The sequence below is a fragment of the Diabrotica virgifera genome, chromosome 7 (genome assembly GCF_917563875.1).
Source record: "Diabrotica virgifera virgifera chromosome 7, PGI_DIABVI_V3a".
In the NCBI taxonomy this organism is placed as follows: Eukaryota; Metazoa; Arthropoda; class Insecta; order Coleoptera; family Chrysomelidae; genus Diabrotica; species Diabrotica virgifera.
Window position 1 is genome coordinate 232091328 of NC_065449.1, and position 72089 is coordinate 232163416.

General features: G+C 33.2%; 1 protein-coding gene across 1 annotated transcript; it reads right to left on the minus strand.

Annotated features, from left to right (window-relative positions):
- Positions 1-515: 515 nt before the first annotated feature.
- Positions 516-32871, minus strand: LOC114327267 (zinc finger protein 69 homolog). Its single transcript, XM_050657105.1, has 3 exons — positions 32793-32871; positions 14196-14941; positions 516-1542 (listed from the first exon to the last, which is right to left on the minus strand). Exons 1-3 carry the CDS (start codon positions 32869-32871, stop codon positions 973-975), a joined length of 1395 nt encoding a protein of 464 aa, XP_050513062.1. The 3' UTR covers positions 516-972.
- Positions 32872-72089: the final 39218 nt, after the last annotated feature.

The following is a 72089-nucleotide window of genomic DNA, read 5'->3' on the forward strand; positions in this document are numbered from 1 at the left end:
AAAATACGATTTGTCGGCGCTATTTTGTTTATAAAAAAAGTAGCACACTATATGCGGACTTTGCATAGCTATATTAATAATATACAGGACCTTATAATTCGATTCCAGCAATAAAATTGCTGGTAAATAACCTTTCTTTGTACTTTACTAATTAGACCAACGTATTATAACTATTTTTTTTCAAAATTTAAAGATTATGCATAAAAAAGTAAAATTTATATTTTGTCGATAAAATATTAAATAAGCATCTCATCTTTATAATCTTTATAAGTTTGATCAATGTATCATGATTATTTTGGTTATTATTGCGATCGTAATTTGTTAATTAACAATTGAATTGTTGCTAAAATATTCGTTTAATTTTCACCGGCTTCTGGAATTACAATCTATACCAAGAAAGCTTTGATGTCGCTAAGTTATTTAATTATTGATTAATAATTACTTACCTAGAACTTTATTTGAAAATTAGAGTTTTGTTAGGAAAACCCGCATTTTCCGAGGAAAATTTTCGTCGGAGCAAATCGTGAAAAACATTTCTCTATGCAGAATTTAATTGCGGTGAATTTTTGTTAAGGTGTTTTTGTTGTAAAGTTAAAATCTTCGGAGTTATAGAGCAATAATTGAAAAAAATACGATTTGTCGGCGCCATTTTGTTTATAAAAAAGTAGCACACTATCTGCGGACTTTGCATACCTATATTATTAATATATAGGATCTTATAATTCGATTCCAGCAATAAAATTGCTGGTAAATAACTTTTCCATGAATTTTGCTAATTAGTCCAGAGTATAACTGGATAGAATGTTTGACCCGGTACTACAGACATAATATCGATCATTTATAACATAAATAAAATTTTAAATAAAACAACAATATCTTAATATATAACCGTCCTCCAAGGCCAAAGCAATATTTGAGAATACTTCAGTCAATAAATAATAAATTATTCAAAATATCAATATGTACTTATTTTTAGTCAACCTTCACCGTGAGGGTCTGCGTTTCGGCATGTACTGTCTTCTTATACTTCTGCGTTTTTGAATCCCACATCATACAAGAAGACTCCAGGTGTTTGTTCAGATAAGACTTCAACGCGAACGTTTTGTTACACTTATTACAACTGAAGTTCTTGTCGTTAGAGTGCGTCTGCATGTGCGCCCGCAAGTTAGATCTATCCGCGAACGCTTTACCGCAATGCGCGCATCCGTACGGTTTCTCGCCCGTATGCGATCGAAGGTGGCCTTGGAGCAACCAAGGCCTGGAGAATTGCTTGCCGCAGATGCCGCAGCTGTGGGCTAGCTTGTGGGTGAGTAGATGCATGGCTAGAGCTGGCATACTCACGTAGGCCTTGCCGCAGGTTACGCATTTTTTCGCAGACTGGGAGTCGAGACTGCGGTGGGTTTGTTTGTGTCGGGAAAGGTTGCTCGACGTCGCGTATTGTTTTCCGCACTCGCCGCAGATGTACCTGCTTTTTTGGATGTCTTCGGTTGACTCGACGTCTATTTCTTGGTCTTCGTCGTCATCTACCACCTTGTAGAATTTCTGAAACAAGATTTACGACTGAAATATTGAACCTTATCTGGTAACATTAGGTTTGTTCTAGCATCAGTTTCAAACGGTTTGAAACCATCAGCGAATAGTGGACCAGCGCGAGTAGAGGGGCCAGCACTTGGTGACTGTATTGTGTTCTCTCACTGACCAACTGTTTGCTGACGGTTTCTGACTAGTTTGATTCTTTGCTAGAACAAACGTATTGTTAAATAATTAAAATAGGTAATACAAACGAAAAGTCATGAAAAAAAGGTTCTAATCTATTATATAGCTCAACAAAATAAAATCAAAAGATTTAGTGCTGAAGAAGTAATAACGAATTTTAAATATTGTTAGTTTTACTCTTTGTTCTCTCGTTTTAGCCTAAGTTCTTTAAAATGGATTATACAGAGTGTTCCAACAAAAATTTGACTCCGCCCCCCCCCCTAGAAACTCAGAAACCAAGCCAAGAGATTCTTCACAAATTAACAATTTGTATTGAAAGGGAAACGAATTTTCATGCAAAATTAGAAGGGGGTCCTAGAGAGAAAAATAATTGGGAGTAAAACACGTGCACTAAACTAAGGTAATAGGTAATTTAGAAAACTGATAAGCTACGAAGCAAGAGAAATTTTGAACGGAGAAGGCAGCGTCAGATTTATCAAGGCGTAGAGACACAGTTATCAAAAAAGCTACCAAATGAAGACCAGTACCAGGCTGCTCACGAGGAAGACCCTAAACCAGAATTGGTAACCATAAGCAAAAACAGGAACGAATGGAGTAATATTGTAGAAGATGCCAAGTCACATAAACAATTGTAAACCCAAAGTGTTAATTAGAACTTATTCCTCGCGACAAATAAATTGGAATAGCCCGAAGAAATCCAGGCCGTAGAAGAATGTCCTGGATGAGAAATTTGAGAGAGTGGTTTGGCTGTACCACTAACGAATTGTTCAAAACAGCAGTAAATAAAATTAGAATCGCCCTAATGATATCCAATCTCCGATAGGAGAGGCACTCAAAGAAGAAGAAAGAGGACCTCAGTCAGTCCATCATGCGTTAGGAGCATAGATGCTTTGGTGGTGATGATGCTAATGATACTCATACTATATAGAAAGGTATCCAAACCAACACACTTAATATATTTGTAACTGTGTTAGTTGTTTAATTTTTCACATGCGAATATTATATTTTTCACTGGATCAAATCCTAAATTACGACTTCATCTAACCTTTATTAATAAATTCCTATCACTGACTCTACCCCATTCCTTTAGAAATACAGACTTTTGGAACACTTCAAATGAAAAAACGCTCTCTCTACTTTGATTGTCAAAAAGAACAGACGCTCTGTTGTATTCTCTATTAGTGACAACCACTAGTTACGCGTGGTGAAAAATGCCGTAAATCTCTCTGAATTCTTACCTTGTAGTGAAAATACGCTTTTTTCCTCTCTCAGTGATAATGACTATTCAAAAAGGAACAGTGTAGTCAAAAAATAGCGCTAATCCGTTATAGACAAGAACCACAAATCCGGTAAAGTCAATTAAACCTCGTACGAGAAACAACCACGTGAGAATACCGCGAATAAAGACATGCTATACGATAATCGAAACCTATATACATGATACCGCCTCTCGTATTGTTCCACCGCGTGTGAAACCTGCGTACGTGACGATTATCGATGCGCGAGTAAAATAACAGTTATAAGAGTAAGCTTTTTTATGAACTTCTTCTTCCCTTCTTCTTTATGTATAGACATGACTCTGTCTGTTTTTTCAATGTGCCTCTAGTAAGTTGTCGTTCCATCGTTTTCGTGGTCTTCCCACTGATCGTCTTCCTATTGGGGAACCGTCTCTCACTGTCCTGACTACTCTATTTCGACTCATTCAGCGAAAACTGTACTAACTCATTTTTTTAAGTTTTCGAATAAAGCAAGATAAAGTTTTGATTAATGCAAAAAATCAGGGGTTCTTATTTACTAAATTGTTTTTATATTTATCCATTGTGTTTACCGTATTGTTCCACTTGTGCTTTTAAACATATCAATTTTTTTCTTTATATGGTTTTTGAATGAGTTAGTACAGTATTCGCTGGAAAAAAATCGGGAAAATCCTGGATAGTACATACTCGATACTTATTTGTACTTATAACATGCACCTTCTATTCACATGTATTATTGTTAATAGAAATTTATACGCTGTACAACTTTTATAACGTAAACAATGTTGTTCATGTAGGCGTACTTTATTTAACCTTAAAATGCGAAAACTATACTAACTCGCGAGACAACGACGCTTCCGTTCGGAATGCCGAGGAAGACTATACTAACTTTGAGATAGGATAGTTTTCGTTGGATAATGTAAAGACATACAAGTTAGTACAATATCAAAGTGCAAAATTGGTTGCCTAAACGTGAACAAATTAACTTAGAACTTTGTTCGTTGAAAGGCATCACGGTTATCTAATTTTTCAGGGGTAACTCAAAAACGCCAAAAATTGAGTTAGTACAGTCTTCGTTGGACGAGTCGATTTGTTGTCAGTCGGTTTATGTGGTCATTCCATTCATTTCTTCTGTTTCTTACCCAGTTATTAATGTTATCCACCTTGCATCTCCGTCGTATATCTGCACTTCTAGCTCTGTCCCATAGACTCTTACCATCGATTCTTCGAAGGATTTTCATCTCCGCTGTTTCGAGCAATATTTTTGTCCTCTCTGTGTCGGGTCGTGTTTCTGCCGCGTATGTCATTATTGGTCTGATGCCTTTCATTTTTTTTTCGATATTTTTATTTCTACATATTGTGCCATTCAGGCAACCTTCGGCTCTGTTTGCTCTATTCACTTGATCTTCCACTTCTGTTTCGAGCCTTCAATAGCTAGATAGTGTGATGCCTAAGTATTTAAACTCCATCACTTGTTCTATTATCTGACCTTCCAGCTCCAATTTACATCTTATTGGATCTGCTGTTATAGCCATGCATTTTGTCTTTTTTGGGGAAATTAACGTGTTTCATTTTCTGGCGGTTATATTAAATTGGTGCAGCATACATTGTAAATCATCTTCACTTTGAGAGATTAGTATTGTATCGCCTGCATAGCAGATTATTTTATGTTATTTGTCTCCCATTTGGTATCCTCTTTTAGTTCTTATTGTGGCTGTATTATTCCATTGCCGGCTTCAATTGGGCCACTTAGTTAATCTTTCACTTTTACTTTTATTGTGTTGTTATGGTAGATGTTTTCGATCGTTTTAATTATTCCTAGGGGTACCTTTCTCGAATATAACAAATGGATAATGTCCTTTAATTAGATCCTGTCAAATGCTTTCTTAAGGACCACGAAATATAAATATGCTGGTTTGTTGTATTCCAACAAGTTCTCTTGAACTTGCCTCATTATAAATATAGCGTCAGTGCATGACCTTCCCGACCTAAAACCTCGTTGTTCCTCTGCTAACGTTATGACTCCATTCAATTTGTTTGTTATCACTTTGGTTGTTAATTTTAATGTTGTGTTTAATAAGTTAATTCCTCTGTCATTTTCCGGATCCGATTTGTCTCCTTTTTGAAGAGAAGTATTAGGATGCTTGATCTCCATTCTTGTGGTATTCTGTTTTGTTCCATTATTTTTTGTATTAGTTTTAATACTTATTTAGTTAGATCTTGTCCTCCGTACTTTAGGAGTTCGTTCGATATTCTGTCCTCTCATGGAGATTTTCTGTTTTTTAATTTTCATAATGTTTCCTTTACCTCTCCCTCCTCGATGTTTATTTCTTCGTTTGTCTTAACTTCAGGTGTTGGTAGTTCATTAACGTCGCCTTTAGCAAATATAGATCGGAAGTAGTCTGCCCATGTTTCCTTCTGAATGTGTTTCGCTTTTATTCATTCGTTCATCTCCTTTCTTTGAACTCTGATCATTCTACGTACTTCTTTTTGCCTTTCCTTAGAACTCGTGTTCCATCTCTTTTGAGAAACTCTGCCAGTGCTCCCTTTTTATTTGTCTCACTAAAGTATTCGTGTCGTTTCTGATTCGTTTGCAGTGGTTGTATGCCTGTTGTGGTTGTTTTGTTCTGTATTGTAAAAAGGCTTTCTTCTTTTTTTCACATTTATTTTTATGAACTTGATTATGCTATTCTCTGTATAACATTTAATTACCTGTCCCAATTCATTTACACCACACCCTCTGTTACAGTCCACAAACTCTAAAATTATTTTAATAATTTCATTAGTGTTGCTTTCGTCTATAAAACTATTTCCCGAATATGCCATGCAGCTTTTATTTATCTTGCCTTATCTTTTTATTGACTTTTCTTGTGTAAAGTATAAACACTAAAACCCCAACCAATAAATTTGTCTTTGTACCGAATAGCACTTTATTGTACAATTTATTTGTAATTTCTGAAAATATCTCTTGGCGGTAAACCAACCGAATATTCATTCCCCGATTGTTATTTCGTTTTGTAACGAGAAAACATTTTACTTTACATTTTCGGTATCGAAAGAGGCACTTGTGGGGTTTTATTAAACTAATTCCACTTCTTGGAATTCTAGTCAGCGTACTCGTCCGACGTTTTAAAGTAGTAGTAATTTGGAAGCTTCCAGAATCAATAGTGTTATCGCTTGCCAAGCTATTACTGTCGATTTTTGAAGGCTTGTTATTTTTATTGCTTCACTTATTTGTTTCCTTTGGATAGTTCCGAAATTTAACCTGGAACTAGGCCAATCATTGAGTCATTTATGTAGTTTAAACGGAAACTGATGAACTGAGACGAAATTCAATGAAACTTCCTAATTATATTATATAAACATTTGAAAAAATAGATCGCCTTCTTTTATAATAACTCCCCTTCTGATTGCCTCACGTGTTATATGTATCGTATCGTATGTGCTGAAAGCAACACAATGGTCCTTCGATCCGGATTGTCTTCTAATTTGACTGTGGTTATGTATGTTTAGGGTTCTGTTCTTGTAGATACCTTTTTTCGGTTGATTTTAACCATGTATAGTTACGGTCTCCTTCTATTGGGAGCACCTAGTCTACTATTGTAACCATGCTACGGTCATTTCTTACAGATTCGTAATTACAGGAACCTATTGACTTGTGATAACCATTTATCGGGTATTTATACATATGGTGCATTTTATGATGTTGAACGTCCCGTATATCAATATGTTACTTGTTCTAGATTTCTAATTATTGCTATAGATATATCATAGAATATATTTTTTGCTTAAAGCTGACATAGCTATTCTGTTTCGTATGATCATGTTGTAGAAATTTAGAAGTAGTGTGGATCTCAGAGTGTGCATACGCAGACGATCTAGTGATATTTGGGAAAAATGAAGAAGCACTCAATCGAAATTTACAAGTATGGAACGCTGCACTAATTAAACGAAATCTGAGAATCAATAATGAGAAGACGAAAGTAATGGTATGTGGAAAAAGTAGAAAACAAACGAAGATAAAAATTAACGGAAATACACTTGAACAACTCGATACTTACAAATACTTGGGAGTACAAATAGATAGCAGAGGAACTGAAGAAACTGAAATAAGTTCCAGAATAGAAAGGGCTGCTCGGATGTACCACGCAATCAAAAGTACGTTTCTGTTAAAAAAAGAAGTATCCCAAAAAGCCAAAGTGTCAATATACAAGACGGTGTTTGTGCCGATTTTAACTTTTGGTAGTGAAAGTTGGACGCTTACTGATAAGTTAAAATCGAAAATACAGAGCATAGAAATGAAATTTCTTAGAAAAATAATGGGTAAAACCAGGTTAGACAGGATTAGAAATGAGGCAGTCAGAGAACATCTTAAGGTCCAACCAATTATTAAAAAAATTGAAGAGGCCCAATTGAGATGGTATGGACACATGGTTAGAATGAACCAAGAAAGACCAGTTAAAAAAGTATGGGAAGCCAGAAGACAAACCAAGAGACCAAGGGGCAGGCCAATGAAGACATGGAACGATAATGTAACCTCAATCCTAGAAACACGAGGAATCAGCAAAGAACAAGCAAGAAATCAAGCAAAGAATAAGAAGCAATGGAGAAAAATTGTGCATGCAACTAACTAAAGACATTACACCCGACACCTTAGGGTAAATGGGTTTAGGATTATATATATGATCATGTTGTATGTTTTACTTTACGTTTTAGGTATCGAAAGAGGTACTTGTGGGGTTTTATTAAACTAATTCCACTTCTTGGAATTCTAGTCAGCATACTCGTCCGACATTTTAAAGAAGTAGAAATATGGAAGCTTCTAGAATCAATATTGTTATTGCTTGCCAAGATATTACTGTCGATTTTTGAAGGCTGGTTATTTTTATTGCTTCACTTATTTCTTTCCTTTCGATAGTTAAGAAATTTAACCTGGAACTAGTAGACTAAGAGCCGCTATAGGTGAAAATTCTTAATCATTTTAGGCACGACGGGACCCTATAACTTAAATAGTAGAACCTAAAAGAAAAGGTTTGAGCACTGTGCCGTCACTTTTCAGTGGCACATGCGTCTACAGTGGCGCATCAAACTTTCCACTTATGGACGGGATACATAAATTAAAAAATACCCTCCCTCATTACCAGAATTTAATTGTTTTCATTTTTTTAAGTTCTATGTGATTAAGACATAAGATTCATCGTAATTTTAACCCACCACCCCCTTCTCCCTGCCCCCACCATCAAAAACTTTATTTTTCGATTTTATTTTTTTTTTGGTGGGATGTAATCAATTTTAAAATTTCAAAAAATTCACACGCATAGTTAATGCTTTTATAAAACACGTCTATTTTTTATAGACATGTAGGTTGAGTGTACATAACCTTAAAAAAATTTTTTTTGAAAAAAAGTATATTACTTTTTTTTGGGGATAGCTGCAGATCTAATTTTTTCTTAGTCTTGTGTATTTTATCAAACACTATATTTTTAATTTTTTTTAGATTTTTCTGTAACGTTGGTCACCTTCAAAAATCCAAAAAACTGTTTTTTAAGGGGGTTTTGGGGGGTTTGAACGTGTTTTTCTGATTTTTAAATATTCTAAAGGACTCAGTTACTTCAGGTTACATATAACCTATAAAAACAAAATTGATTTGATATATTATGAAGTGTATAAAATAGGGAAAATCCCCCAAAACCCCCCAAAAGGTTTTTCGGATTTTTGAAGGTGGGGAGACTTACGGAAAAATCTGAAAAAAATTAAAAATATAGTGTTTGATAAAACACAAAAGATTAAGAAAAAAATAGACCTGCAGCTATTCCTCAAAAAAAGTTATACGCTTTTTTGAAAAAAAAAGATTCCTTTTAATTTTTTGAGGTTATGTACACTCTACCTATGGGTCTATAAAAAATAGGCATGTTTTACAAAAGCCTCAACTATGCGTGTGAATTTTTTGAAATTTTAAAATTGATTGCATCCCACCAAAAAAAAAAAAAATAGAAACGAAAAATGAAGTTTTTGATGCTGGGGGCAGGGGGAAGGGGGTGGTGGGTTAAAATCACGCTGAATACTATGTGTTAATTACATAGAACTTAAAAAAATAAAAAAAATTTAATTCTGTTAGTAAGTTCTGTTAACTTTTAATTTATTTATCCCGTCCATAAGTGGAAAGTTTGATGCGCCACTGTCAACGCATGTGCCACTGAAAAGTGACGGCACAGTGTTTAAACGTTTTCTTTTAGGTTCTAATATTTAAGTTATAGGGTGCCATCGTGCCTAAAATGATTAAGAAATTTCACCTATAGCGGCTCTTACTGCCTTACTAATAAAACACTCGTATTCTAAGGTTATTCCGTATTTATATCTAGAATAGTTATTCTAAGTATAAGGTAGATATAATACAAAAATAATTTGTTACCAATAAACTCCGTATAAGTTAGTTATAAGTATTCCCACTTTATTCCGAAATATTAGTTTGGCAACGACGCAATCTTCTACACAAATGCATAAAACAACGATATATTGGGTAAAATATGTCAATTTTGACTTTTTTCTACAAATAATACACCAAATTCCGTCATTTTTTGATGAACTACCCGCAGTTGCTTTTCCCTTTATGAGTCGTATAAACTCAAAAAATATGTAGATTACATAATTTTTTGATGGACTATGGCCGTTGTATTCTCTGCTATATTTTAATAAATCGTTATTTCTTATATTTTATGTTGAGTTTGAGCATTTCATAAAATGGTTTTGAATAAAAGGAACTTTGTATTTTCTGTTGTATTGTAATAAATCGTTATTTCGTATGTTGTATGTTATGTTTGAGCATTTCATAAAATGGCTTCAAATAAAACAGAACGTTACATTAAATGGGAAAGTGAAGAAAAAGTAAACTTTATTTATTTGACTTATAAATGCAATGTAAATATGTTAATTTCAGCATATTTTGAAGAATATTGTGAGAGATTTTCTACATATTATAGAAAATAAAGACAGAGAACAATAACCACAGAGAAACGACACGCCTTTGATCTTTCGTGGCTAAGCCGACAACAACACTTAAAGCAACCAGAACGACCATCGAAGCAATAGTCAGTGGGCATATCACACAATATAAATTCGTAAATAAAATTAAACATTTATTGTTCATTTATGTTGACTTTCAATAAATATAAAATATCTCACCGAGAAAAAAGTTGCGTACAGGGCCGGCTTTTGTTGGCATTCTTTATAATAATGGAATTATTTTTGATTTACAAAAGGTTGCAAATATATCGCACAATGCAAAGTAATGGTGAAAATCATATGGATTGGAACCATAAATGAAAATACCTTTTTGTTTATCCTGATTTTGGCATTGAAAGACCAATAATAAAATATATCTATTTATTACGGTAGGTGTGACATTCACTGCTTGTTTTTGGCTTGGGCTGATACAAGATATAATTTGTTCGTCGAGGTATTTCCTAATAAATTATATTTTTTAATATAGGTTATCGAAAAAAAATCACAGCCATTGTAACGGCCATGGAAATGTCACAAACTCTGAAAGTTCCAATTCTCTTTGGGTGACAAATGTTCGTGATCGATAACAAGAAACTTTATGTTGAAATTGAATGTCAATATTGTTCTTGTCTTGGAAACGTATTAAAAGTACATTTTTCCTTTAAAGTCGAATATCGGAGCAAACGAATAAAAACCCAAGAAGTACTGTAAGAGTATATTTCTATAAATATAAATATGCAACAATCTAAACAATAATCAAAAAAGTCTTATACGAATCGTTACAATTACACCGATTTGTAACATTACATACACTACATACATTCAGTATCATTGTAAATCCAAGATGTCCACCGCTATAAAATGGCGGATTACATATTTTTTCACAACTACTTCAAAATGGGTATCAAATGAAAGGGCTTGACTATTAATAAAGAGTTCATTATAGAAAATCCAAAAGGGCCGCCAAAAAAAAAAAACAGAGTTTGATTCGTACAGCCGGTATACAATGAAAATTTACCTGTTTAGCAATAATATGATTACAGCGGTATTGTTTAAGAATCAAGCTACAACATATTAAGAAATCACTTAAATCGGCCAACAGGTTTAGGAAATACGAGATATCAAAAATGACCAAATTTTTAAATGGGCTGATTTCTATGCACGCAAGTTTATTTCTCCCTCGCTTTTTTGCGGCACTCCCCATCGGCTCGTGCCAACAAACTTCTGCGCTGGTGAGAAATATGTGTTGTTTCTCACTTGTTAATCTCACTTAAATAATAGTAATAATAATAGTTTTAATATTTTAAATAGCTCTAAGCAGTACAAATATTGCCGAACGTCAAGAACCTAAAGCTTGTCACGCACGGGGACCTATACTATAATATTCGGTGATAAGTGCGCTAATACCAGAAAAAATAACGCAAAAAACGGAAAACATAATACGTTGTGAAATATAAAAGACAAGACTACATATAATATCGATGTATCCACCTTTGTACCTTTGCATCCACAAAAGACATGTTAAACTACAAAATCGTCTATTTTCTTTGTTTCTAAAGATATCAGGTACATTCAAAAAACAAAATGTTAACAAAACATATGACTACAATACGATTTATATGTATACTCCGATCGATATATTTAATCTTTGTTATATTTAACGAATTAAAAGTTGACAATATTTTTGTATACTGCACTGCAGAAGATAGATAAGTATTTAATTTTTTCATAATTTAATGTAAGTTTGTTAATTTGCAACCGTGTTTTTGCAATTTTGAAGTCTTGTTCTGCTATAATTTTAAGATTTTCAAAATTATCGCCCGAATTATGTCTCCAACAATTTTTAGTTTGAATAGTATTTTTTTGCGTCGTTTAAATCAGATCAGAAATTGTCGTGTATATAGAACTCTTTATATATTTTTATTTCATAAAAATAGGATATCTTGGAATGCGATGACACCCGGACAACATCTGTTTTGACCTGGTTGGCCCTTTGCAGACTTGCGTCTGTTATGAAATACATGCACTGACACCAAATTTATTATTTTTTGAAATATCCGTTGCTTGGCAGAACGAAGTTTAGTTTTTTATGCATTACTTAGGGGTAATGTATACAAGAAAATGAATCACTTTCGTCATGATTTATTATCAATAATATTTAATCAAGTCAAATTAAGACTATTAGAAACCTAATAACTAATATGTATAAATTACAAAGCAATAACAATTACGTGTTATTATTCTTAGGAAATCTAAATAAACTTATTCCTCTTCCTGTCGCAGAGGAACATCCGTGAACCACACACGAGTAATCAGACATTTTAACTATTATGTATAATTATTATATAAATGCTCAAACAAACTTGTTAAGTCGAGTATTTACCATACACGCCTACGGACTATCGTAAAACAACCAGAGCGACAGAATTAGCTGGAATTAGCATGTGTTGGGAACACTTAAAGCAACCAGGTTCGCGCATGCGTCTACAAAAACAGTACACGTTTTAAGTACGGTCGTGACGCTTCTCTGTGGTTATTGTTCTCTGATAAAGACCTTATTTTTCTTGTAGAGTGGAGGATAAGCCTCCTCCTCGCTTATTCACAATAAGTGAATCACCTACTAATTTTTCTATAAATCTTACATCATCTTTAGGAAATCGGATTTTTATTCTGCTTTGTTTGAAAAAGAATTTATGCTTTCTTTGAAAGTTTTCCTTTTTCGTGTATTTTCCATCATGTTAATTAAATTATCAACTTCCTCGTTAGCCGCAATACCTCTTAAACACATTTTTTTATTGTATATCTACTCACAAAACAAATAAAAAAAATAATATATTTTTGTCTCTGATGACTTTGACAGTCATAAAATAGGTTATACCAGACTTAAACAAGGGTGTGGGTCGGTATAAACTTGGACTAAATTCTTATACCAAGTATAACCTATACCTAAGTTATTCCATGTTTATTGGTAGTGATTTTGCCTATACCTGATTTATTCTCAGTATAACTTTTATACTTCGTTTATTAGTAACAGTGTTAGTCTATAGGCCAATCAATCGAAAATAAAATTTTAGACGCGTTTTCTGTAACAAAAGGCTTAAGACAAGGATTTTCTTGGTCCCTAAGTCTATTCAAAATCTATATTCAGGAAGCATTAAACAGGGAAGGAGGAGAAAATGCAGAGGGATGGGAATAGAACTTGGAAACAAGTACACAACCAATCTTTTCATCGCAGAAGATCATGTGATTATGGCAAAACATGAAAAAGATATGGATTATATGATTCGAAAGTTAACCGAAGAATACCAAAATGGGGGACTCGCAATGAATATAAACAAAACAGAATATCTTAGAATAAAGGACCAAGAAAGAGATCCACAACTCTTGATTAGAGATATAAAAAAATGCGAAGAATTTAATTACCTAGGGACAGTCATAGCGAAGGAATCAATATCGAAACGAGACATCCAGCAGAAAATACAACAAGGCCTAAATGTGTTACAAACATGTGTGTGTTAAATGTGTCGTTACTTTGGTCGCCTAAAATTAGTTTACAAACCAAAATGATAATCTATGTCAATCAAAGTCGATTGTAGAACCAATCTTGACGAACGGATCTGAATGTTGGCAAATGAGAATGAATGCAAAGAAAAAACTGGAATTAGCAGAAACAGACTATCTAAGAAAAGCGTGTCGGGTATCTAGACTTGATCGCATCCCAAATGAAGAAATAAGTAGAAGAACAGGAAGGATCTACAATACCATAGATACAATAGAATCCAAACAGCTTTTATGATACGGGCATGTAATGCGAATGAATGATGAACGATGGCCAAAGCAGGCCTTAAACTATGTTCCATGGAATAGAAGAAGGAGAGGAAGACCATCACTGGAATGTAGAGAAGGAATCAGAGAAATAATGAGAGATAGGGCCATAAATGAGGATGAATGGACCGACCAAAGTAAAGATGGAAATGCGGGATGCAGAATTTCTTCAAACAGAATATAACAGAAAAAGTATAATAATTCTTTATCCACAGAGTAAATTCAAGAGCCATATTATACCGGTTTACTAATATTTGCACTTAATTTTGTAGGTCACTGCAGATGGTAAAAAATTCTCAAGAACGGTTGTATTGAACAAATATGAAAAGAAGATATAACATGATAACGTAAAAATAATATACTTAATATCTTATTACTACATATTCTAAACCTTACCGTTTTTATTGTGGATATATTCTCTGGTACGACACTATCAAGATGATTTTCAATGATCAAGCCTTCATCTTCATCTTCGGTATTTGTCCTGTTCCTATTGGTTCGTTTATTTTTTCTCTTTCTCCTATCGGGTATGCTCAAATGAGAGGAGACTACCGTCTGCTGTGTTTGGTGCTCGTAGTTTTCAGGTTCTGGTGATAAGGGTAGTATAATTATATCATCGCTGGAGTCGGGTACCATCGTCACGTCTTGGTGCAGATTATCCACTGTACACAGCTGCAAATTCTCTACATCGGACGAACATTCCGACGTTGGTGGTGTAGGAACTGCTGCCGGAACTTGCACCAAATACACTATCGGAGAAGCTGTTATGCAGGGTAGTACGACTTGTTGAGGTACTATCACAGAATGTGTGGTTTGGGTTAATGAAGCATGTTGGATCACAGATACTTGCCTTCTCTCCGTCACTTCTAGTTTTACTTGCCGCATTGCTAATTCCGGCGACAAAGGTCGATAGCAATGCGTCGGACTAGGAGGAGCGTCTTCAGAAGGTACCGTGTGGTGTATCATAACCACACTTGGTGCTGGTAGTGGTGGTAAACTTTGTGATAGAGAGAGTAGGTCATGTGCTGCTTCTGTTTCCTCTGCACTGCGTTTAGTAAAACTAGGCGTTGAAGCTTCATCAGGCTGGGACTTTGTTTCTTCTTCTAGAGTAGTACCGTTGGGAATAAATTCCTGCGATTCTTCTGCAACAAAAAAAGTTATATTAGTTTTATTCTATTATAATAACTTTTCAAATAGAAACACGTACATAAACTAATAGATTTCATTAGCTTTATACCATGGGAAACGAAGCCAAAAAAGTACTTAAATAATCTAAAAATTACTGGCCGGCTTATTTTTCAACTGGAATATTTGGGGTAGTGTTGCCCAAATGCAAGACCAAGACGAGACTTAGACAGTCTTGGTCTTGGTCTTGCGCCAATACACCTGGTCTTGGTCTTGGTCTTGGTATTGCGCTCTCGGTCTTGGTCTTGGTCTTGCAGCAGGAGTATTGCAAGTTTCGCAGTTACCCATTAGCCTATTGCTTTTTATGAAGCTTTACTTTAGGTCTTAGAACAACGTACAGTGCACAGATTCTAAAGGTGCCGGTGGGATGGCCTCTATCCGCCCGCAGTATTATAATCTGTGTATGAGAAAGAAAGTATTCGAAACAATGAAATAACAAATTTGATATTACCTGAGTTAAAAGGTCTACCGTTACAAGGTACCGTTTTTAACAGGATTTCTGTCCATCGCAGCGTCATTAATTGCAGCGTGATCTTGTCTAAATACCAATTTATAATTAGGAACTAAGCAGTTTTCTTTTGGGAAAGAACTCAATTCTTTTAGTTCTTGTCAAATTGCTGCCGTTAAGTGTTATTAAATATTAACCAAATTACTAATGTAAATATACATTATTGTCTCCTTAATCTATTTTATTACTTAGTATATAAATGGTACTACGCTATTCTTCGTATCATTTTTTATAGTAATGTTATGTAAATTTTGTCTATTTTCTTTCTGTTATAGGTAATACAGAAGAAAAGCACTTGGAAGTGAAATAACTGATTTATGATTTTAATGAAATAAATTTTCAATTCAGTTTTCATATTGCATCCCGTCTTTTAATAGTATTGAAATTATATTCAGTTCAGATACATCTGGTTAACAAGTTCCAAAGTAAAAAACACTTTTCATTGAAAACCTACACAAATAATTACCGTCGAAGTACGTAAGTCCATTGAGAATTGAGAGTGGCACGAATAAAGACAAACTCTCATTAAAAAGTTTGAATTTCGCGAAATTGAGTCTTAAATATGGAAATACCGCAATTCTGATGACTAAAAGAAACAAAAAAACATTCGTCTTATAAAAGACGAAAGACGAAGCTTAGATCTTTGAGAAATTTCCAATCAATCCTAAACCGTAAAATTAAACGTTTGGAAACGCTTGGGCCAAGCAAGCCAGAGCAGTGGTGTGCACCAGGATCTATCAAGAGGCAAAACAATTATCTGTATAAAACTTTTATGTTACTCTTATTTATACATTATTTTAGTTGTACATGTGTAAGCTATACACATGTACCACAAAGGCCACCCACAAAATTAGTCATTTTTGATGTCTCGAATTTCCTAAACCTGTTGTCCGATTTAAGTGATTTTTTTAACATGTTATAGCCTTATCCTTTAACAATATCGCTGTAATAATACTTTTGCTAGACAGGTAAATTGTCATTGTATACCGGGTGTACCACTGAAACTGTGTTTTTTTTCTTAATAACCACATCTTATGGGATATTCTAGCATTTATAAAAAACTGAAATTAAAACCCAACTATAGCCTCAGGTTTTCTTAACAATCTGTTTTTTTATTCATTCGCTTATGTTAGATAATAAAAAAGTTAGGTACTTTAACAACTAGCCATGTTCTTCATCAATACAGGGTGTTTCTAAATAAGTGCGACAAACTTTAAGGGGTAATTATGAATTAAAAAATAATGACCGTTTGCTTTATAAACATTCGCCGCTTCGCAAGAACGTAGGCTTAAATCAAAATTTGACGAAATGGAGTTATTAATGCAGATTTACTAAAAATAAAAGCATCTATCGCGTGAGTCAGGATCTATGACGTTAATAATAATAGTTGCCAAGAGATGGCACCAAGTGTCTATATTCGATTGGCGCGAAAGTAGTTAACATAAAACTACTTAACATTTTCGTATGAATACAGGCGTAAGTTAGTTACGCCGCAGATCGTGAAGCAATTTGTGTGTTTACTTCTCGTCAAGGACGACCGTTCTTATATTATTTACGATTAGTTTTTGTGAAAATTTTTTCTAAAATAAGGACCCATTTTGTAGTTAGGTAAGAGTTTTAATAAAGTTGAAGTAAATCTTCCTCAAGAAGAAATACTCAAATCTAATAGGGGTAACAAAATGATACAATTTAACCATTTTAAAACTTCATAAATTTACCTACTTATCACAGTTTGTATTTAGATATATTTCTAACAAAATTGTATAGGTAATTCCTGTAAAGTAACAACTTAATCGAAGTTATACCCATATAGTCCGGCAGATTCGTGCAAATATTATAAGAATTGTGCATTTAATGATAGAAGCATATAATTTGGACCACATATACTTTATAAAGGTTCCAAATTAGATAGGAGGCCATCTCAGATTTTGCCTTTTACAAAAACGGCGTGGATTCAAAATGGCGACTATACATATGTGACTAATAGCACGATAACTTATGAACGAGACTCCAGATTTCAACCAAATTTGGTATATAGGTTCTTTTTTGATGTATAAGATCGAGGTCTTGAACCGGAAGAATCGGCTTACCAGAAGTTGTGTATTTCCTGGTTTTTATGCAAAAACATGTTGTTTTTTTTCCTTTATTTCACCCTGTATGCATTAATTTTTCAAATAGTTAATATGGCCATTAAAAAGAGCGTAAAAATATTTTTAGGAAATATTTTTAACTTTTTAGTTATGTTAATTTCCATTTAATAAATGAAATAAATGGCGACTCGATTCTAGTTTTCTGTTGACCTAGATATCAAAATATCAAAAGGCACCGCTGGGAAAATATTCCAAAAATGCGGTTCAGAGAAACTATATGAAACGAGTCTTTGTACTCTCATACAGAGTATGGCATTAGTAAAAATACAAATTTATAAAAATATAAATTTATTTCACTTATTCCCCGTTAGAGGGCGTTCTAACCTTACTCCGGTATAAATAGTTTTATTGTATACCGAGAACTATGGAAGTTTTGATTTAAATTTGTCTTCTTGCATAGCCTCCTTGACAAAAGGTAGACCTAGAAATAGCGCTATCGGGGGATGGCAGGAGACAGATTTAAATCAAAACTAAACCGTCTATTTAATAAATGCAAAACGTATCTTCACATGTACCTATAACCTATATGCGGCAGATTCGTGCAAATATTAAAATAATTATTGTGCATTTAATGGTACAAGCATATAATTTGGATAACATAATATACTACACATAATATAAAGGTTCAAATTTAGATACGAGGCCATCTCAGTTTTTGTTCCTTTTCCAAAAATGGCGGGCATTCAAAATGCCGACTATACATATGTGACTAATAGCACGATAACTTTTGAACGAAACGTCAGATTTCAACCAAATTTGGTATATAGGTTCTTTTTTTGATAAATAATATCGAGGTCTTGAACCGGAAGAATCGGTTTACCAGAATTTGTGTTCTTACTGTTTTTTTTTATGTAATAATATGTTGTTTCTTTTTCAATTATTTCACCCTGTCTATATGGTTACGCTCTTTTCAATGGTGGTATTAACTTTTTGAAAAATTAGTACATACAGGGTGAAATAATTAAAAAAAAACAGCATATTTTTACATAAAAACTAGGAAAAACACAACTTCTGGTAAACCGATTTTCCGGTTCAAGACCTCGATCTTATACATCAAAAAAATAACCTATATACCAAACTTGGTTGAAATCTGAAGTCTCGTTCAAAAGTTATCGTGCTATTAGTCACAATGTATAGTCGCCATTTTGAATCCCCGCAATTTTTATAAAAGGCAAAATCTGAGATGGCCTCATATCTAAGTTTGAACCTTTATATGTGCAGTATATGTGGTCCAAATTATATACTTCTATCATTAAATGCACAACTGTTTCACATATCGGCTGCACTAATAATCATATCTATAAAATTTTAAAATGCCTCTCCTCTAAAATCGTCTTTTTTGACTTAAGCCTATGTTCTTGCGGAGCGGCGAATATGTCCGTAAATGCTTCGTTTCCGAGATACGGGATGTTCAATTTTTTCTTACAAACTGACGATTTATTTATTGCTCTAAAACCGGTTGAGATATGCAAATAAAATTTGTTGGGTTTTTAGAGGTAGTTATTGCGCATTTTTTGACATTCTTTCTTCTTCTTTTGCCCTTTAATTCGTCCAATTCTTAACATAGGCTTCCCCCAGTTTCCTCCATTCGCTTCTGTTTAGTGCTTTCTGTTTCCAGTGCGTTCCTCCTATCTTTTTAATGTCGTCTCCCCATCTCATCTGGGGTCGTCCTCTTGCTCTCTTTCCTGTCCATGGTCTCCATTGTTGTATCGTGCTATTCCACCTATTGTCCGTTTGTCTAGCGTTATGACCTGCGAAGCTCCATTTTAGCCTGGTTATATGTTGACCTGCGTCTTTGACTTTTGTTCTATTTCTGACCCAGTTGTTTTGCTTTTTGTCTGTCAGTTTTACTCCTAACATTGCTCTATCCATGGCTCTTTGTGTCTTTATTATTTTATCCATGTTTGCCTTGGTCAAGGTCCATGTTTGGCATGCGTATGTGAGAATTGGGAGTATGCACTGGTCAAACACTCTTGTTTTTAAGTATTGTTGTATTTTTTTATTCTTTAGGACCCATTTTAATTTTCCAAATCCTGCCCAGGCTAATCTGACCCTTCTTTTTACCTCCGCTGTTTGGTTTTCCTTATTTATTTTTATAATCTGTCCCAAATATATATAATCATTAACCGCTTCTATTGTGGTGTCGTTTAGTATTACGTTTCTATTGTCTTGTGTGTTTGTCATTGTTTTTGTTTTGGCAAAATTCATTTTTAGACCTATTTGTTCGGATTCATTTGCTAGTTCGGTTAGCATGGTTTGTAGTTCTTCAAAACTTGATGCTATGACTACTACATCGTCTGCATATCTTAGGTGGTTTAGTTTCTTTCCATTTATGTTTATTCCCATGTTTGTCCATTCCATTGTTTTGAAAACATCTTCCAGTGCTAATGTAAATAGTTTAGGAGAAATAACATCTCCCTGTCGCACTCCTCTGTTAATTGGTATGGGTTTTGTGGTTTCTTCCAATTGTACCGTCATTGTTGCTTTCTTATATATATTATGTATTAGCATTCTGTATCTGGAATCTATTCGACAGTTGTTTATAGCTTTTTCTATTGCCCACATTTCCACGCTGTCAAATGCTTTTTCGTAGTCAACGAACGCTAAGTGCAGATCTATATGGTATTCGTTAGCTTTTTCTATTAGTGTCCTAATTGTTAGAAGATGGTCAGTGGTGCTATATCCCTTTCGGAATCCTGCCTGCTCTACGGGTTGATACGAGTCCAATTTGTGTGTTAGTCTGTTGTTGATAATCCTCATGAATAGTTTATACGTTTGCGACAGCAGTGAGATGGGTCTGTAATTTTTTATGTCCTTTCTGTCGCCTTTCTTAAATAGCAGGATTGTAAGACTTTCGTTCCATTCGTCGGGTATTTCTCCTTTATGTAGACACTGATTAAACAGATTTCTTAATGTTTGTAAGATTTCTTCTTTCCCTTCTTTCAACATTTCAGCAAGGATTCCATCTGGTCCTGGTGCTTTGTTGTTCTTTAATTGTGATAGTGCTGCTTCTATTTCATAATTTTCTATTTTTGGTAGTGTTTCTGAGTTTATATTCGTGATTGTTTTCTTGATATATTCCTGAGTGTTTAAGTTTGCGTCTTTCTTTGAGGTTTATAGTTCTTTATAAAACCTTTCTACTTCTTCTGATATCTTATCTTTTCTCCTCTCTTCCCGTCCTGTTTCATCCTTTATTGAAATGAGTAGTGGTTTCCCTAAATTTGGTCGTAAGCATTTTAGGCCCTTATTTCTCTCAATTACTTTCTCGATTACATTTTCAGTGTGTTTTCTTAGATCCTCTCTGGTTTTTATTCTAATAAGTTTGTTTAGTTCTACGTATTCTACTGTGTTTCTTTTGTTTTCGCTTATTAGTTTTCGTCTACTTTCCATTAATTTAACTGTCCCGCTACTTAATCTATTTTCTTTTGTTGTTAGTTTTTTGGCAGTTTTCATTCCCGCTTCCAACAGTTTTTCTTTCATTTCTTCATTGATCTTATTAATTTCTGACTCTTCCTTTGCTACTTGTTGATTATAGTTTTCCCTTAAAGTCTGTCTATATTCTTCTGCGTTTTGTCTTATTCTGCTATGGTCAATAGCCGTTGGTTTTCTTCTAGATTTCTACGTCGCTAGTTTGCTTATTTTTATTTTGGCTCGTAGTATGCGGTGGTCGCTGCCAGCGACCACCTATTTTTTGACATACAATTAAGAATTTTATATTCACCATTGGCATGCATACGAGTAATATGACCTGTATGCTTGCCAATGGAGAATATAAACTTCTTATTTGCATGTCGAAAAATGCTCAATAACCATCTCTTAACACCTACCAAATTTCATTTGCATATCTCAACCGGTTTTAGAGAAATAAATAAATCGTCAGTTTGTAAGAAAAAATTCAACATACGTATCTCGGACACGAATCATTTGCGGTGTTTATAAAGCAAACGGTCATTTTTTTATCATTTATTCTGTAGGTATATTGAGTCTTAGTTGGTGTATAATAAAAATGTTGATGAGATGCTGTACATTCGCAACATTTTTTCAAATCTCGATTGCATCTATTTTTATTGCAGAGGAGACCTTCTACGTGCATGTATGAGATAACGTCCATTTTTATTATTCCCTTACACATTTTTATTTGGTAGAGATGGAATAACTTCACAGAGAACTGAATATCCTAATAAGTAAAATAGCAAATACAGAAAGAATTCCAGCAGAATGGAGAACCACTCAAATGGTAGCGTTATTTAATATGACAGACAGGTGATAGGGCAGACCCCTGTAACTATAGAGAAATAAATTTGCTGAGTACCATACTGAAACTCAGAACAAAATACCAATGAAGAAAATAAATAAACTAAATGAAATTCAATGGAATAATAACAGAACCCATAGAAGCCAACACAGGAATCAGGCAAGGAGATTCTCTAAGTCCTCTACTGTTTAACAGAATGTTGGATGCAATAATAAAACAAGTGAAGAAAAAAAGAGGGTACAAATGGAAGATAGAGAGATATAAATACTCTGTGAGCTGATGACACCGTGTTAGTAGCAGAGTGCGAAGACGACCTACAAGGATTACTGCACGAATTCAACATTGACGTAAAAGAATATCAAAATATCAGCCCAAAAACAAAAAGTATAGTAATAGCCAAAGAACCAATAAGATGCAAAGTGGAGTTAGACAATTAAATTATAAAGAGTAATGACTTTCAAATACCTGGGAATTAATCTATCAGCCGACAACAATATCAAAGAAGAGGTAAAAGAAGAAACAATTAAAGCTAGTAGAACAGCCGAATGCCTAAACGACACAATTTGGAAAATCAAACACCTAAGAGTGGAAACAAAGGCCCAAATATACAGGGTGTAACGAAAATACAGGTCATAAATTAAATCACATATTCTGAGGCCAAAATTAGTTCGAATGAACCTAACTTACCTTAGTACAAATATGCACGTAAAAAAAGTTACAGCCCTTTGAAATTACAAAATTAAAATCGGTTTTTTTAAATATATCGAAAACTATTAGAGATTTTTTATTGAAAATGGATATGCGGCATTCTTATGGCGGGAGCATCTTAAAAAAGAATTATAGTGAAATTTGTGTACCCCATAAAAATTTTATGGGGGTTCTGTTCCCTTAAACCCCCCCAAACTTTTGTGTACGTTCCAATTAAATTAATATTGTGGTACCATCAGTTAAATTCAATATTTATAAAACTTTTTTGCCTCTTAGTATTTTTTCGATAAGGCAGTTTTTATCGAGTTGCGGCTTCTTTTTTAATATGGTTACATACAAATTTTATGGGGGTTTTGTTCCTTTAGACCCCCCAAATGTTTGTGTATGTTCCAATTAAACTATTACTGCGGTACCATTAGTTAAACACAGTGTTTTTAAAACTTTTTTGCCTCTTTGTATTTTTTCGATAAGGCGCCTTTTATCGAGATGTGGTTTCTTTTTTAATATGGTTCAAAATATACCTAAAAATGTAAATCATAAATAAATTTTCATTTACCAAGTCTCCATAATCGTACTTAGCCATGTACAAATATGTGGTGGATTTGACAAATATTCAAAATATCTCGATAAAAACTGACTTTTCGAAAAAGTACAAAGAGGCAAAAAGGTTTTTAAAATATTATGTTTAACTAATGGTACTACAATAATAATTAAATTGGAACGTACACAAAAGTTTGGGGGGTTTAAAGGAACAAAACCTTCATAAAATTTTTATGGGGCGTCCAAATGTCACTATAATTTTTTCTTAAGATACTACTGCCATAAGAATGTCACATGTCTGTTTTCAATAAAAGATCTCTAATAGTTTTCGATATATTGGAAAAAGTCGATTTTCATTTTGTAACTTCAAAGGGCTATAACTTTTTTTAAGTGCATATTTGTACTAAGGTAAGTTAGGTTCAATCGAACTATTTTTGGTCCCAGAATATGTGATTAAATTTATGACCTGTATTTTTGTTACACCCTGTATAAGTCAGTCATCTAATGACTGACTTACACGGCCGAAACAAAACCAGATACAAGCAAACCACGAAGATATCTAGAGACCAACAAACTGAAGATCTTAAGAAGGATTGCTGGAAAAGAACTACAGGACAGGGTAAGAAGTGAGGAATTCAGACGCATATGTGGGGTAGACAATATAAATACCTGGGTGAAGAACAGAACAGAAGAGTGGAATTAACACACAAGAAGGATGTCTGAATCAAGGATAGTAAGAATAGCCAGGGACAAGTCACCGCTAGGCACAAGAAAGGCACCGTTGCGTTGGAGAAAAACAGGCAGTACTGCCTATATAAAAGAAAAAGAAGAAGAAGACATTTTTAATTTCTTTCAGAGAAAATCCAAGTGCCCGCCGCTGCAGATAGATGCAAATTTATTTTTTTGAGCCGAATCCCTAATCACGAATTCGAAAGTATAAAGTAATTTTAAAGTTGGAGTGTGGCAGGAAAACATAATAGCTGTAGAATTCTTTAATCTCGTATTTTCGGATGAAGTTAGATTGAAGTTATTAGAGAAAAAGATTGTTTCAAACAATTAAGTAGTCTTAAACGGCAAGTTTCGGAATTGGCTTGGCTTGGCTTGGCGCTTATTAAATCTAAAATAACATTTTTGGTAAAGTCCTCGCTAATAGAATTAAAAATATTTGCTTACGGAAAACGGACAAATATTTTCGTTTGGTCTTTTCGGCTGTTAGTGAAAGCACTCAAATTTGGTGACGTTATTAAATAATAACATTTCCTTCAAGCGGCAGTGCTGTTATTAATATTAATATTTTTTACTTGCTACTAAATTGGGGTTGGGGATAGGTTTCAATTCTTTGGGATTATTAATATTATATTTTTTATTTGCTACTTAAAAGTAAAGGCGCAAATATTTTACGGCTATTCCTACTTTTTCTGTCTTTACACGGCAAATTACGTGTAGTAAAATTGTCACTGGTATGGATATGTAAACATTACTTGACAATGTTATGGTTAACTTTAAAATATATGGATTTGAATGTTCTTGGATAACTGTTACTGGCTTAAATTATTAATTCAGTTAATTAATATGATAATTTTTTCACTAACTATGTATTCAGTGATTGTAATAATTTATATTCTGTACAACAAAAACTAAAACTCAATCGAGAAAAGAAGAAAAGTGATTTTTTAATAATATATTGTTACTACAGAACGCTTACAATTTTGAACATCTTTAACAACAAAATACTTTGATCACAGAATATATCCTGGTGTATTCTCTGCTTAGATCTTCCATAAATAATAAACAATAAATAACTTTTTATTAAGTTCACCTCTTATATCAATTATTTATCAAATACACTATCAATATAATTTAATCAACAACTCAAAATATTCCCGAGGCCATGTCAAAATTGTCACTGTCTTGTCACCATATTCTATTCGACTCAGTGCGTTGTATGACAAAGATAGCGAATGTTCGATTTGAAAAACATCATCACGGACATAGTGAAAGACTAAATTATTATCGAGGACCTAAAGTCCCTTAGAATAAATAAAAGGTTTCTTTTGAATGAGATATTTGAAATTTAAAATCACATTACATTTTCTCTTAGTTTTTCACCCCTGTAACTTATTAAAATAAACATTATAGAAGTTTTCAGGGACTTTCGGCCCTCGGTAAGAACGTAATCTTTCATTCTCCATTTAAATTTTTCAAAAATAATTATTAGTTTTTTCAGGATTCGAAAAAAATGAATTCCATTTAAATAGCATTGGACCCGAAACTATGTACCGATCCCCTTAATTGGGGTTGGGGATAGGTTTCAAATCTTTGGGATAAATAAGGGTATTATTTTTTGAGAATCTAATAAGGGTATTATATACATATTTTCAAAGAATACTTAAGTGAATAAAATATAAAATCAAAGGACACCGCACACATCTTATGGAAAATATAATATCACTCAAATGAAATAAAATTTACATAAATACATTGGTCTTGAAATTACACTAATTTCATATCATTGCGCCAAATCTGTATTTTGAATAATAAGAGCGTAAATTGATATAAACAAATCTAAAATCAAATGAAAATTGTACGTGTGTCAAAAAGAGCAAAAATATAAATCTAATGAGGTACTCCATAAATTGTTCTAATGGATTATCTTATTGTTATTGATAATAAAGTAGGTATAATTTGGTCAGTCGTACTTCCTCTAAACCGCTTATGTCATGCTGACTAAACGCTTGTGAATAGCCACTAGATTAATATTATTTATGAATGACAGTTATATGAACTTCAAAAAGGTGATTTCGCTAAACTTTAATTAGGGAAGGGGAGCAAAGTATGCTAAATGTGCAGTCACTTGAGCGTTATGGGGACCAATTGGGTTGTGAAGAGTAGGTCCTAAAACCCAAAAAAGTTAAGTAAAGTTTTCCATTTTAGTGGGGACTTTCCATTTTTAATTTAATTTTCCATTTCCAACAATCGTTTTTTTAGATTCTAGCGCCATCTATCAATAATTCGAAAAAATTTCTTGAATAAAAGATACTTATTTTTACGTAAGATATCCAAATCTGTAATAAAAAATGGGGGATCCCTTTTAAGATTTTAAAGTAACCCCCCACTCCACCTCCGTGGGGGTTGTCTTTGATGCCATTCGATAGATTTTTCAAAAATATCGAATAAGTGTATTTTTCAGTTTTTCGATCTGATGTTCATTTCGCGAAATATCGCGGGATTCGTATTTAAAATTTAAAATTTACCCACCACCCCGGGGAAGTCGTATTTGGTATCATTCGATAAATTTTTGAAAAATATACAGTTTTAGGGTTCAAGGTTTCTCCCCATGTAATAATCTGACCCGCTGCTCGAGTAACTGCAAATACCCCACTTGGGCTCCCCTACCATTACAATTAACGCCGTTATAATACTAATGATAATTCAGAATTGGCACAATGCTATAAAATTCTTTTCGTACTTCCGGGCCTAAAGTGACAACTTCACTCCCTTGTGACAGGTACTAAAGTGTCACATTTAATCCCTCCGGGATTAAATATTGACGAAACTCCCGGAACGATTAAATCACAAACAAACGAATTTAAGGGATATTTTATTGAAAAATATAATTAATTAGAATGGTAATTAACGTTAATATTCAAATTAATATTGTGACAGTTCGTCATATTGACCAGTCTTTCCTGGGTTAATGCAGCAGGTAACTGACGAGTAACAGATAGGTCCTTTTCATATTGAACTGGTGTTTGTTTCGAAGATCCTGCGGAAACAGGAAGCGAGAATGAGGACTGTGGCATAACTATAGTGGACGAATCGGCGACTTGACCAAATATTTTATCTGAAATTTTTTGTTTATTTTTAATAGACGATTCAATATATCCCTCGGCCACGTTGGAGGATTTCCATCCTCCATGTCTCTTCAGCACGTCTATTGTTGCTCCCGAATCAGCTAACAAAGACGCAGATGTGCGTCTAAAACAATGTCCCGTATAAGACGTCGCATTTTCTAATTTCAAGAAAGCTGCTATTTGCCGTGGAATTGTACCAAACATGTTTTTTCCTACTACTCGCGTAGTACATTCTTTGTTGATGTATTGAACAAAAAATTTTGAATGAGTTGTCCCTGTCTTTCGCAATGCCACATATTTCCGAAATATCGCCACAAAACTGATGGCACTGTTTTCTGAATTTTTGATCACAAAATTTCGGTCAATTTTATTTTTGGTGTTTCTAATCGCAATTAGGAAGGAATCGCCCAAATCTCTCACATCGTCGATTTCTAAATCAACCAACTCTTTTCCACGACAAGCTCCCGCAACGCCCAAAATAAGTGCAACCTACAAAAAAATTGATTTCTTAAAATTTCTGAATATAAACAAATTTCCAAATTTACCTTAAGCATTAAATATTTATCATCCGGAGCCTCCCGTAAGAACTGATCTACCTGCTCAGACGTGAGAATTCTTGACTTCTTTGGCTTAAATCCCTCATTTCTTCTCTTCAAAAAAGCTAATAATTTTGGAAATTTACTTATATCAATATCTTCTCTAATGTTAATAACCGATTTCAGCATTGAGTAATGTGCCCAGAGAGTTGAGGCACAAACCGCTTTTGATTTATCATCGAAGTAGACTAACAGCGCATTTTCAGTAGGTTGTCTCACATTTTTTAAGCGGCACCACTTTTTAAAAGCATCGTACTGCTGCTCGTATAGTTTTCTAGATTTCGGTGGTAACAATTCTTCACCTACTTCGGCTGCTCTTTTATCAATATCAGATACACCTTCTTCACTCATGATACCAATAATTATCAATAACAATGTTTCTTTACAATGACACTAGTAATGACAATGTTTCTAAATTATAACTGTCACAACGCAATGTTACTATGGTAACTTATTTTAAAGACAGTTTATTAAATGAGTTGAAGAGAGAAAAAACTGATTGAAATTATTGAAATAATTAATAAAATCATACCGGAAGTACGAAAAGTATCGTATATACCTTGCGACTGAAGTACATTTAATCCTTCAGGTAAATTATGGCCCTCCCTGCGGTCGGGCCATAAACTTTACCTTCAGGATTAAATGTACTACTTCAGTCCCGCGGTATATAATGTACTATTAAATTACGAGACCAATCTATTCATGTAAATTTAATTTCACTTGAGTGACATTATATTTTCCACAAGATGTGTGCGGTGTCCTGTAATATTCCGAAAATATCTAATGTTTTAACGTTTTTTTTTAAGAAAAAACACAATGAAAGATTACATTATTTCCAAGGGGAGAAAATCTCTGAAATCTTCTAAAATGTTTATGTTAATAAATTACAGGGGTGAAAATAATTTAATATGATTTTTAATTTCAAATATTTCATTCAAAATAAACTTTTTGTTTATTCTAAGCGACTTTCGGCCCTCAGTAATAATGTAGTCTTTTATTCTACGTTTAAATTTATAAAAAATATTTTTTCTACGAACGTGCAAAAATTTCTACTTTCGCGCACGCATTTTAGTTTAGAAAGTTTCACTTTTCCGCACGCGTGTTACTTTTCCGCACGCGGTTTTTACTTTTCCGCACGCGTGTTAATTTAGATATGTTAATACCTATGGCCTTAAAGTAAATATAATACATGCAATAAACTAATATTTAGATATTATTTACTAATTTATTTTAAATATATCTTATTGTGTTCCTGTTTTAATGAAATTAACGCGACAATTCGATAAAATAAAATTATTTTGACATAATATTCGAAAGTCAAATCGGTAGACAATAACAGTCATTTTGTATCATCGTCATGGAAACCAAGATCGTCGTCATGCTAACTAATTATATTGAAAGTTTGGTTTTGACAACCTTGTCAAAGAATTAATTTGTGTATGTATTTTCATATTAACTAAATTAATTGATTAAGATTTGGTAATTTTAAAGACTCTTAGAAAAAATATTGTTCCTAACTCTTGCAGAAAGTCTCTTTTCCGCACTCGACTGCTTGCCGAACTCCCGCTTCGCGTCGTTCGGCAAACTGCAGTCGCGTGAGGAAAAGAATGACTTTCTGCACTTGTTAGGAATAGTACATTGTTTACCGGGTAGGAAAAGCTTAACATTCCTGGACGACTGTGAAGATTGCTAAGTCGAGGCGCAAGCCGAGACTTAGCAACACAGAGTCCAGGAATGTGGCTTTTCCTACGAGGTAAACATACTATTTTTCCGCAAATCGTTTAAAATTCGACAGATATTGATTGATTTAAAAAAAACGCGATAATTTTATTCCCAAATAAATGGTGCTTTGAAATTCCTAATAAAATTACTTGGGTTACTATGGAAACGTATTGAGGTTGAATTGTCAAACTTGACGCTTATAAATTTAATTGCTGGTGTTCTCGAAAGTAAAATGATAAGTGATGATGAAATTTCCATTCCTGGGACTCCTCCAGAGCTGGTTGAGGCAGTGAATACTGCTTCATTAGAATTATTGCCAAAGAAATCAAGAGAAAAGTACGAAAATGCATACAGACGTTTTATGGATTATCGCATGAGTAAAAATACGAGTTCTTTCTCAGAAAATGTTGTAATGGCATACTTCCTAGACCTTTGTTTAAATATGAAATCTTCAACATTATGGGCCAATTATTCAATGCTGAAGTCAACCCTTGCACTTAAACACAATGTAGATATATCTACATACTTTTTTTTCAAAATGTTTTCAAAAATATAAATTAATTCCTTATAAGCAATGTGTTTTCTATCATTTATGTAGAACACTAACAACTGTACGGAAATATCATTTCCTTACAGTAAGGAAATGACATTTCCTTACAGTAAGGAAGTCCTGACTTTTTCTTCAAGAAATTTTGACAGGAATGTCAAAATTTCCTGGCGATTTGCGGAAAAATAACTATATTAGCTTTCTTAGGTTTCGAAAAAAATGAATGCATTTAAATAGCATTGGACTAAGATTTTGCGCTTACCCCCTTAAATTGATTTTATTGCAAGGTTATATAGGTATACCCCAGGAAAATGGGCCAGGATAAAGCGCATGAAAAATCGAAGAAGTACCGACTGCTATTTTTCAACTGGAGTATCTTGGGCTTGGGGAAGTCGATAGAAAGAGCGTACCGAAATTTTTACTGCGTGATGGTCTCTTATTTTTATTAGGTAACATTTAAGCAAAACAACCGACATATTTCATTCATTTCAATATTGTGAAAAACTACGCATTTTAGACGAAAACGTTTAATAGATGACTTTCTTAAAAATACTTGCTCTTTAAAATGAGATTTTCTAAATTTAAAAATGTTTATAAACAAAAAAGTTATTACAAATTACACCTGAAAGTAAGCAATTTTTCTATTGTTTATAATTATTAAAATACACACTAAAAATAATAAAAACGCATTTCACAATGTGAGTTTTTTGTAGGTACTATATTATATGCAAAAGATGGACAAGATTGGTAGAGTAGGATTTAAAATTCCATTTGTTTATACCATTTGGGAAAAAAGATCAAGTTCAAATGGCTGTACAGGTGCTTTGTCAACATTTAGAAGGCTTTGGTATCTCATTCTCTTCATAATGTCTCAAAGTTTTAATGTTTTTAAAAACCATATTCATTTTTAATTGTTTACTATCTAATTGATGCATTTTACCTCAATTACAGGAAATTTTGAAGACAGCGGCAACAACTAACACTTGTTGCATGCATAAAGTAATATGCTTGATCACATTTTAAACTTTTTCAAACTAATATCAATAAACAATGTCAATCAAAACACATTACACGCAGTAATTTGTACTCTTTCTTATATTCAAAATTTATCTCAATAAAGAATTATTAATAAGAAGTTTTGGAGAAGCACATTAACCCTAACCATATTTTTGGTACTACTTAATCGTTACACTGTTGCAATATCATTCTCGTTCGAGAAATCTTGTCATCTTTTGGTACTAATAAAAACAGATATAAAACAAAACATTTAAAATTTGTACATTTTTAGAAAGCAAGAAATTTATAAAGCTTACGAGTCATACAAAAAATTATTTAACAAATAGGATCAACAATAACAAAGTACTAAAAAAGAAAACAACGTTGTACCTGATTATTATGCAATGTTTCAGACATTGGCAACATCAGACACTTGTTGATCATAAAATAAAACGTGTGTGTTCTCCTTCTCACCTTAAATTTACAAATGTTAGATACTACAACTTTGTTTTTGAACACTTTCGTACTCCAGTTATTACATAATAATTTGTATTAGATTATATAAAAATGTAATACACTTCAATTTCATCCAGGAATGTTAACCTGCGCCAATTGGTAAAAAGCTTAAATAATAACACCGTTGCCAAAACCGTTTTATTGTCAATTCATAGCGTTTTAAAATTTTAATCAAATAGCAAAGAGAATCAAATTGGTATCAGACCTACGTTCTTTTTCTTCTTCTTTTTCTTTCATATAGGCAGTACTGCCTTTTTTTCTTCAGCATTTATTCTGCCCCTAAATTGTCGTTCTATCTTTTCCTTGGGCGTCCTATATTCCATTGACCTAACGGTGACTTGTCTCTGGCTATTCTTATTATCCTTGAATTAGACATCCTGCTTATGTGTTGATTCCACTCTTCTATTCTGTTCTTTACCCAGGTATTTATATTGTCTACCCCACATATGCGTCTGATTTCCTCACTTCTTGCCCTGTCCTGTAGTCCCTTTTCAGAAATCCTTCTTAAGATCTTCATTTCGTTGGTCTCGAGATGTCTTTGTGTTTTGCTTGTGTCTGGTCTTGTTTCGGCTGTGTAAGTCATAACTGGACTAATATTGGCCTATTCTTACTGACTTATATATTCGGGCCTTTGTTTCTACTCTTAGGTGTTTGTTTTTCCAAATTGTGTCATTTAGGCATCCGGCCGTTCTACTGGCTTTAATTATTTCGTTTTTTACCTCTTCTTCGATATTGTTTTCGTTTGATAGATTAATTACCACGCATTTGAAAGTCATTACTTGTATAATTTAATTTCCTAACTCAAATTGTAATCTTATTGTTACTTTGACTATTACTAAGCTTTTTGTTTTTTGACTGATATTTTCATATTCATTTCTTTTGCGTTAAGTTGAATTCGTGCAGTAATCTTTGTAGGTCGTCTTCGCACTCTGCTACTAACACGGTGTCATCAATTGATCTTGAGAAAGCATATTATGAGTTCCTCGAGAGATTCCGTAGTGAATACTCAATAAGAAAGGACTTGTATAGTGAACATGTATAGTGAACATGTATAGTGAACATGTATAGTGAACATGTAAAGATTATGAGAGACATGTCTGAGAGAGCAACAACTAGCGTTAGGGCAGGTGTGGGAGACACTGATAAATTGCATGTGAAATTAGGCCTGCACCAAGGCTCAGTACTTGGTCTTTACTTATTCTCATTATTATTGGATCGGACAACAGCGAAACTGCAGAGTAACACTCTCTGGTGAAATGAGTGAGATGATGGTTAGTTATTATTTATATAATAATCATATAATCATCATGATAAGTAGTCCTATTTTAATTAGTTACGCATCAACATGTCTTAATCTGTTATTACCAGTATAATCAACAAGTTATTAATCTACAAGTATAATCAACAAGTTATTACCAGTAGATCCATTGTTCTTCTTCGTCTTCAGCCTATTTGCATCCACTCCTGGACAAATTTCTCCCCATGAGTTCTCCATCCTTCTCTATTTTGTGCTATTTGGTGCAAGTTTCTCCCCATTTTTGCTTTAATGCCGTCTAGCTATCGTTTTTGTGGTCGTTCTCTTATGACTGTGCTCGCGTGGTCTCCAATTTACAGTGGTTCTCGTCCGCCTTTAGTTGTTTTGACGTGCCTCGTGCTATACTCAGTTCCATTTTATTTGTGCAATTCTTCCAATTACAACTTCCACCTTCGTCCTGCTTCGCACGTCCCCATTTCGTATATGTTCCCGCAGAGATACTCCTAACATAGATCGTTCTCAATCTACTGGCTGATACTTCGGTAAATGTCGTGGTCTCCATTCCTTCTTCTTTTTGTATAGACATGACTCTGTCTGTCTTTTCAATGTGCCTCTAGTAAGTTGTCGTTCCATCGTTCTCGTGGTCTTCCCACTGATCGTCTTCCTATTGGGGCCTCTCGCTGCCCTGACTATACTATTGGTTTTCATTCGGCTTATGTGGTCATTTCAATTTTTTCTTCTGTTTCTTACCCAGTTGTTAATGTTATACACCTTGCACCTTGATCTCCATTCCATAGGTCATAACTGGTAGAATACAACTGTTAAATACTGTTTTCTTGAGATTTATTGGTATCTTTTTGTTATTGTTTTGTTGATCCATTGTCAATTTGCTCTGTCGATCTTCGTCGGATTCTCGTCTTCCTCTCGGTTTTGTCCTGCTCTTACTCATATTCTTACTCTCTCGTATTCTTTATAATAATTTATTATTTATTTTATTTACACTATGAAATACTTTTAATATGCTAAAAATGTTCGAGTTGGCAACAGTGCCGAATTGGTTCTTAAGATACACAAGCAACTCCCTCCCTGTACCAACAGGGTATTATGTATTCCGATTCTAGTCAAGCCACAACAAAACGTTTGTCTGGGTAAATACCAAGGAAGACTGGTCATTCAGGACCGCATTGAGCCGTAAATTTATGTTTGTATTGCTGAACAAAGCTTTGCTGATAGGAGCGACCCGATTTTGCATGTACGCTATGGAACTGAATCGTACAGGGTGTTTCGTTAATTTTGAATTGAATGGAAAATATAAAAAATATAAACGTATGTAACTTATAGATAAAATACGGTACAGGATATTAATATGGTTAACGTAAGAGAACAAACAAGGGATTTTAATGATCTGGGGACAATTATTGGGGTGAATTAACAACAATACTCCCCATTATGATGCCATGTTGGCGACCTCATTGACACATCTTATTCTATTCACAGCAGGTCGAAATAGACACAGCATAGGACTGCTGTGTCAGTTCATTTATGAAGAACTTCAACATCTGATTAATAGGGTTAATACAACGTGTGATGAATATAGACTCAAGCTAAACACCGCAAAGACCAAGGTGATGGTTGTCAGTAAGACGTTAATACAACCGGAAGTAGTAACAGCTCATGGTGAATAATTAGAGAGAACTAACAGTATCACCTACCTTGGTTGTAATGTAAATGAGAACTGGGTAATGAGCAAATAAATTAGAATACGTATAGAGAAGGCCAGAGCTGCATTCTTTAAGATAAAGAAACTTTTATGTGGAAACAACATTACTTTGAATCTTAAAATTAAATTAGTGAGATGTTATGTGTTCTCTACTCTTTTGTACGGCGTCGAAGGTTGGACTTTAACAGATACTCTTCTCAAGGAATTGGAAGCCTTTGAAATCTGGGTATACCGGAGAATTCTACGAATAAGTTGGGTGGATAGAGTTCGTAACGAAGTTGTTTTGCATCGGATGGGAAAAGTCACGGAAGTCGTCAGAACGGGTCGAAGAAGAACCTCATGGCTTAAAAACCTGAGAGAATGGTTTAACAGATCCTCTGCATTTGTTGAATATCTAAAAACATATCTAGACTCTCAAAATAAACCTTTTGCGTATCAAAGTTAAATATCTGTAGCTTATTGATTTTGTTAATATTTATCCAATCAGATTTAATTCACTTGAATTCCTATAATTTTCCCTTTTATGAGACTTCTTAAGCCTTTTCTGATTCGACGTCTCGTTGATACATAAATAAAAATAAAACGGAGTAAGTAGGCCGGAGATGAGTAAATTTCTCTTTGTAAGTTTGATGGCAGCAACTCCTTAAACAACTTAATGCATTATCCCGTGTCTGAGACGGAGCGGCATGCCGGGAAATTCGGAACTTGCCCGTGTCTTTTACGTTCGATCGTAGTACAGCACTACTGACGCTCTCGACACCTGCATATAAAAGTTAGACCCAAGATGCTAATTATTTTTGCATAGGTAATATTCTATTTATGGCCATTCGAACTGTGCCTTTGCATTTTTTGTTTCTATAGTTCTACTAATAAAATACATGTAATTTTAATTACTATCATTATCTACCAACAGATAAACAGCTGCAGAAAAGAAGTCAAACCCAGAATAATAGCCTGTAAAGATAGGGACGGCTCTATAATTAGTAACAAAGAACAGATACTAAACAGATGGGCAAACCATTTTGAAGAACTGCTTAGTGGCAATCATGAAGATGGCGAGATCCCATGTTTCAAATGAATGAAGATGATCGGCAACCACTCCCCACCGAAGAAGAAATTAGAGAAGCCATCGTAACACTGAAAAATAATAAAGCCCCTTCCCGAAAATAAAAATAATAAAAACACCCTCCTGAAACACATGCATAAACTGATAACTGCAATCTGCTAACAGAAAGAAACACCCACAGATTGGAAGTTAGGTGTACTGTGTCCTCTACACAAAAAGGGAGACATGATGGTGAGTGATAATTATAGAGGCATCACTCTACTCAATATGACATATAAAGTGTTGTCCAACGTATTGTTCAAAAGGCTACTCCCCTACACCGAACAAATATTGGGACGATATCAGTGCGGTTTCCGGCCTAATAAATTAAAAACAGACCAGATATTTACAGTGAGGCAGATTCTTGAAAAAACCCTAGAGTTCGGCGTCGACACCCACCACATATTCGTTGACTTCAAAGCCGCATACGACTCCGTTAATAGAAATAAACTTTTACTTGCTATGGTAGAATTTCGAATACCGTTTCATCTTGTCCAATTAACTGAACTTACACTCACAGATGCAGAGAGCATGGTCAAAATCCAAAACGATCTCTCAAGACCCTTCTATTGCAAAAATGGACTAATACAGGGTGATGGACTATCGTGTCTATTATTTAACCTGGCATTAGAAAAAATAATTCGAGAGTCCCAGACTACTACGAATGGTATTATCTTTAACAAATCAGTACAAATTGTCGGATACGCAGATGACATAGACACAGAGGCGTGCGGTCCATGGAAGCGGGGGAAGCGCCGCTTCCCTATTTATTCGCCGATATAAGAAAATATATTATTAATTAATATTTAATAATAAAATTTTTTCCCTAATCCAAATAATCTACATATTACCTAGCCAATAGGCATTGAAGAATATTAAAAATTAATCGCGTACGAACGAACTCAATATGCACACAATTCAACTATTTGGTCCACTCCTGACAGAAGCGCATCTCAAAATCGCCGCTTGTCATGCAGTTGTCCCGTTTAAAATTGGTCAGGGTTCAATGACCGCAGCCACTAGTCGCGCGAATTTTGGTATGCCATGGAAGCGCTCGTCGTATCGCCTTCCCGAAAGTGAGATGCTCCGACTGTTACTGCTGCTAAGGGGTGCTTAGATATTACATACATTCGCTTAAAGAATATTTCGATTTAAATTTTTTGCAGAGATATTTCCTTTTACTGATCTTTTATTTGACATTTACAGAAATCAAATGGTATTGCATTTTGTATAAGACAAATTGATGACTTTATTAATACGATAATTAAAAAAACGAGAGCAGTTTAAAAATATTTGGGATAAAACTGAACATATGGGGTTTGAACATGAAAGAAAAATAATGAAGATTGATAATTTCGGAGACAGAGAGACAGAAAAAAACAGAGGAAACAAAGAGACCTTTTGATAATATTCTACAGCAAATGAATTCTAGCTTTCAAAATTTTAACGATTTAAAATTTGTAGAATTATATATAATCTTAATATTTCTAATTATAATTCATCAAAATTTCCCACATAGGAATTTATGTCATTACGATTAAATAATGAAAATTTTTTGATATCCCAGCTTTGCATTCTCAGTTAAGTATCATTTATGAAACAACTGACACGAATGATAAAGAAATACCCAGAAATCTGGGATTTCTTTATAACTACTGGTTTAAACAAGTCGCTGTGTGAAGTGTCATTTTAGTGAAAGTTGTGTGTTGTATAAAATGCCTCGGAGTATATATTTTTTTTAAATATGATTCTTCTTTAGAAAACCAAGCCCGGCGCGAGGACTCAAGGCCCGAGCTAGCAATACAGATCAATGATAGGTCACTAGTCACTAGAAATAGCCCTCGACCATTAAGAAAATATTTTTATATCCTTATTGAATCGCTTCCCCTTTCGAAAAGCCACCGCACGCCACTGCAGACATCATAGATAGGTCCACAAAATCTCTGACTGAAGCATTTCGGTCGTTAAGAGCATCTGCACAGAGAATGGGACTAAATATAAATGTTCAAAAGACCAAATATATGTGTTGTACTAGGTCAAGCAACCCGAAACCTACAAGAATAATAATTGATGACCTAGAACTGGAAGGTGTCGACACCTTCATATACTTAGGCTCGCTGTCAACTAAGGATAACAATGTCAGTAAAGAAATTAAAAGAAGAATAGTGCTCGCCAATAAGTGCTACTATGGCTTAAGAAGACAGATGGCCTCAAAAATGCCTAGAAAAATTAAACTGACTGTATACAAAACACTAATAAGACCAGTGCTAACATATGGTTCAGAAGCTTGGTCACTTACACAGAATGACTCAAACGTTTTGAGCGAAAAATACTAAGACGAATATATGGAGGCCTAAAAGACAGGGCCGCGTTTAGGTAAATTGACGCCCTAGGCAATTCTCTAGTAGCCGCCCTTCAAACATGTACCATTTTTGCCAAAAAATTGCAGAAATTTTTATTTAAATAAGAATACACTAAAAATGGATTTAAACTACGATCGTTGACTGATAAATATAGGGGTATTTATCACTATTTATCAATCAACGCTACGATGTTTATATACCTATAACAGAAAAAATTGTCATTCCAGTTCGATCACATCAGAGACTTCTTTTCAAAAAAATTTTTTTCTTGACAAAATCGACGAATTGTTGACACGTTCTTGTTGGGAAATTATTTTTAATTCTTGATATTTTCGAAAATGACCTTTCAGCGGACACATTGGCAACTGGGATGCACAAATAAATGTGCAAAGCAATGTCAAAATTAGGAAAAATATCTTTCAGTACACTTAGTGCAGTCACTGAAGGTTTTCACCTCCGATTTCGTTGAACCTTCATTGATTTTCATGAAAATTGGTGAATGGTTAGAGGATACCTCAAGGAACAAAGGTGACATGATGCCAACTTGCGCGTTTACCGTGGTGGTGGATGCCACCCTGTCTCGGGGGTGGAATTTTGTTTAAATAATACCATAAATCGATAGAGAGACAAATTCTAAGCAAAATTTGTTATATAAAGTTATTAATATAAATCAATACTTTTTGAGTTATTAAAGATCAAAGATTTTATTTTTTCGTAAAAAATGCATGTTTTAAAGCTGTTTTTCACGTATAACTCAAAAATTATAAGCTTTTACAAAAAAAGTTATTATTACCAAAATTGAAGATAATAAAAAGCTGAATACACTCCTCACTTAATGAACTAAACTGATGTTAATTCAAAGTGAGTTATGGGTAATTTAAAGTATATTTTTTCGACGAGTACTCAAATCTACGTATTCAAGCTTAAATAACGGGAAAACGATGCATTTTATAAAATATAGCTGTTAAGTAATTGTCAAAGTATTTCGGTGTACCTATCAAATGAGCTCCAGTAGAAGTTAATAGCATCACAATTAAGCAATTTATGATGAAAATAAATGAACCCTTTAGAACTTTTTAGGAAAAAGTGAAAAATAAAACATACGCCATTTCCACAAAAATTAAAATTTATAGTAATCATTAGAAGAATTTCTTTATATTAGCATAAGTAATAATTTCAACAATTTTGACCGGTTAAGAATGTATATTTTTGAAAAAGAGATATAATTTATAAAAATAAGAATTTCTAAAATTATCGTAATTTTCGTTTTCTTTTGATAATAACTCCAAAAATACTTAATAATATGTAAAAAGTTATATATGTATAACCAAATTTTAGTTTTTTCTGTATCAAATATTTTACCTTTTTACTATTTCTGTAGGGTAAAAAATAACCGAGATAGAAACGTTTAAAGCTTAAATTTTGCTGCAAGAGTCATGTAACCGGAGCCATTTAACCTTTTTTTTTAAAGTAAGGGATTTAAAATATTATATTTAACGTGGTTTAAGAGCCATTAAAATTAACTTTCAAATGGTTTTTAGGCAAACCTGATATCGTAAAAATTAACGGAGTTATTAAAAAAAAACTATAACTTTTTTGGAAAAATTTTTAAAAGATAAATTTTGAAAAATATTTGGTGCTAAGATTTTAATGCTATCAACTTGTTCGGGGCTCATTTGATAGATATTTCCAAGTACTTTGACAAATGTTTAATAAGGTTATGTTATAAAATGTATCATTTTCCCTTTATTTAAGCTTCAATACTTAGATTTGTGGACTCACAGAAAAAAATATATGTAATGTTATGTTAATTTATACGTTTATAACGATCATTTCCACTTTCCGCCTCCACTAGTTTCATCTCTTTTTGTTTCGTAATGTATTATGTTTTCCATCTTTTGTGCTATTTGGCCGGTTATTAGCGCACTTATCAATATACATTCAATTACCTATAACTCACTTTTAGTTAACATTAAAAGGTTTTTCCAGTAAGGAGTTTATTTCATTTTTTATTAGCTTCAATTTTGGTAATAACTTTTTTTGTAAAATATTGCTTAGAATTTGTCCCTCTATCGAATTCTGGGGATATTTTTAATAAAAATAATTTTCACCATGAGAAGGGGTGGCATCCACCCCCAGGGTAAAAGCGCAAGTTGACACCATGTCACCTTTGTTCCTTGCGATATCCTCTAACCACTCGCTAATTCTCATGCAAATTGATGGAGGTTCAACTAAATCGGAGGTAATAGCTCATATCCACCTTCAGTGACTGCATTAACTCTTCTTTAAATATTAAGATACGTATGGCAATTGGTGATTTTATTGTGGTTTCCAAATAACGCTTTAGGTGAATGCATTCATGTATGGATGATATATCTTGATCGTCTTTATTTTGTATCAGATTTTCAGCTTCTTTAATAATTTCTTCATTGCTTAATTTTGACGTTGATAAATAAGTCGATAAGATTCCAGACGTCTAATCAGGTCTCTTATCAGAATGTCGATTATAATATACAATGTGTGGATTTTCATCTCATCACTAGCTGAAAAGTTTAGTTCATCATCGACACCCTCGTCAAATTGAATTTTTCTTTTTCTCTTTCTTATTTCTTTATGTTTTCTTTGGTCACAATTTTTTGGCTTCCTTGCGGTAAAGTATGACAGGTTGAATGACAGAACCAGATCCATAATTTTTATATACAAAATATTTTTTGTACAGTATTTTTGCCGCCCTCTCATAATGTGCCGCCCTAGGCAACTGCCTATATTGCCTAATGGATAAACAGGGCCCCCGCTACCATATGTGCAAAGTGTGCAATGCACACGGGCGCCATCCTTTACGGGTGCCAAAACCAAGGGTTAAAAATTGAAAAAAATATTGCAAAAAAAAAACAAAAATTAATTTTTAAACAAAATTTGAGAAATTAAATAGGATTAGGTATAAGTACACAAGAAACATATTTAAATTAAGTGACAGCGATCTTTTAAAACGTTGTTGTGTTCTTGAAGAACGACTGATAGATCAGGATAATAATAAGGATATAGACTCCAATGATTTGTTTAATGAAATTAAACCGTTATAGTTATTTTCATTACCTGATGACATTGACCCCTTAAGTATTTTACAATATATGTATATTTGAAAACAATTTAATCTCTAGCCTTCCAAACATAAGCATTTCACTAAGAATTCTTTTGACATTGCCTGTATCTGTAGCTTTTGGCAAACAATCTTTTTCAATGTTAAAAATCATATAAGGACAATGCTTCGAAGGATGTTCTGGATGTTCTATATGTGTAACATAAGCTGGAGCTCCGATATCTTGGTTATATCGTTAATTCGTCAGGTTTGCTAGTCGATCCCGAAAAGGTAGAGGCAATTATCAATATTCCAACTCCAAAAACTGTTTCAAATATTACCTGTCTCGATTTTAATTGTCCTTTTGTGGTTCAGTGTGATGCTTTACATTTTGGTTTAGGTGTTGTACTCAGTCCAGTCAAGTACAAAACGGTGAGGAAAAATTTATCTGTTACCTCAGATCACTGACTAAACAGGAAAGACGTTATTCTGTGACGGAGAAGGAAACTTTGGCCGTATTTTTTGGAATAGATAAGTTACGTTCTTACCTTGAAGATACTAAATTTACTGTCATCACAGATCACTACAGTCTAAAATGGCTAAATAGTATCAAGACCCTGTTGGTAGAATTGCGCGCTGGGCGGTGAGACTTTAACAGTACGATTTTGACATCGTTCACCGCGCAGCGGCAATCAAAGATTGCCTGGGCAGTATTAGCAATTGAACAAGGAATTTTTGATGGTATGTATATATTTTAGCGGTGTAATTAATGAATTTGCAACAGCAAAATCTCGGAAAATATCGCTACTACAATAGCTATGTTTTATTTATCTATTGTACCTATAGCTCAGTAAATGAATGTGAAATACGGTGATACCGTATAATTTTCGGGGTCACCACCGAATTGCATAAAAATGTTGATTTAGTTTCTACTTACCCTCCACTTCAAAGTTGGACTTGAGCAGTTGGTTGCTTGTGCTCGGGGGGTGAAAAATATAGGTTCCAAGTAAGTTCTGGAATGGATAAACTGACTAATTCTGACCAACTTTTGCTCTATAGAGTTTTCTAACCAAATCAATATTTTTAGAGTTATTCAAGAGTGAAAATGTTTATTTTTCAACAAAAGAACACGCTTTTAGGCGGTTAAACTCAAAAACTAAGTATTTTATCGAAAATATTGTTATCAAAAATGTAGCTTTCAAAAAAATAAAAACATGGTGTATTCATATTGTTCTGAAAAATTGTGTATTCATGAAGCCTATAGACGTAATAAAAGAAAAATTGAGGCTCATGAAAAATACTTTCCTATTCATCAAATTCCAAATCGAATATTTCAACCTAAAATAACCAAAAAATGAAGTACTTTTCGAGTAAAACTCATTAAAACTTATAATGACTTCTAAAGTTCAGTTTTTTGCTTTATTTCAAGCACCTACCTACATATCTACCTTCAAAAAATAAATCAATAAACATGATGACCCAAAATGCCCCAAGGGGCGCCAAAATCCTTTTTGCACACAGGCGTCAGTAACCCTTACGGGGGGCCTGTGGATAAAGCAGCCCTGCTAAAAGAACAAGGTTTGTGGCGCAGGCGTTACAACTTTGAGTTGTATAGAAGTTTTGGGGAACCTGACGTTGTAAAATTCATTAAGGTAGCATGCCTTAGATGGATAGGTCATGTAATCAGACGAGAGGAAGATTTCATAGTCAGAAAAGTTTTTCACCGAAGAGAGCCGATAGGACAACGAACAAGAGGAAGGCTGAGACTTAGGTACCAAGACAACCTAGAAAATGATTTTGAAATCTATTGGAATTAGAGCATGGAGAAGAGTTGCCAGAGACAGGGCAAATGGAGGATTGTTCTGAAGAAGGCTTTGGCTCATAAAGAGCTGTAGCGCCACTGATGATGATGATGAATTTTATTTACTATCATTATGTAACGTCTACTCTAATAAAATGAAATATTTAATGTCATATTATTTGTTAAATATCTCAAAATATATCTACCAAACTCTCGTAATAAACCTTTTCAGCGTATAAAAGTTAAATATTTGTAGCTTATCGATTTTGTTAATATTTATCCAATCAGATTTAATTCACTTGAATCCCTTTCATTTTCCCTTTTATGAGACTTCTTAAACCTTTTCAGATTCGACGTCTCGTTGATACATAAATAAAAATAAAACGGAGTAGGCTGCCGTAGAGTAAATTTCTGTTTGTAAGTTTGATGGCAGCAACTGTGCCTTTGGGAAATGTCAGGAATGAATGGTCCTATATTATCCCTATCGATTACCTACGGATTTTCCATGTTCAAGATTTAAAAAGTTTCTTTCGGGAAGTGTTTTTTCTTCTTATACAAAATAATTTGTTATGTGGAATTTTATTGGTTTTTTATTTTTGTCATTTTTTATGTTTCACGAACTTTTATGACACGTTTAATAAATTACAATAAAAGAAGTTGAATTATTATAGATTATTCGATTGTTGTAATGAACAAAATATCGAAAACAAATAGAACAATGGACTGGATATAAACACCAGCAAAACCAAGCTAATGATCATCAGCAAGGAAAACATAACTGGAGCAAATCTGTATGTGAACCAAATGAGAATTGAACGTGTCTCATAATACAACTACTTGGGAACTATAATCAATGAGTCTCGGGACAATACCCAAGAGATTAGGTGTTGTATCGGAAAGGCAAAAAGTGCATTCTTGACTATGAACCCTGTGTTCAAAAGCAATGACCTCACCCTAGAAAAAATATAGCTCCTTAAATGTTACGTGTACTCAGTACTTTTATACGGAGTAGAAAAGTATACATTGAAGGCGGAAGCTCTATCGAGACTTTAGGATTTTGAGCTATGGTTATACAGAAGGATCCTGCAGATACCACGGACCGACAAAGTCACCGATGAAGAAGTACTACGGAGGATAATTATTACAACCGCAGATTTGGCCAACATCGTGAAGGGCCTTAAGCTGCAGTATGTGTTACATATAATGCGAAATCAAACCAGATACGAGCTACTCATAATGCATTTTGCAAGGTAAAATTGAAGGCAAAATGGACCCAGGACGAAAAAAAATATCCTGGATTGCTAATTTGAGAGTATGGTAGAGAAAGACCTCAACACAACTATTCCGTATAGCCACCAACAAAATCATCATAATAGCCAGAATGATTGCCAACATTGGAAACGGACAGGCACTCAAGAAGAAGAATTCGAATGTTCTTGCTTTGTCCACTATGTTGAATCTATTCAAGCGTTATACATCATTATGATCATAAGTGTTTTGGACTAGATTTTATTCTCTTGGAATATTTTTTGTACTAGTCTGTTATGAATGTTTTTATGGATGGCACATTGGGATTGAGGTCCATCTCTATCACATGATTTGGCATATACCAAGGGACATTCAGCATTGTTCGAAGGAATTTCTTGTGGAATCTCTGCGGTATTTTTAGGTTTGTTTGATTGGCTGTCCCACACCGTTGGATACTATGGGTCCAAACTGGTTTTAACATGACTTTATAATATATTAGTAGTTTGTTCTCAGGACATAGTTGAGATTTACGACCTATGATCCTGTATATTTTTCGGAATTTTATTCCTGGTTGTTCTTTTTTATGAAAATATGCTTTTGCCAAGTTAATCTCCTATCAAGATGGATTCCTAGGTACTTGACAGTATCGAATTGTGGGAGCTGTGTATCGTTCAGAGTTAAAGTTGCACATGTTTTTTTTTCATGGTAACAGTTGTTAAAGTGGTGGCTTTAGTCTCATTCGCATTTATCTTTCATTTTTTAAGTTATCGTTGGATATTTTTAAGGTCTTTTTGAATATTTCTCAACGCTGTGATTGGACCATGGTGAAAGGCTTGTACAGAGGTGTTATCAGCAAAATTTGCACACGTTGTTCTGTTACTGCTTGGTAGGTCAGCAGTGTAGAGCAAGTATAATATTGGTCAAAGGCACTTTCTTGTGATACTCCCGCTTTTATTGGTCTTAAGGAAATTCCAGTTGGCAATATAGCTTTTTAGGATTTGGTAGAAAGGATAGGAAAGGTTTTTCTTTAGCTTAAACAGAATACCATTTCTTTTCGAAGGCCTGACCTATGTCCAGACATGCAGCAGAACATTACCTTTTATTTTCTAGATCATTTCTGGTGTGTTTTTCCAGTCTACGTAAGCAGTTATTCTATTGTTCCGTATTATGTTTTGAACCCAAACTGGTATTGGGATATTAGATTTCTTTCTCCTATGATTGGAGATAATTACTTAAGGAGAAATTTTTCCATTGATACATAAATAAAAATAAAACGGAGTAGGCCGCCGTAGAGTAAATTTCTGTTTGTAAGTTTGATGGCAGCAACTGTTCCTTTGGGAAATGTCAGGAATGAATGGTCCTATATTATCCCTATCGATTACCTACGGGTTTTCCATGTTCAAGATTTAAAAAGTTCCTTTCGGGAAGTGTTTCTTCTTCTTATACAAAATAAATTGTTATTGGGAATTTTATTCGTTTTTTATTTTTGTCATTTTTATGTTTCGCGAACTTTTATGAAACGTTTAAAAACTAATAAACTGAAAATGCCGTAAAACTAAAAGGCTTAACGCAAAATAAAAATGTAGTAAAAACTTATACTACCGTAATTAGTGGCTTTTCTTGCTACTTAGTTTTTTAAAATGGAAATATATTATGATATACTATGGTATGGTACTTGCTGCCATACTTTCACCATGTGAACAAGTCAAACCACAGCTCAGATGTTACCTGGGGCATATTAGTAATATTTTAAACATCCTTGCTCTAGTTAGCATTTTAAACCGATGTTTCCTTGACGGATTACTTTTACAGGGCTTTGACCCTCATATTTTTGTAAAATTATACCTTGGTGGTTAGCATGTAAACTTCACGTAAGCACTGATGATGATTGGTAAACTCGGTAAACTCTGAAAAAAAATGTAGCTCTGTTTAAGGATTTTAAATATATACCTTTTATAAAGGATTTTACTATTTTTTTTAATTTTTAACATAAAATATTTATTTCTACAATTTGACAATTAAGAACTTTATTATATTAAAATTATATTAAGTAGTATAACTCACGCCATTTACTTGGTGTCTGTTTCTGTTTTTGTTTTTTTTTGTAGTTTTTTATTATTTTTTGTTTTTTATTGTAGTTTTTTATTTTTATAAGCTTTGTCCACAAATTGGTAAAATTTTTGACAATAAAGCATACCTTAACTTGTACTACACACCTGCAGTACATTGTAATAAACATCAATAATTACTCGAATTTCAATCTGTTGCTGGTTTGCAAATAACTTTACTATACCGAAACCATCTACTCTCTACTCAAATATTTTGCTAACCGTTGCAAACATTCAGGAAGTCACGGATCTAGTCAAACTCGAGGGGGATGGAGTTGGAATCAGGGGTGAGGAGTGGTCAATACCACTATGGCAAACTAATAAATACGGTGGTAAGGTATATAGGAAATACTGCCACTATTTTAGGCCAATCCTGCGAGTTAAGTGTAGTTGAAGATTAAAGATAATATAATAATATCGCCGGTCCAGAATAAGAATTAGTATGGTATAGTTAGACCCAAACCCAGACATCCAAAGTGAAAGTTATCCTCTAACACCAAATTGTTCTATATGGTCCACATAATGTTCAGAAAAACGTCACACCATTTTGAGCGTCGGGTTTGGGGGGGGGGGGGGGGAGAGGGGGAGAAATCTGCAAATTCGTAGGTTTTTAAGTTTTTCGTCAATATTTCTAAAACTAAGCGGATTAGCATGAACAACTTTCTACACAAAATTGTTCTACATTAAATTTGAAATAAAAAAGGCTCTATGCATAACCCTTCTAAAATGAACGGTTCCAAAGTTACGGAGGTAGTATAGTATAATTGGTCCAAAAAAAGGCCTAACCCAGACATCCAAAATAAAAGTTTTCCTTCAACACCAAATGGTTCTATATGGTCCACATATTGTTCAGTAAAAAGTTACACCATTTTGAGCGTCCGGTTTGGGGGGGGGGGGGAGATGGGGGGGAGATGGGGGAGAAATCAGTAAATTAGTAGTTTTTTAAGTTTTTCGTCAATATTTCTAAAACTATGCTTTAGCGTAAGGAATGTTCTATAGAAAAATGTTCTACATAAAATTTAAAACAAAAAAGGTTCTATACATAATTGTTATAAAATCAACGGTTCCAGAGTTACGGAGGGTGAAAAGTGGAGGTTTTCGATACTTTTTATATATACCGATTTCTCCCCCCTCTCCCCCCCAAACCCGACGCTCAAAATGGTGTAACTTTTTACTGAACAATATGTGGACCATACAGAACATTTTGGTGTTGGAGGAAAACTTTTACTTTGGATGTTTCGGTTAGGCCTTTTTTGGACCAGTTATAATATACTACCTCCGTAACTTTGGAACCATTCATTTTAGAAAGATTATGCATAGGGCCTTTTTTATTTCAAATTTAATGTAGAACAATTTTGTATAGAGGATTGTTCATGCTAAACCGCATAGTTTTAGAAATACTGGCGAAAAACTTAAAAAACTACGAATTTACCGATTTCTCCCCCCTCTCCCCCCAAACCCGACGCTCAAAATGGTGTGACTTTTTTCTGGACATTGTGTGGACCATATAGAACAATTTGGTGTTGAAGGATAACTTTCACTTTGGATGTCTGGGTTATGCCATCTTTTGGATCAACTATACTATACTAAATGACGTAACTGCAAATTTTGTCAGTTCCTGTTTATTGCGTAATTAACTTCTAAAATACTGTATAAGGATGATACAAAAATGACAGAACTGTAACTATGTGCTGAGCCACCACTTCTTCTTCTCATTGTTTGATTTGCGTGTATAGAATAAATTGCTATGTAGAAATGCTATCAATGAGTGTCCCCGTTTAGGATTTTGTCTTCTTCAGGGTTAACAGGGTAGTTGCGTCGTTATTGAAATACGCACCATTTTAGACCTTGTTTCAGATGAAGAATGACGTAACTGTAGATATGGTTGAAAATGGGAGGACTAAATTAAGATAATGAAATTCGGACCAATGGGGATGAAAATAAGAGCTATCGCTGTAAGAATAAACGGCATAATAAATATGTAAAAATAGTTTTTTGTACAGAACATTTGCAGATCAAGTATGACGCAACTGTAAATAGGGTTGGAAAGGGGGGATTAAATTAAGATAATGAAATTCAAACCAATGGAGATGAAACTAAAAGCCATCATTGTAAGAATAAATACTATGCCGATGTTCCGGATGGTTACTCTTTATTTATTCACTATTTTAAATATTTAAAAATTTTTAGATGAAGAATGACGCAACTGTAAAGAGGTTGAAATGGGGGAATTAAATTAAGATAATGAAATTCGAACCATTAGGGATAAAAATAAAAGCCATCATTGTAACAATAAACGCCATACCGATGCTCCCGTACGATTACTCCTCATTTAATCCCTATTTTAAATATTTAAAAATCGTTTTTTGCTCTACTGAGAAATTTGACGTTTTGCAGTTACGTCATTTTTATTCCGGTCCGGCGATATATAAATGTGCAATTTTTTATGTAAATATATTTTGTTTATTTTTAAATTCTTTTCTATTTCTTTATAAATCTGTTTTTCTTATTTTTTATATTTTTGGGCACCCTGTAGAAATTATTAGGTTAATTTTTATATTATATTATAGAGAATTGAAAAACCTTTTAAATGAGCTAGCAAAGGACCCCTATTCTTATTTAAAAAAATAATCGATTACGTCATCACGCCCAGATGGATGACCTCACTAGTATGATATATACCTATGCCAAAAAATTATAATATAAAAATAAAAACAGACATGTTTCGGGATTTATATCCAAAATCTCTGACTCGTGAAGAAATGAATTTCTGCAAACATTTAGATCCTCACTGTATAAATATTGTAAGCGTAAATTAACACGTTGACTGATAGTGCGTCAAATGTATAAGCAAGTGTTGTGACACTTTATGTATTTTGCAAAGTAGAATAGAGAAAAATGCAACGTCTATAGACGTTATGTTACATTATATTAATGGACCAGGTATGTCTGGTTCAATACCTTGATTTTTTCAATTGCCCTTTTTTATCTTTATTTCGGTTAATTCAAATACTCTAAAATGGAGCAGTAAGTTAGTACCGTAATTGGCAAAATAAAAGGTACTGAAATGCGTATGCCTCAAATTTGTAAGTGTCATGCGCCGAAACGTACTGAGTGGTTTCCGTACGTTGTTAAATATAACGTATGTGAATATCGTGTTAATGTTAGGTACTTCAGGATGGTTCTCAGTTTTGCAGAAAAAATTTTTATCGTGGGGGACTATCTTCGGCCATACGGAAAAGATCGCGAAAACTGTCCAAGCTTAAAATAAACAATGGTTTCAGCAGGGCGGGGAACCTGTCACAAGGACAGGGAGTCTCTTCGAATACTGTGTGATCATTTTGGGAGATCGCCACTCACCGGAACTAAGCCAACTGATGCGTACATATGGGGAATGCTGAAGGAGGCAGACTGATCTACCGTCTGACATTGCGGAATCGCGGACTAGAATTAATGATTTTTTCGTGTCAGAGGGCATCTTTAGCATTTGTTTTATCAGAAACGTCGTCGTGAGTAATGTTTCTAATGCTATATCATGTATACTAAATACATTATCATAAAACATTTCAATATTCATTTCAGTACTGTTTAGTTTGCCGTATAGGTACTGTAATATGGAGATTTTTTTGTAGTATCAACGTACTTTAATGAATATATACCAATAAAACCGTTAAAGTCAGATTTAACATAAAATTGTAAATCAATGTTCGACCATTAACATTAACGCCACCAAAGTGTTAGATATATTAAATACTTGAACAATAAATATTTTCTTTGTATTTATGTATTACAGTTTTTAAATAGTTTTAAATACACATAGAGTTAATAATTTTTTCCGTTTAAAATATTGCTCAAATTATACGGTATAAAGGAAAAACTTTTGTGGATATATGACCGGGGCCTTAATTTAGCAGAAAAATTTAATTTGAGTTTCCAGTACCAACCCGTCCCTAGTATTAGGCCCAAATGGTATAACATTAAACTAAAAGTATTCGTTAAAAGCCGCGGTACGCCGACTTTTTTTATAATAATTGCCTAATTTGAAAAATCCTTTGGGATCGGCCTATATTTCGTAGTCTCCAGAGTACGTTCAGCCACCGACGGGCATCCAGCAGCGAATTTGGACCTTTTCAGGGTTATTCAAAGCCCTAACAACTCTCATTTGTTGCAATAGTGGCACAACTCAAAAAACATGTGTTTTGGACTAAGAATAGGTATAAATCTTAAAATCCACATTATGTACAGAATCAATACCGGCACAACTTATAATTTAAAATTATGCCGTAAGATCACAGAAGTGTCTCTATTGTATTACATGATTAGTCGCAAATATTGGGTGCAACGCTCGATAGAATCAGGTTGTAACCAACAGTGGCACATTTTGAGTTGGGTCAGTGTTGTAGAAACGTTTGACATTCTCTAGTAGCACCTTTCGAGTACCACTAGGGTTTCCCATCTCATAAATTAATTTTGTAATAAAGTTTAATTTTGAATTTGTACTTTTTGTTGTTACTACAGTTTTTACAATCCCTAGTTAGTCTATTTAATGAAAAAAAGGTCCTATTGCAATAGTGGCATAATTCAAACAATTTTTCAAAGGCGACATCTAAAAGGTGAATTTAAAAAATAAATTCAAAATTTTACGCACATTATTAAGAGCGTTTAGAGAAGGTGTCAACTTGAAGATAGTCTTCGTTTAAGGGGAAAACAAGCATTTTTTATGCATTTTCCTCAACAATGAAACCGTTAAGCCCGTTTATCTAAAAAAAATAATTTTTTGAGTTGAGTCGCTATTGAAACAATAAGTTTATCATTTTTTTCGTTTAAAATATTGCTCAAATTATCCCATAACTCGGTATAACGGAGAAAATTTCGTAGATATATGGCCGGCCTTAATTTAGCAGAAAAATTTAATTCAAGTCTCCAGTACCAACCCGTCCCTAGTATTAGGCCCAAATGGTATAACATTAAACTAAAAGTATTCGTTAAAAGCCGCGGAACGCCGAGTTTTTTATAATAATTGCCTAATTTGAAAAATCCTTTGGGATCGGCCTATATTTCGTAGTCTCCAGAGTACGTTCAGCCACCGACGGGCATCCAGCAGCGAATTTGGACCTTTTCAGGGCAATTCAAAGCCCTAACAACTTTCGTTTGTTGCAATAGTGGCACAACTCAAAAAACATGTGTTTTGGACTAGGAATAGGTGTAAATCTTAAAATCCATATTATGTTCAGAATCAATACCGGCACAACTTATAATTATTCAATATTTTGCCGTAAGATAGCATAAGTGTCTTTATTGTATTACATGATTAGTTGCAAATATTGGGTGCATTACCGACATTACTCGGTTTTTTTTGCGTCCAGCGCTCGATAGAATCAGGTTGTAATCCACAGTGGCACATTTTGAGTTGGGTCAGTGTTGCAGAAACGTTTGGCATTCTCTAGTGGCACCTTTCGAGTACCACTAGAGTTTCCCATCTTATAATCTTATTTGTTAATAAAGTTTAATTTTGATTTTTTATTTTTTGTTGTTACTACAGTTTTTACAATCCCTAGTTACTCTATGAAAAATGGTCCTGTTGCAATAGTGGCATAACTCAAACAATTTTTCAAAGGCGACTTTGTAAAAGATGAATTTAAAAAATAAATTCAAAATTTTACGCACATTAGAGCGTTTAGAGAAGGTGTCAACTTGAAGATAGTCTTCGTTTAAGGGGAAAACAAGCATTTTTTATGCATTTTCGTCAACAATGAAAACGTTAAACCCGTTTATCTAAAAAAATGATTTCTTTAGTTGCGTCGCTATTGAAACATTAAGTTTATAATTTTTTTCGTTTAAAATATTGCTCAAATTATCCCATAATTCGTTATAAAGGGAAAACTTTCGCAGATATATGGCCGGCCTTAATTTAGCAGAAAAATTTAATTCAAGTCTCCAGTACCAACCCGTCCCTAGTATTAGGCCCAAATGGTATAACATTAAACTAAAAGTATTCGTTAAAAGCCGCGGTACGCCGACTTTTTCATAATAATTGCCTAATTTGAAAAATCCTTTGGGATCGGCCTATATTTCGTAGTCTCCAGAGTACGTTCAGCCACCGACGGGCATCCAGCAGCGAATTTGGACCTTTTCAGGGCTATTCAAAGGCGCAACAAGAAGCTAAATTGAACGGAAATTTCTCCATGCCTCTAATCGAGCGAGCCAAATGCCAACAGTTGCGTAAAATACAGTGGCGGATGATATACGGGTCAAAGGTCTCAAAATGGCAATTTAGACCCCTCCAGACGCTTAATCATTGGAGGATAACTTTATTTATGGGATTATGATGATATATTAACTTAATAAGTTCCACTCCTTTTGAATAAAGGTAGTTAAAAATGCTTATAGTCTTAGTCTATATAATCTCAATAACTTGATGTGTACTAAAATAATTACTAGATGTTAGACGACAGTTCCGTAAGATTTACATAAACTTACACTTCATATAGAAAAACCCATTGATGAAAAAAATGTAGGTACTAAAAATCTAGAGTGCTAGATCTAGATGTCATCGAAGTATAACGATATGCCTCGCAAGATCTGGAACATAACAACATGTATATAAAGAAGAAGTGGGCAGTTCAAGTAATGGTACTAATTGAGTTTTTTAATATTTCTCTGTTTCAGTTAAAGTTTCTGTAAACAAGAAGAGGAAGAGGTGAAGGAGGAACGCAGACAAAAAGTGCAAGAAAAAAAAAAGATAAGCGTAGACAAAAAGAGGAAGAGAAAAAGGAGAAGCGTAGCAAAGAAGAAAAAGAGGTAAAGGAGGTGCATAGACAAGAAGAGGAAGAACGCGTAAAAATATGGAGTGAGAAATGTTGACAAAATGAGGAAGGGAAGAAGGAGAGGCGTAGAAAAGTATAAGAAGAAGTTATAAGTAGTTTATTTGAAATTCATGAAAATTTTAAGTTAGAGTAATCAAGATTACAAGTTAAAATTCCCAGAAGTTTTCTTGGACACTATTCATATTACTGAAAATTTATTAAAAATTTTGGCCGCATTGCTGGCTAGTTTCTTTCTCCTCTAGTTATATATCCCCAATATATCTTTAGCATAGGTTCTTACTTCGTCTATACACCTCTTCTTTGGTTTTCCTACTGGCCGACGTCCAACCATACTTTCACTAAAAAGTCTATTAGGTATTCTGTTGTTATTCATTCTTATAAGGTGACCTACCCAACGCAATCTTTGTATATTTGAATAATTTGCTATATGTAGTTGTTCCATTTTACATTTGCCCAAACGTCATGATTCATTTTCAAACAAGTTAAATTAAAACATTTAAATAAAAAAGAATGTGTGTGTACTTTGTACGCACGTAAGAAGTTATACTTCTGTATAATTTCAACGAAATATTGTCAAAATGCCTTCGTAGATTTAAACAAACTAACGGCATCTATCCTAGCTTATCTACGGAAAGATAAAAAATTCCTATTGGGTTCTGATGCATCTAATATGGTATTGGCGCAGTATTGTCACAGGAATAGGAAGCCGAAGAAGAAGTTGTCAGTAGTCAAACCGTCCATTTTGTTAGAGAATTTAACATAAAAACTCATTCTAGAAAAATCTAACATGTACCCTTTAAATGTGACATTGAAATTGTGACATTAATTTAAATTTTGTAACCTGTTGAATAATTTATTTCATTGTTAACTTTTTCGGAATATTTCTGAATTCGAAATTTACTGCAACAAAAACAATAGTGCAAAATTCAATAAACCAATTTGAAATATCACCAATATCCAGCACAATTTCAAAAGATCCATTAGTTTCACCTGCAAAGGGAAAATAATAAATTAAACAAAATTATAGTAACTGCTATAACATCCAATTATTCATTATTCGACTATTGAAACCTCTGTAATAATTACCCATTATTGTGTTATTAATCAGTAATGAACATGCTGTTTCATTATAAAAGGGGATTTCTATTTGTATGCACTATGAACTGCTGTTATTCAATTAGTATGAATTATTAGGTATTCCATTAAACTACTCATTTTTATTATTTTAATAAACAAATATGGGATCTATACCGATGCCAACAGGTTTTCAATTGTTTTATTAATCAAAAACTAGACAGAAGTCAGTACCCTGTCCTTTTGGACCAACTAACCTTCTATATAGTACAAATTAAATCATTCCATCTCTTTGCATTCTCTACACATATCCTAATTATCGGATCTTTTGTGCTTTGATAGAATTGGTGATGCTGGGTCCTTTATCTCTCTCTCTCTCTCTCTCTCTCTCTCTCTCTCTCTCTCTATCTCTCTATCTCTATCTCTCTCTCTATCTCTATCTCTATCTCTCTCTATCTCTATCTTTCTCTCTCTTTCTCTCTCTTTCTCTCTCTTTCTCTCTCGCTCTCTCTTGGACCGTTACTCCTAGTGGAGTATTGGGCGCATCTGCTTTTATCTTAAGCCGATTATGTTTTGTTCTCTAGTTACTGTTTTCTTCCAGGCATTATCTGGTCTTCCCTTCTTACTTGCCCCCTCAGGTTGATATTTGTGTGTTTGTCTTGTAATATTACTAGGAATTTTTCTTAAAATATGGCCTATCCATTTCCATTTCTTCTGCCAAATTGTTGTTACTATGAAATGCCTAACACATTTAAGGCGAATTATTGTGCCTTCGTTCGTCTTCCTTGTATGTATGCCCAAGTAGCACAATAAAAACATTTTAGTTTTATTTCAGGTTTATAAAGATTTTATTGTGGTTAATAAAAAGATAATGGTTTTAAAGTTACCTTGTAGATATACTGCCAGAACTTTAAAACTGTTAAGCATTTGTCACTAGTTTTAAAGTATCTAATAAGAGTATCAAATAAGACTAATTAATCTTAATAGATAATTTGTCTTATTGTAGTTTTAAAATGGTTTATTCTCAGTTCACTTTAAAACTAATCAGTTTTATAAAGAACTTCCGGACTGTTTGGTTTTATTAGATTCTTGTTTGTTACCTTTTAGTTTTAAAGCAATTTTAAATATTCTCCTAATATGACTAATAAAACCTATTATTAAGACTACTTGATCTCAAGACTATTATGTCAGTAAAACATATGCCTTGAAACTATTTTTGTAGTTATCTTTTAAGTTGCTTTCTTAAAAGCAATTAGTAGGCTATATTAAAACCAAACGCTCTTAACTGAATCAACTAAATCAATTTAATCGTATAGACTAAACTATTCTTTTTATTAGAAATACAAAAACTAAACCCATCCCCTCTTCTTTCATATCCAAAATGGTCGGCCATTTGTTTTTGAGCGAAACAGTGGTGTAGTGTGTTGTAAAAAGTGGTTGTAAAAAGTGGAATTACAGTTAGTATGGAAGAAATATAAAGTACTTAAAATATAAACGAACTGGTCATTTTAAAAGAAAAATACAACACACACAGCACTACGACGCCGACGCGACGCCTTGATTTTAGGTTAGATTCCAAGGCAACCTTGCTTTTATGTAGGATATATGCTCTTGGCAAGGTATAAAATAAAACCATTTGATCTTATCAATTCTCTGTCGATAGACCAAATAGTTTTATTTTGGATTTCGGCCATATTGCTTTTTGGAGATGCTGAAAGCCACAATAGATTACAATATAAGGCTTACATAAAAATTATAAATAAACGACTTAAAGACATAAATTCGATTTATTTTAACATTTAAATATTAAAATTGTAGATAAAATTAATTTTCTTTCAAATTAATATTTTTCGGATTTAAATTTTTTTATTATTTTTATTCTTTAATCGCCAAAAGTCAGAAATTTTAGGGCGCGCTAGTTATTTAGACCTCTTTTTGTTAACATTATCAATAAAGTTGGGTGCGCAAGTGTTTTTCTACCTTGACAGTCCGAAATAACCAAGTACTTTTTATTATTTTATGATTACAAATGCGTATGTACCTATCATAACACATGTAAAAATTTGTTTTCCTATATGGAGTATATGGGTTTAAAGAATCATTTAATATGGTAAATCGTTTTTAAAAGTCTCCATTTAAGAAACCTTTTTAAGTTTGCTATAAAACTGTCTGCACTTAAAGTGTCTTTTAACATGGTTTTAAAAGCACCTTCACAGCAGCTTAAGAAAACAAAGTTTTAAGAAGGTTTATATTTTTGGTTTTATTGACCTCTTTCAAAGTGAGCCCTTTTATGCTGAAAGCGGTTTTATTGCAACCTTAAGGTTTACTTAAAAACCAAATGGTTTTAATTTTAGTTTTATTCTACAGTTTTAAAGCATCCTTAAAAGACATAATAAACCCGTTCGGTGCTACTTGGGTGTCTTTCGTGCTTCTTCCTTATATTTCCATGATTGCTTTCAAATAAGTAACTTTCTTCACCGCTTCAATTTCTTTATCTTTTATTTTTGTTTTAGTAATTTGTGGATTATCGTTTTCTAAGATTTTTGTCTTTTCTGCGTTTATCTGGAGACCAATCCTGTCGGAGTACTGTGTTAGCTTATCGATTTTGGTTTGCAATAAGTTCTGTGTTTTGTTAATAGGCAGACGTCGTCAGCAAATTCAGGAGGTTAAAGAGTCCTTTATACGTTTCCATTAATTCTTTGTTGCATTTAGAAATTACTTTTAATACGAGCACCAATGTACATATGCATAGCCCTCCTTGATGACAACGATAATATTATATTTAAGGGTTTTAGGTTAAATCTTCGTATTTTGTGCTAAGCTTTCCCCAGTTACTATATGGACAATACTTAATGAAACATCCTAAATATACTAACATGGAAAGAAATGTAGAAGTAAGTACATTGAATGAAATCACTTGAAAAATCAACTGTCAGCACAACAGTGTTAAGTAAATAAATAGAGAGCAGAAGTTTTTCAAATTTTATAAAATAAATAAACTTCTATCTAGTAAAAAGTGTCTTTTAATTTCTTATTTTCTTGTGAAAAACGATGTACATGTAGATGTTTTTAATTTTCTGTCGTTTTTATTTTAATTTGTACAACTGCTTCTTACAATGACCTATTTCGAGTATTTTGCTGTAAATCGATGCCATCTTTTTCATTTCTAGTAAAAATCATTCTGAAATAGTTGCCAAATGTTTTACTCGTGTACTCTATATCTAACTAGGTTAAACGCCTTTGTATAATCGATAAAACAAATATTTCACAATTGACATCTCTGAACCTTTATACCTATAGGCATACAGATGATATTTTTCTCTTCGTGTTTTTAAAAGTTACTTCTTCATATATTTCTTTAAAGTTCTCTCTTCTACTTTTAATATAGGTTTGCTTTGGTTGTTTACCAAACACCCAACTCTTCTAGGTTTATTATTCTCAAAATTGTTTCCTGACGATTTTCAAATTATATAAATAGCATCTACAGGAATATTCGTCACGTTGTTTTAAAATTTTTTCAATATTAGTAAATATGGAACATTAATTAATTAAGAAACGGAGTTCAACGTTCTTTTGCTACAAAAGAAAAAGGTTAAATTTTTCTGCAAATAACTATCATTGAACCTTTATTATTAGACCACTTTTTGATTATTTTCTTTATTTTACTTGAATTTTCTATTCTTCTCCCTGCCAACCCTGTCTCTGAGTCATAGTGAACAAATTTCCACTATTATCTTAAAAATGTGTTTATTGTTACTTGTAATGTAGATGAGTTAAAACTCGTAGTTAAACAAAACCAAATAGAACAAGTGAGTGAATACATATATGTACTTGGGACAAATACATAGCAAAATTGAATAGAGACAACCAAATGGCAGAAATAAAGAGACAAACGAAGTTAGCGTGGGCCTCGGTTGGTAAGCTCAGCTTCATATTGGAGAATAAAAAATACCCTCAATACCCAAAAACGAAATTCTACGACCAATGTATTGTTCCGGTACTTACATATGGATGTCAAATATGAACATTCACAAAAGAGAATATGGACAGAATTGCGAAAACACAAAGAGCAATGGAAAGACAAATGATCAAGATAAGACTGTCAGATAGAAAAAGGATTTCCTGGGTAAGAAATATAACAAAAGTTAAGGATGCTACTCGTCAAACACTTAAACTAAAATGGAAATTCGCCGGTGATAATATTAGACAAAAAGACGAAAGATGGAATAAAATTATTATAGAGTGAAGACCATGGACATGCAAACGAAAGAGAGGAAGACCACAGATGAGATGGGTAAATGACCTATACCAAGCCGGCTCAAAATGGATGCACATTTGCACATGCTCAGGATAGAGAAATATGAAGGAGCGAAGGGGAGGCCTATGTCCAATATTGGATGTTGCAGAGCTGACAGATAGATAGATAGATTATTTCTTGTTATATGGTTCATCCGATTCTGTATTTGTTAAAGCGACCCCCAAGTATTTTATATTCATTTGTTTGTTTTATTGTGATGTTATTTCTGCGGTATTTCCAATGATTATGTATTGCTTTAACATAATTAAGTTCCAATCCCCATTCCCATCCCCCTGTCTTTTTTTTCTGCTAAAATTATTTGACCATTGGCAAACAATAGTATATTGTACAACAAGAGAGAAAAAAGACATATTTCTCACGAGCGCAGAAGTTTGTTGGCACGAGCCGAGGTACGAGGCGAGTGCCGCAAATCGAGCGAGAGAGAAATATGTCGTTTTATCACGTGTTGTACACTGTACTTTTTCTATGGATGCGTTTTTGTCAAGAGTTCAATCTTCAAAATTAAATAAATTTAGGTGCTATTATGTAGATTATATGCCAAAATTGAAATAAAATACATATTATACACATATGTAGGTATTTAATATTCTTAATATTTATTTAAAATTATAGTTACCAGTTATATTTGAACAGTTTTGAAATGTAATTCCTCGTAAGTTTTGATTTAACACATTTTATTTGACAAAAATATTTGTGTTTGTATTGTGCATTTTACCATGGAAACCGCGATTCTACGTATGGAACCCGTGAGAAAAAATATTTCTCACTGCAATGGCCGACTTTTCTCACACCCTGAGAAATTGTTCGTTTTGAATGTATGTAATTAGTAAGAGAAGTTGCACATTGTAAGCATCCATAGAAAAAAGGTCATTTTTACCGTGTATACGTATACCAACATAGATAAAAATGTAAAAGTAGGTTGAATAAAATCACTTGAAAAATCAACTGTCAGCACAGAACAGTGTTAAGTAAATAAATAGAGAGCAGAATTTTTCAAATTTTATACAATAAATAAACTTCTATCGAGTAAAAAGTGTCTTTTAACTTCTTATTTTCTTGTTAAAAACGATGTACATGTAGATGTTTTTAATTTCCTGTCGTCTTTATTTTTATTTGTACAACTACTCCTTCCAGTGACCTATTTCGAGTATTTTGCTGTAAATCGGTGTCATCTTTTTTATTTCTAGTAAAAATCATTCTGAAATAGGCGCCAAATGTTTTACTCGTGTACTCTATGTCTAACTAGGTTAAACGCCTTTTTATAGTCGATAAAACAAATATTTCACAATTGACATCTCTGAAACTTTATACCTATAGGCATAGAGATGATATTTTTTTCTTCGTGTTTTTAAAAGCTACTTCTTCATATATTTCTTCAAAGTTCTCTCTTCCACTTTTCATAGAGGTTTGCTTTGGTTGTTTACCAAACACCCAACTCTTCTAGGTTTATTATTCTCAAATTTGTTTCCTGACGTTTTTCCAATTATATAAGTAGCATCTATAAGAATATTCGCCACGTTGCTTTAAAAATTTTTCAATATTAGTAAATATGGAACATTAATTAATTAAAAAAGGGAGTTCAACGTTCTTTTACTACAAAAGAAAAAGGTTAAATTGTTCTGCAAATAACTATCATCGAACCTTTATTATTAGACTACTTTTTGATTATTCTCTATATTCTACTTGAATTTTCTATTCTTTTCCCTGCCAACCCTGTCTCTGAGTTATAGTGAGCAAATTTCCACTATTATCTTAAAAATTTTGTGTTTATTATTACTAATAATGTAGATGAGTTAAAAATCGTAGTTAAACAAAACCAAATAGAACAAGTGAGTGAATACATATACTTGGGACAAATACATAGTAAAATTGAATAGAGACAACCAAATGGCAGAAATAAAGAGACAAACGAAGTTAGCGTGGGCCTCGGTTGGTAAGCTCAGCTTCATATTGGAGAATAAAAAATACCCTCAATACCCAGAAACGAAATTCTACGACCAATGTATTCTTCCGGTCCTTACATATGGATGTCAAACATGAACATTCACAAAAGCGAATATGGACAGAATTGCGAAAACACAAAGAGCAATGGAAAGACAAATGATCAAGGTAAGACTGTTAGATAGCAATAGGGATTCCTGGGTAAGAAATATAACAAAAGTTAAGGATGCTACTCGTCAAACATCTAAACTAAAATGAAAATTCGCCGGTGTAATATTAGACAAAAAGACGAAAGATGGAATAAAATTATTATAGAGTGGAGACCATGGACATGCAAACGAAAAGAGGAAGACCACAGATGAGATGGGTAAATGACCTATACCAAGCCGGCTCAAAATGGATGCACATTTGCACATGCTCAGGATAGAGAAACATGGAAGAGCGAAGGGGAGGCCTATGTCCAATATTGGATGTTGCAAAGCTGACAGATAGATAGATAGATAGATTACTTCTTGTAATATGGTTCATCCGATTCTGTATTTGTTAAAGCGACCCCCAAGTATTTTATGTTCATTTGTTTGTTTTATTGTGATGTTATTTCTGCGGTATTTACAATGATTATGTATTGCTTTAACATAATTAAGTTCCAATCCCCATCTCCATCCCCCTGTCTTTTTTTTTTCGGCTAAAATTATTTGACCATCGGCAAACAAAAGGTCATTTTTACCGTGTATACGTATACCAACATAGATAAAAATGTAAAAGTAGGTTGAATAAAATCACTTGAAAAATCAACTGTCAGCACAGAACAGTGTTAAGTAAATAAATAGAGAGCAGAAGTTCTTCAAATTTTATACAATAAATAAACTTCTATCGAGTAAAAAGTCTCTTTTAACTTCTTATTTTCTTGTGAAAAACGATGTACATGTAGATGTTTTTAATTTCCTGTCGTCTTTATTTTTATTTGTACAACTACTCCTTCCAATGACCTATTTCGAGTATTTTGCTGTAAATCGATGTCATCTTTTTTATTTCGAGTAAAAATCGGTTCGGAATAGTCGCCAAATGTTTGTGCACCACAGGCGTCGACATATGTTTGCAAAAAGTTCTTCTTCTTCTTCGGTCTTTCACTACAATTTGATTTCAATAAAAAACTTTGTACACAATGAAATATTTCGAAACTTCAAACTGCCGTTTACAGAAACAAGCAACTTTAATATCTTTCTTAGAGTAAAATATATAATTCTATCGAGTAGACACCAATTTTGTCTCAAATAAAATACAGTTAAAAAGAATAGCCTCACTTGTACACGATAAATAAAAGATGTCCTTTAGCTATTATTACGGGGATGGAGATGACTCGGTGTTGGAGAAAACTAAAGACAAGAAAACATAAAGCCTGGATGACTGGAGATACTTATAAGTGTGAGATAAAAAGTTTCACAAAAAAAGCGAATAATTCGCGAAATGAACGTTAGATCGAAAAACTAAAAAATACGTGTTCAATATATTTCAAAAATCCACCGAATTATATCAAACATGACCCCCCACGGAGAGGGGTGGAGGGTAAATTTAAAATTTTAAATACAAATCCCGCGATATTTCGCAAAATAAACATTAGACCGAAAAACTGTAAAATACACTTACCTAATCAATATATTTGAAAAATCTATCGAATGGTACCAAACACGACCCACCCAGGAGGTGGGGTGGGGGGTTACTTTAAAATCTTAAATAGGACCCCATATTTTGTATTGCAGATTTGGATTCCTTACGTAAAAATAAGTAACTTTAATTCGAAACATTTTTTCGAATTATGGAGAGATGGCGTTATAATCTAAAAAAATTATTGTTGGAAATGGAACCCAAACTTGATTCCTTTGTCAAACTCGACGAAACCAGTAAAGAAAGTTGACGTCAACAACTTGTTGAGGAAGCATTATGGAGAACCGTGGAGGGACAATGAGGACTTACTCTTCTACAAAAAATGTCATCGATGGGGCTGATGGCAATGCAGAACCCGAGTCAGTTTTTGAACACATCGAAGAAGTCAACATCCTTAATACTCAGGGCTAATTAGCAAAATACAAGGAAAAGTTATTTACCAGCAATTTTATTGCTGGAATCGAATCTTACGAATGTATATATGAATAATATAGGTATGCAAAGTCCTCAGATAGTGCGCTACTTTTTTTATAAACAAAATGGCGCCCGAAAATCGTGTTTTTTTCAATTTTTGCTCTATAACTCCAAAGATTTTAACTTTTCACCAAAAACACTCAAATAAAAATTCACCGAAATTAAATTCTACATAGAGACGTGTTTTTTCCGATCCACTTCGACGAAAAATTTCCCCGGAAAAAGCGGGGTTTTCCAACAAAATCTTTAGTTTTCAACTAAAATTTTAGATAAGTAATTGTTAATCAATAATTAAATAACTTGGTAATGTAAAATCCCTTTTCGTCAAGATTATAATTCCAGAAGCCGATGGAAATTGAATAAACAGTTTAGCAACAATTGAATTGTTAATTAAAAATTTACGGTAGCTATAATAACGACAATAATTATGATGCATAAAATACCTACAATTTTTTCATAAAAAAACACTATACCTATCCAATGTACTTTACAGAATTGAAATTGGACTATTTAAGCGGCCTCAGGAATATTTTAAAATTATAAACAATTTTTTGGCTTATAAACAAATAAAATATCTCGGGAAATATTAAACTAAATTAAATTGTGAAAACGGTATTCGAAAAACAGTAGCAGGACTCTTCTTTTAAAAGAAAAAAAGTTTAATTATGATGAGTGATTCCGGAGATACAACCGGTCAAAGTTGACCGCAATTTACGGCAAAGGTGTGAACAATAGGATCATAATTTTTAAACCATCACCTTTTTATTTTTGTTCTCTTTCTCCACACCAATTTTCATATCTTTGAAATACTCATAACATATATTATTATAATAAAAACTATCGATAATACGTGTGAAAATTGCCAAAAATAGCAAAATTCCAATCAAAAATTAGGTTGGAGAAAATGTAACCCTCAAAGTTCAAAATCGGTATACGTTAAAAAAATGCATTTTCTCGGCTTCCCATGAAGCAATTTCCTTCATTCTTTTTTTGTTCCCCAATAACTCGAGTAGAGCCATCAAACTAACGTATTATTAAATGTCAAACTTGCTTTTGTTTTGTTATAATAGATTAATTTATTTATAAGAACAGAAAACTACATATTTTTTCCAGTTGTATGCTTTTTTTAGATAAACTTACTACAAGTGTACCTTTTAAAGTTAAAAACATAAATATTCTCGTTTGAAAGCTGTATAGTTCTTTAAACAATTTTTATTTAAACAAATTAAAATTTTGTGTTATAATAAAAAAATTAATTTATTATAACAAAACAAAAGCAAGTTTGACATTTAATAATGCATTAGTTCGATGGCTCTACTCGAGTTACTTGGGAACAAAAAAAGAATGAAGGAAATTGCTCCATGGGAAGCCGAGAAAATGCATTTTTTTAACATATACCGATTTTAAACTTTGAGGGTTACATTTTCTCCAACCTAATTTTTGATTGGAATTTTGCTATTTTTGGCAATTTTCACACGTATTATCGATAGTTTTTATTATAATAATATATGTTATGAGTATTTTAAAGATATGAAAATTGGTGTCGAGAAAGAGGACAAAAATTAAAAGGTGATGGTTTGAAAATTATGATCCTTTTGTTTATATCTTTGCCGTAAATTCAGATCAATTTTGACCGATTGTATCTCAGGAACCACTCGTCATAATTAAGCGTTTTTTCTTTTAAAAGAAGCCTCCTGCCGCTGTTTATCGAATACCGTTTTCACGATTTAATTAGGTTTAAGATTTACCGAGATATTTTATTTGTTTATAAGCCAAAAAATTGTTTATAATTTTAAAATATTCCTGAGGCCGCTTAAATAGACCAATTTCAATTTGGTAAAGTACATTAGATGGGTATAGTGCCTTTTTATGAAAATATAATAGTTATTCTTATGCATCTTAATTATTGTCGTTATTATAGCGACCGTAAAATTTTTAATTTACAATTCAATTGTTGTTAAACTGCTTAATCAATTTCCATCGGCTTCTGGAATTATAATCTTTACGAAAAGGGCTTTTACATTACCAAGTTATTTAATTATTGATTAACAATTACTTATCTTAAATTTTAGTTGAAAATTAAAGATTTTTTTGGAAAAACCCGCTTTTTCCGTGGAATGTTTTCGTCGAAGTGAATCAGGAAAAACACGTTTCTATGCAGAATTTAATTGCGGTGAATTTTTATTTGGGTTGGGTGTTTTTGGTGTAAAGTTAAAATCTTTGGAGTTATAGAGCAAAAATTGAAAAAAACACGATTTTCGGGCGCCATTTTGTTTATAAAAAAAGTAGCACACTATCTGCGGACTTTGCATACCTATATTATTAATATATACAATCATAAGATTCGATTCCAACAATAAAATTGCTGGTAAATACCTTTTCCCAAAAATGGCCTATTCTCCGATAATCAGCCCAGACTATAATGTTTAAAAATAATAATAATAAATAAAATTAAAATTGAAATAAAATAATTTATTTAATGTTTTTATTTCTAACCCACAAAAATCATAACAATACAAATCACCATTGTTCTTGGTTCTAGTTTTTAATTTAAGGTTAAATATAAATATAAAGCAAAGTTCAAATATTTAGCATCATAACTAATATTATCCATGAGATTTTGGTGCAAAACTCACAGTTAACCACATTTTGGTACAAAACTCACATTGTCTGAATTGAATTAAATGTACAATACAATCTTCTTTAAATACTCCCATAAAGTTTAGGCAAACAGTTCCTATTACAGCAAAGTTGTTACACAAAAAAAATTAAAGGATTATACCATGGCCATCAATAGTAAACAGTTTTTCCCATTTTTCCGAAAGTTGAGAAACGTGGAGAATGTAAATTTTGCATCTATTCTATTCAATTTATATTTTTAACGCATTTCTTTCGGCTTTTACCTTTCAACTTAGTCCCTTAATTGCGTTTGTACTTTCCTTCGGTTAACCACATCTATCAGGGTAGTACAAAAGTTACAAAAATTTTATAAAAAATTTATTTATACATATCCTTGTGAAAACAGAGATCAACAAATATTATAGAAAATAATGACAATGCAACAAAGGGTGTAATAATTATTTTCCGTTATTAAAAAAAGTTGTTATTCAGCAGATTACCATAAACCTGCAACACGGCGGCGGACTAAATAATTTGAGCTACCAACAATTATTTACCAGAGAATTCATCTAATGAAGCATTTCTGATTTAACCAAATGGTATGACATTTTCCACTTGATTGTTTATATGGAATCCATAGGTCGCGTAAGCGGGTTTCATTTAAAATTCTCGATTGTGTACCACGTTCTGATTTAATAGTCTGGGAAAATTTTCTATAAATAGGCCATTTTAGGGAATAGTTTCTTAGCAATTATTTTATTACTGGAATCGAATTTTAAGATTGCATAGACAGTTGAGTCCATGGCTCTTCACCCGTGCGTAAATAATACCTGACGAGTAGTGATGGGAAAAATCTACCGTTTATAACCTAAAACCGGTTTTTTAACTTCGCAATAACCGGTTTTATCGGTTGTTTTTTGTCCCGGTTATAACCGGTTTTTTTAAGTAATAACCGGTGAAAAACCGGATAAGTTACCTCTGAAAAAAATTATGAATTACCTACGAGAAAAAATATTGTTTGCTAAATTCATCAATAACTCTTGATTTATAGTGGTTATATTCGTTATTGACTCTCACACTCACTGCAATATGTTTAAGAAATGTGATCAGCTGAATTGGTTATTTTGATGAACTTGAGAATCAGCACGTCTTGTAATTGGGGAATCCTAGTAAAAATAGATATTAGTATTAATCATGTGTGCAGTCATACTTCTATTAATTGTATAGATGCTACACCTGTTCCTACACAAATGAGAATAAAATTATATTGTATCATTAATAAATCCAGAACAAAAAAATCATTTCTATGGAATCACTTAAAAAAATTAAAAAAAAAATAAAATAGTTTTGTTTATGTTGTGTAAACACTTAAAAAAATTAAAAAAAAAATAAAATAGTTTTGTTTATGTTGTGTAAAAAGGAATTTTTTTTTCAGAAATTCAACAAATTTGCAAAAACATTTATAATAAAACATTTATTAGGACAATAAAACATCCAGTTCAGAATTTTAACAATGATTCATTATTTGTTTTTATAAGTTTTATTATTTTGTATGTTACATATGTATTTGCTTTTTTAATTATTCATATAGGTACATGTATATATACGTTATATTCTAATTTACTTCATATTACGTTTATAGTGTTATGAATAGGTACCTAATTTCACTTCCCTTTTTGTTTTGCAATTATTTGGTATTATTTGGACTCGAAATTTTCATTGCATTATTTTATTATAAAGGTAGGTCGTAAATTAAATCACATCTGGGACCAAAAATAGATGGATTGAACCTAACTTACCTTAGTACAAATGTGCACTTAAAAAAAGTTACAGCCCTTTGAAATTACCAAATGAAAATAGATTTTTTCCAACATATCGAAAACTGTTAGAGATTTTATATTGAAAATGGACATTATGTGGAGTATTACAAACTAAAATGCAATGTAAATGTAACGTTGTTCTGAAGCTATTTACTTGTGGCATTTTTATAATTAAGTATTTTCTATGGGAAATAAGCCACAATTTTACTAAAAAATGAATTTATTAACGTTTCGAAGCCCAAATCGGGTTTCGTTGTCAAAATACAAAATATTATTAAAATAAACAAAAATGTTGTTGCTAAGTAAAAAAATTCTTCTAATAATTTATTTAATCTGACTCATTTATATTGACAATTCAGACGTATATTAAACATTTTAAAGTAGAAGACTTTAAAATGATATAGCCAATATTTATGAGTTGCGTTCCTGGGACGAATTTTATAAAAGATAGTTCATTCGATTACATGAAATCAATCCCAACTCAAGAATATCCGTCACAAAAAAATCATAGCATGTGATCTGTCTTTAAAAAGACAACCAAATGCAACGATGACAGTAAAATTCTCGCGTTAGAGATTCCATAGTAAATCACGAGGGAAAACCAGGAAAAAACCTCGTGATACTATCCCGACATCGTAAGTATTTGGTCTTACATTTAATTTACCTTTAAAAAACTAATACCAAATTCTGACTTTAATATGTTTAAATTATAAATAATATATTGACATAATGTTCTCTAATACATTTCTGTGCGACGAATTTAAAAGATTTTAATAATTAGTGGTTTTTAGCATAGTTATTTATATTATAGTTCCATTTTTTATCTTTTTTATTTGTTATATTTTTAATTTTTAATAACATTCACTGCAATTCTTCTGTTAATGCCGCTTTTTTACACATTTATAACATCGTTGACTAAAATCTCAAACTGCGTCCCTGATGATGTTAACGACTGTTAACGAAATATTGGAATCGTAGAAAAGAGTACACTGAGTCTTCCATTTCAGCTGTTAACCCAATAATTTGTAAATTGATAAATTCGAAACGTTAATAAATTCATTTTTTAGTAAAATTGTGGCTTATTTCCCATAGAAAATACTTAATTGTAAATGTAACGTTGTCACCTATTGGATATTGAATATTTATTCAAAAAACCAAAAACCGGTTTTTGGAATAACCGGTTTTTTTATCGGTTATAATCGTAAGGTTAAACCGTAAGTAAAAAACCGATTTAACCGAAAACCGGTGTTTTGTCAACAACCGCCATCCCTACTGGCGAGATAAAACACCTACAGCGTAGTTTAAACATGCCATGATACAAGGATAGCCCCACACAAACTAAATGAGAATTTTTTGACAAGGTTGCTACTCTTCATGGCAGCGGCTGTGAATGGTAGTATTAGTCAGGTACTTGTAGAGGATTATCGCTGTTAACTGCTGTAGAATAATAAAGGAGGATTTATTTATGATAATTCACAGAATGGCAAATCCGCTTGCAATATACAACCATACTGATTTTAACGTTTGAAACGGAGTGTACCTACTTTTTATCTAGCATAATTGTTTTCCAAGCATGAAACTAGAGACAAACCAGCTACCGCCTGTTATTAAGTAAAGACACATGTTATTTTTATGGACGCTTTAGACTCAGCAGGTACAACGAAAAGAGATAAGTACAAAAAAGACGCTTGGGGACGTTTTCAAATTTTAAATACAATTTGTGACGTTTCTGGTTTGTTTACTTGGGGCTGTCAGTTTGTTGGACTTTTTGCTGTTTTTTTGTCCTGTTTTTGCATTAAGTTATTTATATTACACAAACAGTTGAATTCACAAAGGAATGCGAGTGTTTAAGTTTCCGCAATAGTAAAAGAAATGACAATTTTTCTTTAAATTGTTTACTTATTTATTAATCACTGATGTTATTAAAATAATTTATTAAGCTACTTGAATTTAGCAAACTATGAATTTTTTTTAAGAGTTAAGTTCCTTTATTACTGACAATATTTTAACTAGAAGGATGTAATTAAACACTAAAACAAATTTTTTTATTCCAAACAACTTTTCTTAATAAAAATTTTCGATATTGTGAAATTTAACGATACTTTACTTTTGAGTGAAATTCATATTTTTTAACATACCTCGTATAAAATTCATTAAATTTGATATTTGATAATTGCGTCTTAGATTATATACGATGCAGAGTATTTTATAAAGAATAACTTTTTTCGTAAAACTGATAATAAAAAAGATATCAATAGGTTCCAAGTTAGGCAGACATACTGTATAAGAGCTAACTTTATATAAACATTTTTTAGCTGGTAATTTTCGGTTTTTGTATTACATTTTTGTTATCTTTCCTAATTATCTCAAAAATAAATAGTCTATTTTATTTTTAAAGTAAAATAATTTAGTGCAATTTAAAGATTACATCCTAAGCTTTAAAAAAGTACTTATAAAACTGTAATAGATCTGTTTAAACTTGAGTAATACCTCCTTAAATTGGTGGTAATTCTATAAAACTACGAAGATTTCAAAAATTACATTTTTTAAGACGTCATATCATTTGAATTAAATTTTTGAGATTTTTTTGAATGAAACATCATTTAGTTCGATGCTTGAAAGGTAAGTTGTGCAAAATTGAGGGTTTTATAAGAAAAATTGTATTAGTTACACATTTTTAAATCATTTTTAAACAAAATTCATGTAAGGCTCATTTTCCGCCCCCACCGTACTTATGCCCATACATTTTATTTCTTTTTATTCTAACCATAAGATAGCTTAATTATTCTTCTTTTAGGGTCAACTTGTAAAATTTCATTTGATCCATTAGTTAAAGAATTACATTAAAATAACACAACCGTACACTTCGCCGTACGCTAGTTTACAGTGCGCCAATGTTTGTGAGAAGGGTGACTTTAGCGTTATAAATAAAAATTATAGAAGATACAGATTTAGTTTTAGAAAATTGTTTATATAAGTTTTTTTTTGTAAAATTTTCTGAATTTTTCTATGGTCAAGTCAGTTTTGTTTGAAATTTATATTTTCGGAGTTATTTAAAAAAACATCAAACTTCGTAGTTCATTTGTTTAATAAAAAATGAAGCACCCACTTCTCGAGTAGAACTTTTTGATATGTTATTTATTAAACATTTCTTAATGAAATTACAAAAAGTTCTATCTTGTTTGATTTTTTCCGAAGTGAAAATCTATATGCACTCCCCTAATATTTGAAATTAAAATCACGCTCAATTTTCTTTTTTTCCAGCCCTGTAACTTATTAAAATAAACAATATAGAAGTTCTCAGATACTTTTGGCCCTCGGGAATAATGTTTTATTACCGAGAGTAATTTATTAGTCTTTTCCGGATTTGAAAAAAAAGGAATGCATTTAAAAAGCATTGGCCCAAAATTATCTGAAGAAAATTCGGTAAAAAATATCGCTGTCTAGAACAAAATTACGGTGAATTTTAATTCGGGTGTTTTTGGCTTAAAGTTAAAATCTTCGGGGTTAAAGAGCAACAATTGAAAACAAACAAGATTTCGGAGCGATAATTTGTTAATAAACAAAATAGCATACTTTCTGCGGACTTTGCAAACCGATATTACTAATATGCAATCTTCAGTTTAGATTCCTGCAATAAAATAACAACTATAATAAATATTAGTTTGGATTCCTATATAATGGGGTTACTTAATGCTGGATACACGTTATTCCTTCAATCTGTTTTATTGGTTGCGAAATACATTGATCAGTGTGGATCGTATTTAGCTGATGAGGGTACCAATAAATGATAAATAGTAGCCAAGGTGGCACTCTCAAGCAACCCCAAACCTATCTGATTCTTAAGTCTAATTGCGTCACCTTTATTTATTGCATAACTATGATTGTGTACATTTACTTTCGTTTCTGTGTCAAGTTTAGGTATGATATAGGAATGTGTTACTGCTCACTTGGCAGAAATCACTGTGTCATCAAAACAACTCGATGTGTGTGTGTGTGTGTGTGTGTGTGTGTGTGTGTGTGTGTGTGTGTGTGTGTGTGTGTGTGTGTGTGTGTGTGTGTGTGTGTGTGTGTGTGTGTGTGTGTGTGTGTGTGTGTGTGTGTGTGTGTGTGTGTGTGTGTGTGTGTGTGTGTGTGTGTGTGTGTGTGTGTGTGTGTGTGTGTGTGTGTGTGTGTGTGTGTGTGTGTGTGTGTGTGTGTGTGTGTGTGTGTGTGTGTGTGTGTGTGTGTGTGTGTGTGTGTGTGTGTGTGTGTGTGTGTGTGTGTGTGTGTGTGTGTGTGTGTGTGTGTGTGTGTGTGTGTGTGTGTGTGTGTGTGTGTGTGTGTGTGTGTGTGTGTGTGTGTGTGTGTGTGTGTGTGTGTGTGTGTGTGTGTGTGTGTGTGTGTGTGTGTGTGTGTGTGTGTGTGTGTGTGTGTGTGTGTGTGTGTGTGTGTGTGTGTGTGTGTGTGTGTGTGTGTGTGTGTGTGTGTGTGTGTGTGTGTGTGTGTGTGTGTGTGTGTGTGTGTGTGTGTGTGTGTGTGTGTGTGTGTGTGTGTGTGTGTGTGTGTGTGTGTGTGTGTGTGTGTGTGTGTGTGTGTGTGTGTGTGTGTGTGTGTGTGTGTGTGTGTGTGTGTGTGTGTGTGTGTGTGTGTGTGTGTGTGTGTGTGTGTGTGTGTGTGTGTGTGTGTGTGTGTGTGTGTGTGTGTGTGTGTGTGTGTGTGTGTGTGTGTGTGTGTGTGTGTGTGTGTGTGTGTGTGTGTGTGTGTGTGTGTGTGTGTGTGTGTGTGTGTGTGTGTGTGTGTGTGTGTGTGTGTGTGTGTGTGTGTGTGTGTGTGTGTGTGTGTGTGTGTGTGTGTGTGTGTGTGTGTGTGTGTGTGTGTGTGTGTGTGTGTGTGTGTGTGTGTGTGTGTGTGTGTGTGTGTGTGTGTGTGTGTGTGTGTGTGTGTGTGTGTGTGTGTGTGTGTGTGTGTGTGTGTGTGTGTGTGTGTGTGTGTGTGTGTGTGTGTGTGTGTGTGTGTGTGTGTGTGTGTGTGTGTGTGTGTGTGTGTGTGTGTGTGTGTGTGTGTGTGTGTGTGTGTGTGTGTGTGTGTGTGTGTGTGTGTGTGTGTGTGTGTGTGTGTGTGTGTGTGTGTGTGTGTGTGTGTGTGTGTGTGTGTGTGTGTGTGTGTGTGTGTGTGTGTGTGTGTGTGTGTGTGTGTGTGTGTGTGTGTGTGTGTGTGTGTGTGTGTGTGTGTGTGTGTGTGTGTGTGTGTGTGTGTGTGTGTGTGTGTGTGTGTGTGTGTGTGTGTGTGTGTGTGTGTGTGTGTGTGTGTGTGT

Excerpts from the sequence above, each read along its gene's own strand:
- LOC114327267 (XM_050657105.1), bottom strand. The coding sequence starts at position 32,871 with ATGGAGAACTCATGGGGAGAAATTTGTCCAGGAGTGGATGCAAATAGG. Across the intron at positions 14,942-32,792 it reads GAAGAACAATGGATCTACTG|AAGAATCGCAGGAATTTATT; the intron begins GTAATAACTTGT and ends TTTTTGTTGCAG. Across the intron at positions 1,543-14,195 it reads ATATATCCACAATAAAAACG|AAATTCTACAAGGTGGTAGA; the intron begins GTAAGGTTTAGA and ends ATCTTGTTTCAG.